Genomic DNA, 72,089 nt, shown 5'->3' with positions numbered 1-72,089 from the left:
CAGGTCCCATCTCCTTAAATTCCCACCTTTTTGCAATTTCTTCAGTTTTAATCTACAGTTCATAATCAATAGATTGTGGTCAGAGTCCACATCTGCCCCTGGAAATGTCTTACAATTTGAAACTTGGTTCCTAAATCTCTGTCTTACCATTATATAATCTATCTGAAACCTATCTGTATCTCCAGGCTTCTTCCATGTATAAACCTTCTTTTATGATTCTTGAACGAAGTGTTAGCTATGATTAGTTGTGCTCTGCGCAAAATTCCACCAGGCGGCTTCCTCTTTCATTTCTTCCCCCCAATCCACATTCACCTACTACGTTTCCTTCTCTTCCTTGTCCTACTGTCGAATTCCAGTCACCCATGACTGTTAAATTTTCGTCTCCCTTCACTACCTGAATAATTTCTTTTATCTCATCATACATTTCTTCAATTTCGTCGTCATCTGCAGAGCTAGTTGGCATATAGACTTGTACTACTGTCGTAGGCGTGGGCTTCGTGTCTATCTTGGCCACAACAATGCGTTCGCTGTGCTGTTTGTAGTAGCTTACCCGCATTCCTATTGTTTTATTCATTATTAAACCTGCTCCTGTATTACCCCTATTTGATTTTGTATTTATAACCCTGTATTCACCTGACAAAAAGTCTTGTTCCTCCTGTCACCAAACTTCACTAATTCCCACTATATCCAACTTTAACCTATCCATTTCCCTTTTTAAATTTTCTAACCTACCTGCCCGATTAGGGGATCTGACATTCCACGCTCCGATCCGTAGAACGCCAGTTTTCTTTCTCCTGATAACAACGTCCTCCTGAGTAGCCCCGCCCGAAGATCCGAATGGGGGACTATTTTACCTCAGGAATATTTGACCCAAGAGGAAGCCATAATCTTTTATCCATACTGTAAAGCTGCATGCCCTCGGGAAAAATTACGGCCGTAGTTTCCACTTGCTTTCAGCCGTTCGCAGTACCATCACAGCAAGGCCGTTTTGGTTAGTGTCACAAGGCCAGATCAGTCAATCATCCAGACTGTTGCCCCTGCAACTACTGAAAAGGCTGCTGCCCCTCTTCAGGAACCATTCGTTTGTCTGGCCTCTCAACAGATACTCCTCCGTTGTGGTTGCACCTACGGTACGGCTATCTGTATCGCTGAGGCACGCAAGCCTCCCCACCAACGGCAAGGTCTATGGTTCATGGGGGGGGGGGGGGATAAATAAATAAATACGCATTATGAGCAAAAAAGGAGTTGTGGGGGAGGGGGGAGATGGCAGGACTTTCGGAATAGACTGTAGTACTCAGCTGTGCAGGTTGCTACAGATCTCGTACCGCACTCTCCCCTCCGCTCACGGAATGAGAAAAAGTGAACAGATTTTAGTTACATACTCTGCGAGTGGCATAATTTAATTTTGGTTGCATAATTAGTTTTGAAGTTCTCACTCAAAATATATTACACTGAATACGTTTAAGTTCTGTTTCACTGACTTATACCTCATGCCTTGCTCTGGTCTTACAGACGTTTTCATGTTAAAAAAAAAAGTATGAAGAAATGTGATATATGAAAGCTATACGACACCGAGACAACATTTTGAAACAGGTTGACTATGTTTGAAAATGCAAAAAGGCAGGTCGGGCGGGGGAAGGGGATCGGCAATTGAAAACGTGGTGGAAAAATACCTCGAGTTGGTCCTGACCGTATGAATGGGGTTACTGGAGTACTCAAGTTTTCTTTAAACCTTTGAACTGCATCATATAAGTCAGATGAGCGCTAAATGGAACCAGTTTTATTCCGATCGTCAAGTCAAACTTCTGGCTATACTAACTCACAAGAACTATCTACTCCAATTTCACTACAAAGTAAACTATTTCTATCAGCAACAAACGCACCACCACCAACTGTATTTAATCCGTCCTTTCTGAGCACTGTTGGGTTCTTTGTAAAAAGTTCAGTGAACTTATTTCCGGCTTTAGCCAGCTTTCAGTACCTATACCTGTCTGAGCTTCAGTGCTTTCTACTGGTGCTTAGAATACTGTTTCTTTCCCTTTGCAGCTAGGATAATTTACAACAGCAACACCGATTGTTGTTAGTGCTATCGTCGTCCTGTGTTTGTCCTTCACCCTTTTTGTTCTTTCCATCTCTTTGAGAGTATCTGATATATTAGTCGAGTCACTAGTTTTTCTTGATCATTATCGATATGCTTAATACCTCGCCATCTAACAAAGCGTCAAGGTGCAGTTCGTAACTGTGGCGTCGGCTTAAACGAAGAAGAAACGTTGCACGTGATTGCGTCGCCCGTCAGCATCTCACGAATTAGACGCGTGACGAAAAAGTTACTAAAAGACTGTATTAGCGCCATCGTACTACTGAGTACGTCCGCCATACAGTTTTCCTCACAAATGCTGTCAGACTGTGCTAGTTCATGTGTTGCGCTGTATGGCGGGAGTATTTATTACTGTGATTAGCAATTTTTCAAGCTGCCTTCGGTTTAATCATACAAGCAGCTGACGTAACGTTGTTCACAAGATGTGCAAACTGAGGCGGTCATCATGCTACCTGCCATTCGGGAGAAACTATATATCCTGGAATACCAAATAGAACGACAGATGTTTCTGCAGTCAGGCTACCGTGGTCGTCCACAATGATATCCATTCCGGGACAACAGATGAAATAAAGAAGCTGCTCGTTATACACTGAAGAGCAAAAGAAATTGGTACACCTGCCTAATATCGAGTAGGGCCCCCGCGAGCACGCAAAAGTGGCGCAGCACGACGTGGCATGGACTCGACTAATGTCTGAAGTAGTGCTGAAGGAATTGACACCATGATTCCTGCAGAGCTGACCGTAAATCTGTAAGAGTACTAGGAGGTGGAGATCTCTTATGAACAGCACGTTGCAAGACATCCCAGATGTTCTCAATAATGATCGTGTCTGAGGAGTTTGGTGACCAGTGGAAATGTTTAAACTCAGAAGAGTGTTCCTGGAGCCGCTCTGTAGGAATTCTGGACGTGTGAGGTGTCGCATTGTCCTGCTGGAATTGCCCAAGTCCGTCGGAATGTACGGTGGACGTGAATGGATGCAGGTAATTACGTATGTGTCACCTGTCAGAGTCGTCCGTAGAGTCCAACTGCACACACCCAACACCATTACAGAGCTTGAACAGTCCCCTGTAGACATGCGGGGCCCATGGATTCATGAGGCTATCTCCATACCCATACACGTCCATCCGCTCGATACAATTTGAAACGAGACTCGTCCGACGAGGCATCATGTTTCCAGTCATCAACAGTCCAATGTCGATACTGACGGGTCCAGGCGAGGCGTAAAGCTTTGTGTCGTGCAGTCACCAAGGGTAAACGACTGGGCCTTCGGCTCCGAAAGCCCAAATCGATGATGTTTCGTTGAGTGGTTCGCACGCTGACACTTGTTGATGACGCAGCCCTGAAATCAGCAGCATTTTGCGGAACGGTTGCACTTTTGTCACGTTGAACGTATCTCTTCAGCCGTCTGACTCCTGATATTCACGTACACAGGTGAAATGATCGTACGGGAAAATCCGCACTTCTTTGCTTCCTCGGAGATGCTGTGTCTCTTCGCTCGTTCGCCGACTATAACAACGTGGTCAGACTCACTTAAATCTTGATAACCTGCCATTGTAGTAGCAGTAACCGATCTAACAACTGCTCCAGACCTTTATTGTCTTATATAGGCGTTGCCGACCGCAGCGCCGTTTTCTGCCTGTTTACATATCTCTGTATTTGAATACGCATGCCTATACCAGTTTCTTTGACTCTTCGGTGTATCTTCAAGTGGCACTACGACTTCGTGCCTATGTTTAACTGCTACTACCTGCCGGGACCAGTGGCTCAGTAAATAGTGGACTAAAAGATGCACCTTAATTTTTAAGCATTTTTAAAATAACATTTTATCATTTTTATTAGTAGACTGCAAAGCCAGACTAAAAAGAATCTTGATTTATATAACCGAAATGACCTTTAAAATTTCTGAAAATCGTCACCTGAACTTTCTTCTTCTTCTTCTTCTTCTTATTCTTCTCCTTCCTCTTCGTCGTCATCGTTGCCCTCTTCACATGTAAGATAGTCTTCAGTGCCATCGAGTGTTACTTAATGCCGAACTTCTTGAAAGATTTAAATGATGTCTTCTCTCACTAGCCCACGACTGTTTGATCCACTGCCACACTTTGTTTGTAGGGCGTTTTAAAGCATCCTTCGTCGTGAATTCATTTTGGGTTTCATCCATCATTCATTTGTTTCATTCCTCTCTGATAAACACTTTAAATGGTTTATTTATCGAGACATCAATAGGTTGCAAATGTACAGTAAGTTTTCTCGGAATAACAGCAAGCTCTGTATTTCCCTGTCTCATTTTCTCTTTCACAGAATCTTTCAAGTGACTGATAAACTGATCTGGCACAAGAATAGATCTCTTCTCCACTAAAGCACCTTTCCTCCCAAACTCTGTTAATCCATAATTTCATACCAGCCTCGTCCATCCAACCCTTGTCATGTGCATGAACAACAACAAAACCTGGCGGTATTTCAGAAGGTTTTTGTTTTGTTTTGCCCTTGAAAATGATCTCTGTTTTAAGCGAAAGGAAAACAGTATAGTGCATTTTTCATGTCCACTTTTTTATAGCTACAGTTTTAGCAGCTTTCATGACAACAATTCTGTTACTCGGAACATCAAATACCAGAGGAGTTTCGTCCATATTCGCTATTTGGCTTAGTTCCACATTGCTTTTCTTTCAAGGCCGACTAATAAAGCAAATGGGAAGACAATATTTTCTCTTCATACTCTTGTGACACGTGTAAGCTATGTGTGCAATGGGTAATGCGTTTGAACTGTCTTCTCAAGCCCATGGTGTTAAACACATATTCCATACAGATATTAATCTGGACATGTAAGGTAGCTAATATTAGGTGCAGATTGTAACAAATTAATTAGAAATGCTGCCATCACGTAACTAGAATGCATGAATTAATAAAAGTGACAAAACAGCTGTTCCCTTTTTCATTCTACATATAACTTATCAACTGTGCTTTCAGGGGTCAAGTGATACATAACAATCAGGTTCAATTACTTTCAACAACAACAACTAAATATTTAACTCTTGGACATATTGAAGTGGCAATTATTAAATCGTTATCTCTACAAATGAAAATTTTACCACAAGCAAGAATGATCAAAAATCTTCTCTATTAAATTTACTTCTATGATGTCGTAGCTGGTCAATGCACTAAGTTGGTGAAGAATAAATTTACCTTTTAAACCAATGAAAAACTCTCATGTACTCAATGTGAGGGTACGTTAGTATCCTAGTTTTTGATACTAAGTGGTCAAAGCGTACGCAGGTTGGAGTGAGCAAAATCTCGACTGTGACCTAATGCATGATGGTACTTTACCAATCAGGATCTGAAATGGCATTGTCTCCATGCTGGATCTGAAACACTAATTCCCTACTCTGGGCTGGACTGAATTCACTCACGCTCAACTTTCCTGCATTCCGTAGAACGTCAGATGTTTCCCCAGTCGAAACAATGGTTACTGCAAACTCGCTAAGGGATCTAGTGAGATGCACAATTTCATTGCCCACAGAAATTTCGCAGGAATAAATAACTACCTCTTTGCTATCTGTCGCCATGATACGTGAAGCATATCGTCCACACTTCACAGATGCAAAGCTTTCAATGCCCTCGCTATTTTCGACATACTTGTGCGGTCCACAATGAGACGAGAGAGCTCTCGAAATTTTTAGTTCTCAAAATGCTTTTATATAATGGAGACCTCCCCACCATGTCGTGTTTGCAAAAAAATGGCTCTGAGCACTATGGGACTCAACATCTTAGGTCATAAGTCCCCTAGAACTTAGAACTACTTAAACCTAACTAACCTAAGGACATCACACACACCCATGCCCGAGGCAGGATTCGAACCTGCGACCGTAGCAGTCCCGCGGTTCCGGACTGCAGCGCCAGAACCGCTAGACCACCGCGGCCGGCTCGTGTTTGCATCGCCCAGTATGGCTTCAGCCAACCGCCATCTTATTAGAGGTAAATTTTTATTTTTCTTGCCAGGTCGCTGCTAGCCCTGTTAAAGCTGTACAGCCACTTAGCCTCGGTCCGACCATATTTACGTTAAAAGGGATAATGTATTGTTCTGGCCTTATCACTTTCTGCGCTGAAGCTCGGCGTTCTTTTGTTAAGTGGGGTTTTACAATACCATTAACCACCTGCTTGGTTCGTCTCCAAAATGCGTTTCACTTTAATTTATTAATGCGTGCCCTGTCCTTATATTGGTAGATATTGTTTTGTTAGTTTTCGATACATGATATTATTGCAATTGCTTTTTGTTGATAATATAGTTTTCTGAGGATCTCATTCTGTATCGTACTGTCATTGTGGATCTAGCTCATGTAAGGTCCGTAAAATCTTGATGCCATACACACTTTCTGAGATATTTTGGTTTTGGTTCGCGTGCTAAGTCAATGATGCTTTATAAACCTATAGCACAAGTCAGTTCCATCCTTGAAGTCTGTTAAGTTCCACTGTCGTGCTAGCTTAAAAGCATATATTTGAATCAATTTTGTATTAATTCCAATGCCATTGCAATCAGGCCTCTATTTGCACATATAATCTTCCTCATTTTTTTCAGTTCTTCTTTACTAGCCCGCCAATCGCTAATGGTTTTTTCTGTTGGTGGAAGATGGATATGCCACCCAGCTGCTCTGTTTCCATATCCTATTACTTTCACCTTATGTCATATGAACACCTTTTATTTTTTCTGTTACGAAACTAGCTAATAACAAAAATATTGTACTGTTACCGACCGATAACACATATCACTTTCAGTTAAAATTCACTGGCACCGTAGACTGCAATGACGTGTCATAGGCCAGACAGTGTTCTGGATTTGTGATGGTGGGGTGGCAGAGAGACAGTGTTGTTCATTGCACCAGTGCACTGCTACTGCCAGTTAAATCCTATATTGACAAATAGAGATATGTTTCTCGCAGCATCGAATATACGGCCATTTTTAAGACAGGTGGAAATATTAAATCAAACACAGGTCATTTGATATTAATTTCGAGTATAAAATGCACCTGAATGTTGGAGGCAATTTTTCGAAGAAAAACGTTCATCTTAACAGTCTGTAAAATATGCCAATTTAAGGGTTCAGTCCTGCTTTGGAGTGTCTTTTTCTTCTCGCTTCTTCCATCTCTGGCAACAATTTGTTAACATAAAAATTTCGAAGTTGCACTTTGATACAGAATCCACGTTAAAATGGTTGAGCCAGTTCTAAGGTTATGTTAGGTTAGTGTCTCCTGATAGACCTATTTGACATGGGTCACATATGCTCGATAAATACACTCCTGGAAATTGAAATAAGAACACCGTGAATTCATTGTCCCATGAAGGGGAAACTTTATTGATACATTCCTGGGGTCAGATACATCACATGATCACACTGACAGAACCACAGGCACATAGACACAGGCAACAGAGCATGCACAATGTCGGCACTAGTACAGTGTATATCCACCTTTCGCAGCAATGCAGGCTGCTATTCTCCCATGGAGACGATCGTAGAGATGCTGGATGTAGTCCTGTGGAACGGCTTGCCATGCCATTTCCACCTGGCGCCTCAGTTGGACCAGCGTTCGTGCTGGACGTGCAGACCGCGTGAGACGACGCTTCATCCAGTCCCAAACATGCTCAATGGGGGACAGATCCGGAGACCTTGCTGGCCAGGGTAGTTGACTTACACCTTCTAGAGCACGTTGGGTGGCACGGGATACATGCGGACGTGCATTGTCCTGTTGGAACAGCAAGTTCCCTTGCCGGTCTAGGAATGGTAGAACGATGGGTTCGATGACGGTTTGGATGTACCGTGCACTATTCAGTGTCCCCTCGACGATCATCAGTGGTGTACGGCCAGTGTAGGAGATCGCTCCCCACACCATGATGCCAGGTGTTGGCCCTGTGTGCCGCGGTCGTATGCAGTCCTGATTGTGGCGCTCACCTGCACGGCGCCAAACACGCATACGACCATCATTGGCACCAAGGCAGAAGCGACTCTCATCGCTGAAGACGACACGTCTCCATTCGTCCCTCCATTCACCCCTGTCGCGACACCACTGGAGGCGGGCTGCACGATGTTGGGGCGTGAGCGGAAGACGGCCTAACGGTGTGCGGGACCGTAGCCCAGCTTCATGGAGACGGTTGCGAATGGTCCTCGCCGATACCCCAGGAGCAACAGTGTCCCTAATTTGCTGGGAAGTGGCGGTGCGGTCCCCTACGGCACTGCGTAGGATCCTACGGTCTTGGCGTGCATCCGTGCGTCGCTGCGGTCCGGTCCCAGGTCGACGGGCAAGTGCACCTTCCGCCGACCACTGGCGACAACATCGATGTACTGTGGAGACCTCACGCCCCACGTGTTGAGCAATTCGGCGGTACGTCCACCCGGCCTCCCGCATGCCCACTATACGCCCTCGCTCAAAGTCCGTCAACTGCACATACGGTTCACGTCCACGCTGTCGCGGCATGCTACCAGTGTTAAAGACTGCGATGGAGCTCCGTATGCCACGGCAAACTGGCTGACACTGACGGCGGCGGTGCACAAATGCTGCGCAGCTAGCGCCATTCGACGGCCAACACCGCGGTTCCTGGTGTGTCCGCTGTGCCGTGCGTGTGATCATTGCTTGTACAGCCCTCTCGCAGTGTCCGGAGCAAGTATGGTGGGTCTGACACACCGGTGTCAATGTGTTCTTTTTTCCATTTCCAGGAGTGTATTTAAAGATGGGATGCACAACTATGTCATAAGCAGGTTCCTTTGTAGACACCTTCTTTGATTGTTCTTAGAGCATGCCGCTTTACAAATCTGGAATTAGTTTCCTTTTCGGTTTGGGTCTTCCATTCTTTCGAAGGTTGCACTGTCTTACCTCAAAGCCAGCGTCTCGATAATAATCCTGTATCACTGGTAATGTTCACTTCGGTTTGGCTGTGTCATTTGAAGGTTGTTCTACCTCTGTGACCTGGTTCGAATACCCTTTTCGCCACAATTACACAACGGCTTCGAGAAAGTGGTGCTTTCACCATCAGCAGGGGTGACTGCGGTGCTCCAAGGAGACTCCGCCCACCCGACCTCATGCAAATTCCCCCATCATTGCCCAACGGCTGTAGCAACTGCTCTAGGCGGATCAACGTTCATTCTGCATTCGTTCATCTGACAACAAACGTTCTCAGTCGATTGCTTGTGTGTGTGAATAGTTGGTGTTATGGCACAAAATGGGCATTGCCTTCAACTAATTAACTAAATACTTTTTATAAATGACAAAATGTTCTTAAGCAGTGTTGTAGGCATCTCATTCTAGACATCAGTAAATTCTTATAATTGTTTATTCGTATTAAAGTAACACAGCAACTCAACATACTCAAGATAAATACATCTGTATAGCTAAACGACTATTCCAGAACCTGAGTACAGAACCCGTACCCAACTGGAGGCTGGCTGCCAGTCTGATGGCTGCCAGGCGCTACAAAAATTTGATTTAAAATATTCCATGTAACTAACGACCGAAGTTATAAATTCACAATGCTGTCATAAACTACTCAATAAGAGAAGTAATCTTATGATAAAAGTTTAACACAGTAAGGCAAGTATTACTGTGTGGTTTTCTAGCCGGCCTGGTTGGACGAGCGGTTCTAGGCGCTACAGTCTGGAACCGCGCGACCGCTACGGTCGCAGGTTCGAATCCTGCCTCGGGCATGAATGTGTGTGATGTCCTTAGGTTAGTTAGGTTTAACTAGTTCTAAGTTCTAGGGAACTTACGACCTCCGTCTAATAGGCGCTGCTCATGCATGGTTGTTTATATTTTTGGGCAGGTTTAGTGACATCTCTGAACAGTCAAAAGGACTGTGTCTGTGACACAATATCCACAGTCAACATCTATCTTCAGGAGTTCTGGGAACTGGGGTGATGCAAAACTTTTATATATATATATATATATATATATATATATATATATATATATATATATATATATATATCATGAAGCTCATACGTCATGACTTGTGCACACAAAAAGGGCAGGTGAGGGAAATGAACCTATAATACATAACTAAATGAAGTATGTGACAGCAAAATACCAAAGTACCTAGTTTTAGGAAGGATTCAGTTACATAACAAACAAATCTTCACCCAAAAGGAGCAGAGGCATCAAACCTATAACTACAAGTGACTACCACTCATGTTGCTTAGTAGCATTTTGTGAGTGTACCACTTAAGTTTACTCTGTGAATAGGCTCGTACATTAAGTATATCCATGTGATCATGTTGTGTTTACATGGTACATGGCACACAGTGCAGTGTATCTGCATAACTGTTTCCATTTATTGACAGGACATTCTTCTCTGGAATTTTACTATTCAATCACTTTTATCAGCTCATGACCATCTTTCATTCTCTTCACAAAATAACTGTTATAGTATTGAAATGCACTAAGCATAAAAGATATTCGGCAAGTCTGATGTGCACTTTTGCATACAGAAAAAACAACATTATACCTATACAAGTGAAAATACTTGGCATTACAATAAATGTAGAAACACTATGGATAAAAGTGTTTTCTTCAAATTAATGCCTGTGTACAAATGCAACAGCAGACAAATATAGCTCCAGCTAGTGTAGATATATACATATAGATACTGTACCATATATATATATATATATATATATATATATATATATATATATATATATATATATATATATATACGGTGTCCCAAGATAATGTACACTCTTTGAAACAGATCATCTCCTTAATGAAAGGGATTAGAAATACAATTTCAGTGGTGTTACGTGCCTCATGGTCCGACTTAAAGTGGGAAATGTTCAAAATGGATTCAGTCCATCGCAACACACTGTCGATAACGACTTACGACCGAGCGACATGCCAACTTTATTGTTGCCAACGGAATATCATCATAGGCTTGTTCAATTTGCTCTACAAGATCATCCAGTGTGTGTGGTCTCACAGCGTAAACTGTATTCTTGAGAGTACCCCACAGAAAGAAGTCTAGAGGAGTTAAATCTGGATATCGAGCGGGATACCCCACACTCCCTCTTCGTCCTATCCATCTGGTAGGGAATGAACTATTGAGAAATGCCCTCACATCCAGGTGAAAGTGAGGTGGCGCCCCATCCTGTTGAAAGTAATAATCTTCATTTCCAAACTCAACACTAAGACCAGGAGTTATCATTTACAAACATTTCCAAGTACGAGTCGCCCGTGACACTGTTGTGAAAGAAGCACGGCCTGATTAACCCTGTAGAAGACAGACTACACGAGACTGTTACTCCTTGGTACATTAGCATGCCTTTGCTTGGTTGCGTATAGATTCTCCCTGGCCCAGTACACGCAATTATGGCGGTTAATTGTTCCATCAAGTTTAAACGTTGCTTCATCTGACCAAAGAAATCTATCTTGGAAACGTTGCTGTTCTTCACATCGTTTAATGAACCACTCACAAAATTCGCTTCGCCTATCAGGACCATCCTCGCTAAGAGCCTGGAGCAGTCTTGGATTGTAAGGCTTAAAGTTCTGTTACCGCAAAATTCTATGAACACTGCTTCTGCAGATCCCAGTCTCACGAGAGCATTGCCTCACAGGTTTCTTTGGGGATCGTGTATATGCCTGGATTACTACATCAACGCTCTCATTGTCTGTTGAACTACTCTTTCGTCCGCTATGTCCCTTCTTCATATCGTGTACCATTGCGTCCATTTCAAGCTTATCTCTGGTTCTTGTAATTGTTACTCTTGTCGGTGGTGGTATTCCAAATTCAACTTTCTAACGTCGGCATAGTGCACTCATATTCTCAGTCTTCCAGTAACACTTTAGCTCACATTTCCTTTGTTCAAACGATAACGCCATATTTGCTGACAATGCTGAAACAAAAAATCATTGTTATGTTTTTCACCGCCTTCTAAATTATTGCCTAAAAACCTTTACCTAAAGAGATATTCTATTTCAAAGAGGGTGTACATTATTTTGGGACACACTGTATGTTTGTGTGTGTGTGTGTGTGTGTGTGTGTGTGTGTGTGTGTGTTGCAAATGGAATGCTCATTCCAAAAAAAAGTCAGGATACGTCATGAATGACATGTTTTAGTTCATTTGTTGATCAGTATGACGAATATTCTTATAGCTGGTACCTTTCGCAGTGTTTATTTTTTGGTCTTGTGTACACTGAAACTTCTTCAAATCTCTCTGTGGTTACAAACCTTGAATCTTATTGGTTCTAGGATTTGTGTAAACATGGAATGCGTGTGATAACATATTATGCTCCTTTATAAAGTAGCGCTAACTTTCTGCTTTTTCGTTTGTGCCGTGAAGATTTGCAGTGAATTCCAAGTAATATACAATTTTCTACTTCATAATTTTACGTGTTTCTAATATTTTTGCCATAATGCAGTTTTCTAAAAAACACTTGACGAGTGAGTGCAATTAATACGGATCTCACCTTTTCTTTATAGGATTCTGCTTGTCTTGGAAGTTTCAGAAGAGGGTCTACCCATCCATTGCTTTCTTTGAAATGCAATATCAAGTCTACGGGAGTGTATTTGTGTCATAAATTTTAAGATCGTTTTATCTCTATTCGTTTTTTGTTTCATCGTTTAGAATGGGTAAAAGAAAGTGTGTGTTTAATTTTAACCTGTAACAGGAACGACAGGAATGCATATTTTTGAAATTGTTCAATACCAGTAACAGTAAACGTGTTTATTGCACAATGTGTTCTGGAGAATTTTCTGTTGTGCTTAAGGGAAAGGGTGATACTAAAGACTATGTGAAAACAGTTAAGCTTGGAGAGCTATTAGTGCTGCTGTTTCGCTAAATGTAAGAGATTTTTTAAGGTAATTGTGATCTAGAACATCTTGCTAAAGAGGCTACATTTTTATACCATACTGCTAGACACAAATTCAGCTTCAAAACATCAAACTTGTACGGAAGTTAATAGAAGTATGCGAACGTGAAATGGTGGCTGACAAAAGACACTTTGTTGCTAATAACGCTACACAAGCTAAAAGCTCGTATTTACTACTCACAAGGGAACCTCCCCATCGCACCCCCCTCAGATTTAGCAATAAGTTGGCACAGTGGATACACCTTGAAAAACTGAACACAGGTCAATCGAGAAAACAGGAAGAAGTTGTGTGGAACTATGAAAAAATAATCAAAATATACAAACTGAGTAGTCCATGCGCAAGATAGGCAACAATAAGGAGAGAGCAAGGTCAGGAGTGTCGTGGTCCCATGGTTAGGGTGAGCAGCTGCGGTACGAGAAGTCCTTGGTTCAAGCCTACCCTCGGTGAAAAGTTTAACTTTTTGCTTTCAGTTTATGTAGCAAACGCTTATGTTTTCATCACTTTTTTGGGAGTGATTATCACATCCACAAGAAAACCTAAATCGGCCAAGGTAGAAGAATCTTTTTACCCATTCGCCAAGTGTACAAGTTAGGTGGGTCGACAACATATTCCTGTCATGCGACGCACATGCAGTCACCAGTGTCGTATAGAATATATCAGACGTTTTTTCCTGTGGAGGAATCGGTTGACCTATGACCTTGCGACCAAATGTTTTCGCTTCCCATTGGAGAGGCACGTCCTTTCCCAAACTAATCGCACGGTTTTGCGGTGCGGTCGCAAAACACAGACACTAAACTTATTACAGTGAACAGAGACGTCAATGAACGAACGGACAGATCATAACTTTGCAAAAATAAAGGAGTAAACTTTTCGCTCGAGGGAAGACTTGAACGAAGGACCTCTCATTCCGCAGCTGCTCACGCTAACCACGAGACCACGGCGCTCCTGAGTTCACGCTATCTTTGATGTTACCTATCTAGCACATGGACTACTCAGTTTGTATATTTTGCTTATTTTTCCATAGTTCCACAAAACTTCTTCCTGTTTTCTCGATTGATCTGTGTTTAGTTTTTCAAGGCCTATCCACCGCGCCAACTTATAACTAAATCTGAGGGGGGTGCGATGGGGAGGTTCCCTTGTCAGTAGTCAGGGCCAGACTGCTGGAAGCGAAGAATGTCTATGTTAACCCAACTCAGGTGGGCGTCAGAGAGGATACTTTGTCAGAGGTTGTACAATTCTAATGTTTTTGAATGCTTCACGGTCTGTAATCCCAAAAGAACCGCTCGCCCCCCCCCCTTTTCTATTACGGAGTGCGGTTGTGGGGGGCAATCCAGACTGTAAAGTGCCCCGGAGGACGACGGAGATGACCAAAACAGGAACATTGGAACATTGTTCATTGCACGGATGCGTGGGTGAAGATGCAGCTGGAGCCGATATTCGTTGTTTGGAGTGGTAAAAAGGATTGAGGCTCCTCCAACGTGTTCGCTGGAGCGTCTGGCGTGTGTGTGAGTGGATCGTCATTGAGAATCCAAGTATTTTTCAAACGATGGACAGAGACCGTTGCAGCCTGTGTTGCAGCAAAATGATAAATATGTTGCCTCCCCTTTCGAGAACTTTTTGTGGTCCCAAGTATGGGTGCTGCAGTACCAGTCGTATAGTGCTGTCTCTTTAGCGTAATATAATCACAATTTCTTATGCACGAGAACTTTTGGTACACTGTGTAGTTGTGGTGGCACTGTGTGGATCCGTAAGATCTATTTTCAAGTTCTGCTGACTAGCTCCGGTATCTCTGATGCATGTGGTGGTTCCATAGGTTCGACAAATTCTGCCACAAGATGTAAAGGTTCACCACATAAGACTTCAGCTGGTGATGCTTGTGTGTCCTCTCTGAAGGAAGTGAGTTCGCTCAGCATCACCCCAGGAAGTGCGTCACACCATTGTCCCCTATGATACATTAACACACTGCCTTATGAGTGATGCTACCGATTTACCGTTGCTTTGGGACCGGTAGGCAGTGGTTCGAAACCACCTGACACCACAAAGCCTGCACAGTTCCCTAAACAGGGCCAACTCAAATGGTCGGCCTTGGTCAGTGGTAATCACAAATGGACAAACAAATCTACAAATCCTTAACTCTATGAATGCTTTAGCTGTTGATTGTACGGTAATTTCTGCCAATGACGCTGCCTGCACCCAGTGTGTCCTACGATCAATCACTGAGGGAATGTATTTGCGATCATTTGCCTACGGAAGGGGCCCTACCAAATCTAAATGACTTTGTTATAGTTTACCTGTAGGGGTGTCCAATTGGCCCAGGGTACAGATATCGTGACATCCTGTTTTCCTTCGCTGACATGTTTCACATGCTTGTGTCCACTATCTACTGTCTTTTTATTTTTACAACTGGCCACACAAAACGTTCAGTCGGCAGTCATACCCTTGTGTGAGACAACTGGTGCAAGCAGTCAAAGACATGTTTCCACATAGTAGAAAGAACCAATGAAGAATAGTGTCAATTTCGAACCAATGGGAGCCCCCTCTGTGAAATGTCGCACCAAGTCTGCTTCTTCGAGCCAGGATGCAAACGACGTTCAAACTTGAAGCTTGTATTCGCATTGTGCAAAACTTCTGAATTTGTGGGTCTCATTCCTTCCCACTGACAGCTCCTCATAATCCATGCTCGCGAAAAATGCACTGACTTATGATAGATAGTCGGCTGCCACGTTAGCTGACAGTGAAACTTTGCCAGCATCCAGCATGTGCTATACAAGCAGTCAGGATGTATATTAATATAGATTGTGTAAATGTGTGAAGTGATATACCAACTGGCCATTCAAATGGAGACAGACAGATGGAAAACTACCGAAAAAAGCCAGCCATACTGTCCCAAGCCAGCACCCAGCATTATGTTAGAAATAATGATGTAACTTCCATAAACGATCTGAAGATGAACCTGAAAAGGTTCGAAAACCAGTTCATGGAATAAAACATAATTATTCAAAAAAAGTGGCTGGTTTCAGTTTTTTGTAACTTATTTACATTCAGTTAACAGTCATGGGAGTAATGGGGCTACCTTTGTTCTGGCGCATTTTGTTAGTGCGGGTTGTCCACATCAGGGGCAGGTGTGCACTCAGGGGCAAACCTATTGTTCTCCTTTGATTGACAGGTACTTAACCTATTGTTCCCTCTGCCCCCTTTCCCTCCTTAACCCCCTCCACCCACTCTGCTAGAGGTACACTTTCAGGTCTGAGTTGTTGGGATACCCCCTCACTCTTATCAATTGATTGACAACTTAATTAAATTGATCAATTAATTAACCTCTCTTGTGGGAAAGTGCCACATCCCCCTGCCATGCCCCCCTAGCGGAAAGTTCAAATTCCATCAGGACAATGCAACCTTCTACAGCCACTAACCTAAGTCATCCGACTGCCACCTCTTCCTAGGAACTGGGGGGAAGTTTGAATTTTGGAGGGAAGATAGATCAATTTGATTGACTACTTAATTAAACTGATCAATTAGTTAACATCTATGGTGGAAAAGTGCCACATCCCCCCCTGCCACGCCTCCCAGGCGGGAAATTCAAATTTTGTCAGATTTTCGCGAGTGCCACGCCCACCTGGACTTGGAATGAAATAGTTAAAGTCTCCACCACGATCCTCAACCGATCGCCATGTTCCCTTATCAACCCATGTTGGCGGGCTAACGTGTACTAACGTGCACTGACGTGCACTAACGTGTACTAACGTGCACTAACATACATAGCACACGACCTCATCCAAGATGGCGGCTGTGACGTCAGTTGATGACGCAAGTGCCACGCCCACCTGGCTGGAAGATTGAATTTTGGTGTGAAAAGAGGGCATATCCTCTAACCTAAGTCATCTGGCTTCCACCTCTTCCTAGGAATAGGTGTGAAAAGACTCTGTTGATCGGTCATTTTGAAGGAATTCGATTGCTCTGTGTGGAAAATTGTTTAAACAATTTAGACATTGTGCAGAATATTGTTTATTTAAACAATTTAGGGGATTCAAGGCATTGTATGGGCTATATGAAAATTGGTGGAGAGGAAGGATCTCAAAACAGGAAATTCAAGGGTATATTGTTTTTTTATAAAAAAATTCAGTTTTTGGCGGTTTGGATTACTCTTGCTCATCATTCTCTACTGTTTGGAAACATGTAGGTCCTGCAAGAAGCAATTACATGAGGCAAACGTGCTGCATAACCTAAGGTTTGGTACTGTACTCTGTGTGTCTCAACATAATGTTTGGGTCTTTGCAAGCACTTAACCTATTGTTCCGTTAACTGGTTTTCCATGTCACCCCCATTTCCTTAAACTATTGAACTGCCTTTGATACCAAATTAAGTACTCAGTTATGTTCTCTCACCATTTTCAGGTACAATTTTCGAATTTCACATGCTTTTCAACGCCATTTCGGGCGCATTCTTCTTTGTCACCCACCTCCTTAAACTATTGTACTGCATTTTACATAAAAAATTATGCAGATTAACGTAGTATTCTGCACATAGCCTGCTGATCTCCTCCATGTCACCCACTCACGCACTCCCTCCAATTAACTACTGTACCACTAACACCACACTGATTAAAAAAATTTCTGCAAATTAATTAAATCGGTATTCTTCACATGTATAGGGTACTTTTTCTTAATTTGCAGTATCCTATTGGTTGGTTAAATCGATGGAATATAGATTAAACAAAAGAGTGCTACTAAAAAGCACATCCTGCGACTCGGCGCCCAACACCAATGCCGCCCCCGCCACAGCCACCCCGACGAGCCATCAGAGGTCGGAAGCCAGAGCGCGACACCGCTATCACACCACTGCAGGTGAAAGCTGGGCCTACTTTCGTGTATACAGGTAGAGTTCTTCGAGTGTTATACTGACGTCATAGAACGCCAAGGCTCGCTCACGCTGGTCCCATACGCATTGATGCATAGCTGTGGTATGTTCCAGCAACGAGAGAGATGTTCCAATGCTTTCCAGAATAGCACAGTGTGCATTGTTCCTAGCGATACTTTCGCCATTGTTTTCTGCAGATGAGACTTCCAGCGGTAAAATTATTTAGCACAGATCGCTAAATCGCACTGACAGTTAAACACCGCAGAAGTTATCTACAGATCATCAAATACATTCAAGACTCACAAGAATATTAAAAACCAGGAACATATTTGGCAGTGTAATTACAATTAAATATTATGGTTGCTGTTACAGTCTGACACTGATCGATGTACAGGTAATGTCTCCTAGCTGTGGTTCTGGAACGAATCTCAGTATCTATAGTGAACACTCGCAAATTGCATAGTGTCCCAGCAACACTAATATGCGCTTTTGTAGGATTTTTCGTGATGTCTCGGCTTGTATGCAAGGAAATTCTTGCCCTAACAGAACGTGTTTATGAAAATAGCGCAGAATAACGAGGCAGCCCGTCCATCACGTGTTACCCTTCCTGCTTTCAACATACACAAGCGTTCTCACCGCTAAAAGCCTGTGCACACTCGCAAAAACACCATTAACCATAAAAACATTCTTGTTGCTTGGAAAGAGAGCACACAGACGGGGAAATCAGAACAAATATGCAAACAGAATTAGAAGCACTGTCTTACATAATAGGAAAAAACGACCAGAATTTTCGGTATCCTACAGCTACAGGTCTGGAGATGTCCTAATGCCACAGTGGTGGATGAGTGACGGCATACCTGACAGATGGATGATCTGCTTCAACTTGTCTTTGAACACTTGCTTTCTCAGAACTTTCCCTACATATCAGGTCTCCATCTTGTTCGAATCAGTTTGTAGACAGTCCTACATCCCGGCACAGTGTATGTCTTGTGAATGAATAGAGCATTATGATTGTATTTTGTACAGATCACCATACTGCATCGACAATTAAACCCTGCAATGTGCCTTACATATCGTAAAATATGGAAAGACTGTCAATGAATTACACTGCTCTCCCACTGAGGTCAGGAGCTTGAATATTAGAGTGCGAAACAGATTTCCAACCCGACAATATACCACCATGTACTGTGTCGATGAAGTAAACATACAGTTCCTCTTCTGCACCATACCAAATCATCCCCTTTACATCATCCATAGATATACTGGGAAGACAGACAGCACCATATATACTCCTTGCAGCACTGGATACTTCCATGCAAGGTCGGCGGGCATCGACCCCTGACTGAAGTCTATCTCAGAACTGTTCTACAAATTCGGACTCGTTTCCCGTCGGCACAAACGCGTTACTGTTTCTGGTCTGGACCTGCTTGCTTGCTCGCTTTTCTACAAACATCTCCAGAATCGGGGATTACAAGAACACACGTATTTTTGCATGGTTCGCCATAATAATATACCATTTTCGCGGTACTTCTCGATATCAAGCACACAGCAGTATCCTACCGATCGCTCACGCAACATAATTCCGAAGATATAGACTGGAAATTATTTCTCTACAAAATCCGAAACTTTAGCTAGGTGGGGGCGTGCTGTAAACCACTGAGTAACTAGAAACAAATAGAGGAAACTGTTATTTCCACTCTCGAATACCGATGTCGGTGATGTAACAGATTCCAAAACATTCCTATAATTTACAAGTCATATAAGGTCTTTCTGACGTCTAGAGACCAGGCAATCGTGTCGTCCACATGCTAGATGCACACACTACAACTGATCTTCTCTCAACTAAATAAAGGCGCGAAAAGTGCAGAAGCAGTCAGCCAAACAATTTACATGGGAAGGAATAACGGTCCAGCGCAAATGCATCTCCATACACAATCTTCACAAATTTCCACTCGATCACAAAAGCTGTACAACACATACTAAGTATTAGTTCGCTATTCGGTCGTCTAATGGATGACAAAGTTAATTCAGATACATTCCTACACTCCAACAGGCCTCTGCATTTGAACGGCCGCTACCATTAACAGGAAACTTGAATCATTCCCATCACAGGCCTTGCATATACGGAATCATTCTAGAAAACCTGTCACATATATCTTTTTATCATTATACTTACAATTAAATGTTACGATCGCAGTCTGAACTGAACGGCATTCGACAATGAGGGAAGTATTGTAACTACACCCTGCTGGAGGCTGTGGCTCTGCAAATGGAAATATCTGTACCTTCCTTAAGACTGGACGTGGTCATCTTCTTTGCACATATCATAACACAAACACATACATTATAAGCCTGATGCTCAAATGCGAGCATATCACGCACCCCCACTACTACTAAGTATAATAATACTTGACCAATAAATCAATCCACATAATGCAAAATAATACTGACCTAAACTCAATGATGGGTGAGCATGTGTCTTAGGTTTTTGTTGCGAGTGCTAGCACTGTTTCATAGAAAGAGATACATAATTGGCCACATGTTAAAAAAAACCGATCGCAACAACAACTGTATGTTACCATCACAAGCAGTCTTGGTTCTACAGCTGCACGCAAGTATCCATGTTAAAAGCTATACCCGCTTTACAAATCGAGTTACGACATTACCTCCTAAAGAAGTGGGTTTTTTTTTCAGACAAATACCATGACTGTGATCGCAGGAATGTGTATTATCAGACCAACACATAGCCCACAGTGCAACCTCGTGATAAAATTAACGCATTTTGAAAGTGATTCGGCTAAGGAACGTGGTATGTAAGCGGTATTTGCGACTCCCTCACACCGGCCAAGCTAGAGAGTTCTATAGTACTTGTAGCGCATTCTGTATCGATACCATAGAGGTTCTGCGATATATTCACTGAGTTATAGGCGATGACTGATTGAGAAGGAACACAAACAGTAGTAGTAGATGATGTGCTGACTGTGATCATAAGAAAATGTACACTAGCTTCTCAGATCTCTAGTGTTATGCTATCCGCTAGAAATGATGTACATGATTTCGAATCAGGTCTCTCCATTCAAGCACATACATACATCGGATCACACTCACAAGTGAATCATATTTCTGGCAGTCTCATATCTCGCAACGAGTCACCTTCCTCGAACCTGTCTGTTACAGTAAAATTACAACCTTGTTTTATCTAGGCCCTACGCATCTTGCAGCTGCGCCGATTTCTACAGCTTCCCGCATGTGATCGTTCCATTTTAAGTCGGAACTGAGCAGAAGTTGGAGAAAACCATACCCACCACCTTCTGCAACCCGTGTAGAAACAGAGCGACCTGAGTTAGTGCGATAGGAGCATGTTTCGGCCATTTGATAGAAGTGCGCGCATTGTGGTGCATCCCCAAACAACATACAAGTACTACAGATCTTCGTCCATTCAAATCTATCACCCCAACATGCTATCCTCGTTATTCTCTAGCCCCAAACAGAGAAAAGTTAAGAATTATAGAAGTTCCACTAACTTCATCCGATATAGAACTCACCCTAGGCACCATTGCTTGTGCGATGACGCATAGCTGCGGTGCGGCTTGTAACGGAACCTATTAAAGGCTTTACTTTACCAAAGTATGCGATACCCTCCAAATTCAACCAGTTTAACGAGTATTTATGATTATAGAAAAGTTATTGTGTATGTTAACAATGATTGCATAACATGTCTCCATAAACAGTCAACCCATTAAATTATACTGAATAACTGACCCACACAAAAGTTAATATCACTTGATGACTGATACAGCAAATGTCATCATGTAAAAACACTAAATTCATCTTAAATAATTAATATGAAGTAAGAAAAATAGTGACCAACTGACGTATTTTGGATCTCCTTAAATAAAAATCACCCAGTGAAACCTACACTCCTGGAAATGGAAAAAAGAACACATTGACACCGCTGTGTCAGACCCACCATACTTGCTCCGGACACTGCGAGAGGGCTGTACAAGCAATGATCACACGCACGGTTCAGCGGACACACCAGGAACCGCGGTGTTGGCCGTCGAATGGCGCTAGCTGCGCAGCATTTGTGCACCGCCGCCGTCAGTGTCAGCCAGTTTGCCGTGGCATACGGAGCTCCATCGCAGTCTTTAACACTGGTAGCATGCCGCGACAGCGTGGACGTGAACCGTATGTGCAGTTGACGGACTTTGAGCGAGGGCGTATAGTGGGCATGCGGGAGGCCGGGTGGACGTACCGCCGAATTGCTCAACACGTGGGGCGTGAGGTCTCCACAGTACATCGATGTTGTCGCCAGTGGTCGGCGGAAGGTGCACGTGCCCGTCGACCTGGGACCGGTCCGCAGCGACGCACGGATGCACGCCAAGACCGTAGGATCCTGCGCAGTGCCGTAGGGGACCGCACCGCCACTTCCCAGCAAATTAGGGACACTGTTGCTCCTGGGGTATCGGCGAGGACCATTCGCAACCGTCTCCATTAAGCTGGGCTACGGTCCCGCACACCGTTAGGCCGTCTTCCGCTCACGCCCCAACATCGTGCAGCCCGCCTCCAGTGGTGTCGCGACAGGCGTGAATGGAGGGACGAATGGAGACGTGTCGTCTTCAGCGATGAGAGTCGCTTCTGCCTTGGTGCCAATGATGGTCGTATGCGTGTTTGGCGCCGTGCAGGTGAGCGCCACAATCAGGACTGCATACGACCGAGGCACACAGGGCCAACACCCGGCATCATGGTGTGGGGAGCGATCTCCTACACTGGCCGTACACCACTGGTGATCGTCGAGGGGACACTGAATAGTGCACGGTACATCCAAACCGTCATCGAACCCATCGTTCTACCATTCCTAGACCGGCAAGGGAACTTGCTGTTCCAACAGGACAATGCACGTCCGCATGTATCCCGTGCCACCCAACGTGCTCTAGAAGGTGTAAGTCAACTACCCTGGCCAGCAAGATCTCCGGATCTGTCCCCCATTGAGCATGTTTGGGACTGGATGAAGCGTCGTCTCACGCGGTCTGCACGTCCAGCACGAACGCTGGTCCAACTGAGGCGCCAGGTGGAAATGGCATGGCAAGCCGTTCCACAGGACTACATCCAGCATCTCTACGATCGTCTCCATGGGAGAATAGCAGCCTGCATTGCTGCGAAAGGTGGATATACACTGTACTAGTGCCGACATTGTGCATGCTCTGTTGCCTGTGTCTATGTGCCTGTGGTTCTGTCAGTGTGATCATGTGATGTATCTGACCCCAGGAATGTGTCAATAAAGTTTCCCCTTCCTGGGACAATGAATTCACGGTGTTCTTATTTCAATTTCCAGGAGTGTATTTGTTCACTAGGAGCGTTTCCACTCAGTATTCACGTAAACACTCCTATTTTAGACGAAAACCAATATAATTCTTAATAATTCATGTTATTTACTTATTTATGCAAATTAGAGAAGTCAGTTGACAAACTTCTAAAAAACTGCCTTTTGTAACAAAGAATTATTCTGTCAAGTCAAAAAATCTGTCTGTCATGTTAAATTATGTCACTCGATGTAAATTAATAACTTTTCTGCACAGATTATGATAACAGATGTACATGTGAATTATAAACTATATCTTTTTTTAGTAGTTCTTTGACAAGGTTATAAATACAAGAAGCAAGAAGGGTTGAGAGCGCAGTCGGAATGTCACTTTGGTAAAGTGTGTACTATGTGTGTTATTGTTCAAGGTGGATAAACAATGCAAAGAACATGTAAAAGAAGTACTACTTTGTGTTGTGTCATTGTCTTTGGTGGACAGTGTTATTAAGATGGCCACCAGAGTAATAAATATTTAAAGTTTAAATATTTGTTGGTTTCGCACGTTATTTATATCAAAAGCACATCAAAAACACGGAACCTCATCTTTTTAACACTAGACAACCAGATTCAGAGCCAGCATCAGCATCGAGAGACAACAGCGATCCAGCAAGCAGCAACGATTAGCATAATGCATTTTAATGGCGCCAACCTAACATCAAGTGCTAACAAGCTCCGTAACTAGGAGTGAAATAGTTCGATTATAGCAATATCTACGACTAGGCGACCATTACAGGCTCCAGCGCAGAGAGGGAGATTTCGCAGTGCTTCCCCAGAAAAGTGCAGTGTGCGGCCCTCCAAGCATTTCTAACGGCATATCCAGTCCCTCACCGAATTTACACTTCAAACTGCTGCTGCTACTGCCGCCTGTGTGGCACGACCCTATTAAATATACAGGCACCGCAGAGGCCACTTTGAAGTTTGATCACCTATACTCTAGGCAAATGATCATATCCCAAATACTATACTAAATCGCATGAGACGCTCCCTCTAGTTCTGTTTAGTTGTTTGAAACACTGTTTACTAACACGCTTTTGTACAATGCCGAACATTTCGTTTTTTCTGCCATGACTTTGAGGCCTGTGCCTGGGTCTAAAATGACATTAAGAAGTTCTGATCCACTCCATTTCGCAGGAAACTAGGTGTTGCAAGGTGTAAATCATGTTCTTACGGCGTATAGCATAACACGCCACACTTTGGCTGATATTAAATAAAAGATTGTTTCATCATAAGGAAACCGGAGGAGTTTTATGGCGTTGGTGTAGGTTTCCAAATGGCAGCCTGAAGGTGATTCACGAGCTCTACATTTAGACTCATCTCTCACACTGACGGAATAGCTGATGGCTTTGCATTCCCTTTCGACTGATTCCTCATGTTGCACTCATCTATCTGATCAGTGTTTAGGTGCTATCCACGCCAGAAGGTGCTGTCCATCCAGCAAAACTCTTTCCTCAACTCAAACAAGCTACATCAGTCAATCATTCGATGGTAACCAACAGCATGCCAGTGCACGGATGGGATGGAAAATAATAAGCATCACAGTTGATAGCATGAACAGTTTTAGCAATTTTACAGTAACTTCAATACAGGCCAATGATGCGACAGCATGTTTCCCCTCAATCTCAGTATCATAGCTAAACCACTCCTTCTCCACTCTGCGAGTATCATTGCGAACATGGAGAGATGACTGTGCAGTACGTCCATTCCGAGTCGTCACCCATCTCGAGATGCGCCCATGTGGAGGAGCTTAGCACACCTTATCGATGTGTAGTAACAGATTTCAAAGTGCTGTGATGTAAGTGCAGACAGTTAAGAAGAACAAGAAACGAAGGATTTTTATGCATGATGTAGCTCCAGATGGATGGGATTCGACGCATTTTTATGTAAATCGACCAAGCTATCAATTCTAAAGTATTGTTCTAGAGCCTAGGATCGGTACCTGGAAGATATTGGCAAGAGAGAACATAAACACACGAACTCCTAAGGCTACAACGTTCTGCACATAAAATTGGCTATAATGTTAGATCCCACGTGTTTCTGACCTATCAGTCATACGGAATGTAGCGTTTTTAACATTTCATTGTGAGAAATATATTTCTCTACGATAAACTATGTTATCGAACTGTAAAACGAAAAAAACTACTTCCATAAAACACTTGCTCTGTGTGATACGAGCACAATATAGCTTTCCGGAGACGTATAGTGTCCACTGTTCATATCCGATCACGGTTCAGAAATTATATGCTGCATGCATCAGGCCTATATAAAATGATTGTTAGTTGCGGGGGATACCGCCCTAGAAGGAAACAGATAAATGCATAGCAGCAGCATCTGACATGTGAAAATTACAAGTCAATCCGTCACTAACTCTGTAAACAGCACCTCTGTTGGGCAAACGTGTACACATGGATTACAGCACCTCACAAGCACCTATCGCTAACTTAGTTATGATGCTGAAGTCTTGATTTTACACCAGAGATGAGACAGGGGGGATGGAGTACATCGCATAAATCAAAGTTCATTTAGAGGAATGTGTCAAGTTTCATCACACATGAGATGGAAGTCCTCTGATGACCGACAGATTTACCATTAACGATTGCAAGTAGACAGTGCTTTAAACCACATACAGAACATGTGGCTTTATACAACTAGAACACAGGATATGTCACGTGACTGTTGCATCGAGACAAAACACTGGAAAAATTGATCTGCAGCAACTTCTCCTTCTCTAGAATGCATCAGTCAACCATTAAATCATACCTTATTGCAGCTCCATCTCAATCGATCACCCAGTCCACTCTCTGTTATCCTTTAATGCAGATGCAACTAAGTTTAGATGTGAATGGTTCTCTGTCCTCCTGAAAAGCATCAAATACAGTAGTCAACACATGTGTATCATGGTACCTCAATAGACAAACAGTATAATGTTGCCTCAACAGAAAAAAATTGACTGCCTCCCTGATTCCATTCGTTTCGATGTCAATGTTTTCTCGGATTCTTCTTGTTGCCACATACTTGTTCCCATGTAAAAAGTTTTCGTCGCAAACCAGAAGATACGCAAGTGCTTCCTCAATTTCCCTGCATATTAGTGTATATTTGGTCAATTTATACCTATTCACTCGTCATTTTTCGCAATTCTGTCGATTTTATGTCAGATCTACCCAAGCGATCATGACATAACCTCTCGTTCAGCATTCTAAAATCGCTTGTAAGTGTAGCACATTTGCCAACACCTAGCCCAGATGCACTGATCGGGAGGTATAATGTAGCACTGTACTCAACTGTGTCCAGTCACCCCAATATTCGGAGAGCATTTTCTCGGTTTTCTGTATGTCTCTGTATATGCTTGCCACATGCTGTCTGTCTTTGCGGTGTATGTATGGACGATGCAAAAGGGATGATATTGTATGGCGCAGGATAGGAACTGTATGTTTACTATATCGACATGGAACGTGGTGATATATTGCCGGGTTGGAAATCTGTTTCGCACTCTAATATTCAAGCTCCTGTCCTCAGTGGGAGAGCAGTGTAATTCAGTAACAGTCTTTCCATATTTTATGATATGTAGGGCACGTTGCAGGGTTTAATTGTCGATGCAGTATGGTGATCTGTACAAAATACAATCATAATGCTCTATTCATTCACAAGACATACATTGTGCAGGGACGTAGGACCATCTACAAACTGATTCGAACAAGATGGAGACAAGATATGTAGGGAATGTTCTGAGAAATCAAGTGTTCAAAGACAAGTTGAAGCAGACCATCCATCTCTGTTGGGGATGCCGTCACTCATCCGCCACTGTGATATTAGGATATCTCCAAACCTATAGCTGTAGGATACCGAAAATTCCGGCCGTTTTTCCTCTTATGTAAGACAGTGCTTCGAATTCTGTTTGCGTATTAGTTTGAGCTTATTCCCCGTTTGAGCTTAGAGAGTGCTCTCTTTCCAAACAACAAGAATGCTTTTATGATTAATGGTGTTTTTACGAGTGTGCACAGGCTTTTAGCAGTGAGAACGTTTGTGTATGTTGAAAGCAGGAAGGGTAACATGTGATGGACGGGCTGCCTCATTATTCTGCGCTATTTTCGTAAACAGATTCTGTTAGTGCAACAATTTCCTTGCATACAAGCAGAGACATCACGAAAAATCCTACAAAGCGCATGTTAAGTATTTCTGGGACACTATGCAATTTGCGTGAGTTCGTTATAGATACTGAGATTCGTTCCAGAACCACAGCCGTCAAGAGGAGACATTACCTGTACATTGATCAGTGTGATGTCCTTAGGTTAGTTAGGTTTAAGTAGTTCTAAGTTCTAGGGGACTGATGACCATAGATGTTAAGTCCCTTAGTGCTCAGAGCCATCGATCAGTGTCAGACTGCAGGAGCCATCGTAATATTTAATTCTGGTTACACGGGTAAATATGTTCTTGGCTTTCAATATTCTTGTAAGTCTCGTACGTATTTGATGATCTGTACATAACTTTTTCGGTGTTTAACGATCAGTGCGATGTAGCGATCTGTGCAAAATAATTTTACCACTGGAAGTCTCGTCTGCAGAAAACAATGGGGAAAGTATCGCTAGGAACAATGCACCCTGTGCTATTCTGGGAAGCATTGCACCATCTCTCTTGGTGCTGGAACATACCACAGTTATGCATCATTGCGTATGGGACCAGCGTGAGCGTTCTATGACGTCAGTATAACAATCGATGAATTCTACCTGTATACACGAAAGTAGATCCAGCTTTCATCTGTAGTGGTGTGATAGCGATGGCTCACGCTGGCTTGTGCCCTGTGGTGGCTCGTGGGGGTGGCTGTGGCGGGGACAGCATTGGTGTTGGGCACCGAGTCGCAGGATGTGCTTTTTACGAGCACTATTTTGTTTAATCTATATTCCATCGATTTAACCAACCAATAGGATACTGGGAATTAAGAAAAAGTACCCTATACATCTGAAGAATACCGATTTAATTAATTTGCAGAAATTTTTTTAATCAGTGTGGTGTTAGTGGTACAGTAGTTAATGGGAGGGAGTGCGTGAGTGGGTGATATATAGCAGAACAGCAGCTATGTGCAGAACACTACGTTAATTTGCGTAATTTTTATGTAAAATGCAGTACAATAGTTTAAGGGGGTGGGTGACAAAGAAGAATGCGCCAGAAATGGCATTTAAAAGCCATTTTTTAGGTTAGTAAAGGTTGTATTGTCCTGCTGGAATTTGAACTTCTTGCCATTTTTCCGGGGGAAGGGGGCGTGGCACTCTCCTACCAAAAGCCGCCATCTTGGATAAGTGTACCAGAAAATGGTGAGATAACGTAACTGCTTACTTAATCTGGTATCAAAGGTGATACAATAGTTTAAGGACATGGGGGTGAGATGGAAAACCAGTTAACAGAACAAAAGGTTAAGTACCGTCAAAGGCCCAAACATTAGGGTAAGACACACAGAGTACAGTACCAAACCTTAGGTTATGCAGCATGTTTACCCCATGTCATTGCTTCTTGCAAGACCTACATGTTTCCAAACAGCAGAGAATGATGAGCAAGAGATAATCCAACACCCCAAAAACTGAATTTTTTATATATAAACAATATCCTTGGATTTCCTGTTATGAGGTCCTTCCTCTTCAACAATTTCCATATATCCCATACAATGCGTTGAATCCCCTAAATTGTTTAAATAAACAATATTCTGCACAATGTCTAAACTGTTTAAACAACATTCCACATAGAGCAATCGAATCCCCTCCAGATGATTGATCAACTGGGTCTTTTTCCCGCCAATTCCTAGGAAGAGGTGGCGGCCAGATGACTTAAGTTAGTGGAGATGCCAGTTTTTCCCACAAAAATTCAAACTTCGAGCCAGGTGTGCATGGCACTTGCGTCATCCTGACGTCACAGCTGCCTTTTGAATGAGGTCATGCACTGTGCACAGTAGTACAAGTTAGTACACGTTAGCCCATCAATATGGGTTGGTAAAGGGACGTGGCAGTCGGCTGAGGATCATGTTGAAGACCAACTATTTCCTTCCAAGTCCAGGTGGATGTCGCACTCGCGAAAATCAGACAAAATTTGAATTTTCCGCCTGGGAGGCGTTTCATGGTGTGGGGGGGGGGGCATGGCACTTTCCCAACAGAGAGGTTAATTAATTTCTCAGTTTAGTTAAGTAGTCAATCAACTGATAAGAGTGAGAGGGGGGCCTATCCCAATAACTCAGACCTAAAAGTTTACCTGTAGCAGCACGGGTGGAGGGGGTTGGGGGATGGGGAGGATGTAGAGGGAACAATAGGTTAAGTGCCTGTCAATCAAACGGAAATGTGGGTGACATGGAGAAGCACTTAACAGAACAATAGGTTAAGTACCTGTCAATCGAAGGAGAACAATAGGTTAAGTACCTGTCAATCAAAGGAGAACAATAGGTTTGCCCCTGAGTGCACACCTGCCCCTGATGTGGACAACACGCACTAACAAAATGAGCCAGAACGAAGGTAGCCCCACTACTCATGGGTTCTTATATATCCATAATCGAGAAGCATAATAGCCTAGGAAAATGATTTCAGGTAATCAGAACTGGCACTGGCCTTCATTTATTACCATGATGTGACGTTCTAGCACGTTAAAAATGATGCAGAGGTTTTACTAGTACTCATCTGGGGAAGCCGAGAAAACAAGGATGGCATCTAGATAAGAAAATCAAAATGGAGGAGTAATAACTTGTCAATGAAGCACTGCAAGGTTTGTGCATCCTTTTTTAAACTGCACAACAGAGTCCAAATAGGGCGATGACAGCCGTTTTTGTTGCATCTTCCCTTCTTTGGTACTGATGGCCACACTACTTCTGCATGTAGTACCTCATCTGATACAGTTTTCGCTGCACACAGGCTATCTAGTGCTAGGTGTCGTGCTTTAAAGTGCACCAGTGGTTCAGTTGTGCTGTGTATACGATGCGCAACATCATGTTTTCTTTTCTGCTATGGAACCTGTTTTGTATGAGCATCACACAATGGGGACTCTTGCATACTTTGAATACTACATTGACTGTCACGAACATTCTGTGAGGCCCATGGCTGTTGTTCACAGCATGGTTTGCTGGATTGCAGCTGTTGATGTGGTTTATGTGATGTACGATGGTGCTGTTGATGCGTAAGTGTGTGGTGCTGTCTCTGTCCACATTGTAGTTTCGTGAGATGTGCTTGCACCTTGCGTAATTCTTCTTCTGCTGTCTTGAAGTTTTAGGTGCTGCATTCTCCTCCATTAGCTGAGTTCTTTCACACTTGGCCGCTTCGTATCTCGTGATTTTGTGTAACAGTTCTCTGTTCAGTTTGCCTGTGAAAGGAGAAGTTCGTAGATTTGATGTGTGAATTTCTTCCATGAAACTGGCACATGAGTGTACAATTTCACCTGAAATGGTTTGCCCAAGTAATCACTAGGCCCAGCGTAAGGTGGAAATGGTGAAGGAAATCCGCTCCTAACACTGGTTCACACATGTCTGCTATTATGAACTGCCATATTCACTGTGTCGTCAGTCTGAGATCTACTGGCAAATTGACAGTTCAGAGCTGTTCCACTGGTATGTCGTTAGCTGCTCTCAGTTTTGTGTGCAAAGATCCTGCTGTCGATGGTGGTGCTCTATCTGAGATGACACTGACTGCCGATCCTGTATTCACAAGAACTACTTCTTTAACATGTGATCAATATCTGGAGTCGGTAGTCAAGTGTATGAATAGCCAAACTGGATTGGCGTTTCTTCTCATTGTGTAGGCATCTTGATTTTGTTGTGTTCCAGTGTGCTTATCGTGGGCTGCGTTGGAGTTTGGGAAATCGCAAGGAGTTGAGCAGTTGCGCCCTCTGCTGCCGAAGTATGTGTGAAACCAGCAAGGACGAGACCTGCCCTGCATCAGCTTTCGCTCTGGTTTTGTTTAACGGAGAGGGGAGGTCGAGGGCATCTGTGGGTCAGCTCCTATAGTCGGTTGTTCTCGGCAGTGCTCATTCTGGCTTGGTGTCTAGTGTCGTTGCACAGTCGTGGCTGACATGGCAGAGGGGCTGGTTTAAAATCCAAGGCATTGTTGCATCTTGCAATTGCTTCTTGTTGTCTCTGTTGGATTGTAAACATCGATCTGCCAAATTTATCTTTATATCAAAAGGGACTTATTCACTGAAAATTATGATTGATTGTGGTGAAGGAGGTAATTGCAGCATCCAAATGTACCAGACTACAACATCTGGGTCCACCAATGTTCGCAGATGTCTCCAAAATTGTCGTAGTCTTTGCGGACCAATCTTCTTTTTGTACAAAATTTTGCATGGCTGTTATTCTGGTGTTGTAGTGAAGTACTGTAAGAGTGCAGCTTCAGCTGCCTCGTATCTGCTAGTAATGTACGGTGCACTTCTGACACCACTGGTCAAATACATGTGCTCAGAGGTTATGCTCAGCAATCCTGTGGATTTTGATGTGTTGTCTGTGGTACCATGGCTCTGCAGTATCACTTCAGCGATGTGGAGTTATGTGGCCAGGTGGTTAGATTGGAAAACTGGTAGATTTGGGATTGGTCCACGTCTGAACTGAACCCCACAGATATCATGTCCCTGTTGCATGGGCACAAGCTTGGTGGAAGAAAGCTTGTGAGGTGTTAATGATGTGGTAGGAACCAAGGTACACATTTCGCGCCCAAACAGGTGGGCTTCACAATTAATGACACATCCAGTGTCCAGCAAGGATGGAACTCATAACATGTTCGATGAACCAACTGCCAGGCACTTAAACGTGATTTGCAGAGTATCCATGTTGATGTTTGATTGTCCACCATAAGAAACCAGATTTACTGCAGGAGTATCGCCTTGTTGCTTTGATGCACCATGATTGTATGGCATAAAATCACTGAGTAAGTCTTGTTGTTGTGGGTATTGTTCACACTCACTAACAGCATAGACAGTGTGTTGGACACATGACTCATCGGTGTTACTCTTTCACTGTTTAGTCCTACATCTGAGCATATGATAAAATGTCTCACAGATTGCACTGAAGATCACTGTTTTGAATGACTTGCCGAACATTCTGCTGTACTTGTGGTTGCCACAGTGTCAGATGCAGTGTAGCATTGTTTTATGTGCTTCAAGGTGAAAACTTACAAAATTTGCTGTACACTGGGATCACCACTGTAGTTATCACCATAGGGAAATTAACTGAAGAACATGAACCCAGAATAATGGTTGACAAAAGAGATTTCATTGATAATAACACTTCACAAGTTAAAAGCAGATATTTACTATTCAGTAGCGAGGTCCTGTCTGCTGGAAGCAAAGAATATCTGTCTTAACCCACTTCAGGCAGACATGAGAAAGTGTACTTTGTCAGAGGTGTACTTTTATGTTTTCGACTACTTAGCAGTCTGTATTCCCCACAAGTTGCAGGGCAAGGGCGGCACAAGTGCATTTTGTTAGTTCAGGTTGCATACATGGAGGGGCAAGCATACATTCAGTGGCAACCATATTGTTATGCTAATTGATCTACGACCCCATAGAGGTTGATTTATGATCCCCTGGGGATAATCTCTAATTCTGAGAAATGCTTCCACCCCCCTTCCCCTAAACCTGCTCCAACCCCTCTGGGAAACCTCCAACCCTCCATCCCTACCACTCATCGATACAAGCCTACTTTCAGGCCTGAGTTACTCGAATAGCCCCCTTCCATTCTATCAATTTGACTGACTAATTAATTAAATAGAAGTCATACGAAGTGGCTGCGCAGTTTGAGGTGCCATGTCACAGACTACACAGCCCCTCCCACCAGAGGCTCGTGTCCTCCCTATGGCATGGGTGTGTGTGTTGTTCTGAGCATAAGTTAGTTTAAGTAGTGTGTAAGTCAAGGGATCGATGACTTCAGCAGTTTGGTCCCTTAGGAATTCAAACACATTTGAACATTTGAATTAAATAGATAACCCTTTGAGTAGGACAGTATTCCTCGGTGGATACTGCCCCTTCTGGAAATATTGATTGATTGAATATTTAGCGGGGAAATCGATTGCAGTGTATGGAATATTGTTTAAACTATTTCTGGTAGGCAAGCAAATGTGTGGAATATTGTGTATTTAAACTATGTATAGGGTACAAGGCAGTTTGTGGAATTTAGTTTATTTATTTATTTAAATATTTGGCGGGAAATCATTTTGTAGTGTATGGAATATTGGTTAAACAATATCTGGTAAGCAAGGCAATGTGTGGAATATTGTTTATTTAGACAATTTATGGGATGCAAGGCAGTGTAATGACTATAATTTATTTATTTATTTAAATAATTAGTTGGGAAATTTACTACAATGTGTGGAATATTGTTTATTTATACAGTTTGTGGGTGCCAAGGCAGTATGAAACATTCAAACAATTATGATGATTTTTTATCTCGAGCGCACAATGAATACGGTTATGAAACACTTACCAGTCGTAACTATACTGTCACAGATCAGACTAAACATATTCGGTGAAAAGAAACTCCCATCACATCACTGACCGCCGGACTGATTGCACCACAGTGTACGCAACCAGTCAGGGACTGCTGCAGCTGCTGGACCATACTGAACCTCTGCAAACTAAGCGTCAGGTAGCGGCATCCCTCTGAAATTTGATAGCAGACTCACTTCCTCCCTTTCTCCTCCATATCCCCCCTCTCCCTCCCTCTCCCTCCCTCCCTCTCTCTCTCTCTCTCTCTCTCTCTCTCTCTCTCTCTCTGTCTGTCTGTCTGTCTGTCTCAGGTGGTTGTTGCTCCCGCTCGCCACTCATACAGACCTGGCGCCGGTAGTCAATATATCGTTTTGTTCTCACACTTCCACTGCTATTGAAACCTGTAGTGGATGGAACAAACACATTCCAAAAGAAGTAGGTAGTGTCTGTCATGTACCACACTGTCTCCTCCTTTGTCCTGAGCAAAGCAACAGATACCTAGGAACTCCCCAGTCCTTCCAAAAAAGCAAGGATGTGGATGCGTTGGAAATATTTCCTCACTATACCAGATTGATTTAATAATTAATTAAATCAGTCCTCTTTGTGCACAAGCAGGTTTTCCTTGTATCCTACTGGTGGATACTAGGACTGGTATATTTGACAGTATTTGATCCTACAACCACCTGGTTTCCAAACCCTTACCTCGTATCAGTGGATACTGGTACAGTTTGGTCAAGTGGTAGGAAGTCCATTACGATGGAGCTAGCTGAGAGTTTTAAATTTCAACTCAATTGAATGCTATGTCCATAAACAATCTGCAGAGTGGTAGGATTGATGTGTGTCCTCACAGTACTGGTATCAGAATGATCCATTGGGAATTTGATGTTTTTTAAAGTTTGTTCCCTCAGCTACATCAGGACGAAGAATGAGGAGGAGGAGGTGATCAGATAGTAACGACAATGAATATCACTCCCACCTTCCTGCTGCAAGACAGAGTCCACTAGACTATATTGAGAAGCAGTAAACACCACACACTTAAACCACATTCCATTCCATAGTAATAGTTGTCATGATTAGACGCCCAAGATCACTGAAACGCTCTCACACCATGCACACTCGTCCCGATGTGCACACACTGCTGTGGATGCATGTCTCAGTGATTGCGCCAGGCCTGCAGCCGGACTCGGCCCACGAGAAAGGACTGCCTTGCTGTGGATGGTTTCCAGGATGACTGGAGTGATAGGAATTTGAATGAGATCAATACACCAGCGTCTACACTTGTTAGTGATCGATGTTGAATCTTCTCAAATATCTTTGTAAAAATCGGAGTATTCTCACAACACACGCGATCATGACAGCTGCCCATCACATACTGAGTATTAGGTTGCTATTCGCCGCCGGCCGCGGTGGCCGAGCGGTTCTAGGCGCTGCAGTCAGGAACCGCACTGATGCTACGGTCGCAGGTTCGAATCCTGCCTCGGGCATGGATGTGTGTGATGTCTTTAGGTTAGTTAGGTTTAAGTAGTTCTAAGTTCTAGGGGACTGATGACCTCAGATGTTAAGTCCATAGTGCTCAGAGCCATTTGAACCATTTGCTATTCACCCGCCCAGAGGGCGACACAATTAGGTCACCTGCACGCTTGTACCCTGCTCTACCGGCTCAGGAGGCTCAGTGATGACTTGCATCTTAAGCTGGAAATGTCCATTCTTTCTTTTCATCAGCTACCTCCACCACACGAAAGGATGGTAGGCAGAGTCTCCTAGGAAACCAGCCAAATATTTATCATTTTAATTAAAATTAAATATTACGATTGCAGCCCCAAGCTGGTGATATTCAACGATAAATGAAGTATTATAAACACCTCCTCCTGAGGACTGTGGCTCTGGAAATACCAATATCTATACCATTTTTATGACTGGACATAATTTTCCCTGTAAAATCTTTCATCCTCCTTATGGCTATTGATGCACTGAAATAGCAGTTTTCAATGTCAAACCTATATCTCTGTTATGAGCAGATGTAGTAATTTTACACTCTAATGCATACACATTTCTGATTATCGTTTGTGTCTGTATAGAATCCGAAAAAATTATGATATGTCCACACTTACATTGGATTCTCCTCAGTTCTAGGGCATTATTTGTCATTTAAGACTTTCAGCCAATCAGATTCGAGAACAGACTGCAGATACTTTCAGTCAACACTTCTGGAAGGTCCTGCATCTCACCAAGACTCTTTCAAACAAGTGTTGTAAATCATGGGCGTCCCACACTATGTGATGATCAACAGTGCTCTCGTGGATGGAAGCACTGGAAAGACATCACTGATACCGGTTGGTGTACTGTAATAAACATTGCAGTCAATAGTGCGACAAGGAACATGTGAGGATCTACTTAGGGGAGCCAATGAGAGGACGCTCTGTGTATCCATTATGTTACAGCCACATTGGCCATCCTGTTTGTACATTATAGCAGATCCAGTTGAATTCTTGCTTTGGTGTATTGTGCGGGTGTTTACAAAATGAATCTATCACCCCTGCATTGCAATCACAGTTCCTCATGTCTATCCTACCTTTATATATAGACACAGTTAATTTTTTACATGAATAGTGGTCTACTCACTTCCCACAAATGCCTGGTGATATATTGGAACATAAGCCACAGCAACTCTACCATGAGGTGTCAGCTAACAAATACCTTACAGAACAGTTGCTGCACGGTTTTCAACAACATTCTGCTGTATGTCTATTGAGGTAATACATACAAGTTGACTGCTGTCTTTGACGCTTTCTTGCAAAAGAGAACCACCTGCCAATAAACTGACATGGATCTGTGGTAAAGGATGATAGAAAGTAGATGGACTAATTGGTTGAGACGGGTTGTAAGGAGGCGCAAACTAATGGATGACAGAAGATGTATTCTAGAGAGAAGGAGATGTTGCAGCAGGTCATTTATCACACATTTAACCATTTTTTCTGTTGTTCTCTCGTGTTGTATCAGTTGTGTGGAAAAACCTGTGTCAGACTCATATACAACTGCATGTTCAGTGAGTGACAGATCACGATTTCATAAGATGTCATTGTTTTATGCATTTTCCATTGCTGACAACCATTTTATAGGACTAATTCAAGCATAGCATAATTACCAAACCGTAATTGGATGTGAACAGTGGGTGCTATATACCTCCAGAAAGATATATAGTGCATGGGTCACAAAGGATCTACTATTTTTTGGTGGTTTGGTGCAGAATATAGTAGTTTTCTCATCTTAAAGTTTCTCATCATTCGTTTCTTACAGGATCAAATCCCACCAAATATACCCATCCTACTATCCACCAATAGGATGCAAGGAAAATCTATCTGCACACAAAGGGCATTGATTTAATTAATTATAAAAATTAAATTATTGTAAATTGTACAAAAATTATATATATATATATATATATATATATATATATATATATATATATATTATATATATATTATATATTTTTATAGTAAATCGATCTAGTAGAGTGAGGGAATATTTCCAAGACATCCACAGCCTTGTGTTTTCGTAAGTCTGGGAATTTCCCAGGTATTCGCTGCCTTGCTCAAAGGCAAAGGCAAAGGAGGGGTTAATGTGGCACACGGCAGACACTACCTACTTCTTCTCAAATGTCTTTTTAATACCCACTACAGGTCTCCATAACAGTGGAAGTGTGACAACAAGGGGATACACAACTACCAGTGTCAGGTCTGTATGGGTGGTAAAGGGGGAGCAGGGGAGGGGGATGGAAGGGAGGAGGGGTGGGGAGGACATCTTGGTCTGTGTGTGTTTACATACTTTGGTTCACACAAACAGGAAATAACCACTTGAGACAGAATGAAGGAGAGAGAGAGAGGGGGGAGGGGGGGCAGGAAGTGAGTTTGGTGTCAAATTTCAAATGGATGCTGCTACATGATGCTTTGTTTGCAGGGGTTTAGTACAGTCCAGCAGCTGTAGTGGACCCTGCCCAGTGACGCACACGGTGCAGTGTTATCAGTCCGGGAGTCTGGGAAGTGATAGGGAGTTTTTTTCACTTGATATATTTAGTGCAATCTGTGACAGTGTTATTAGGTGCGGTGAATGTTTCATGATGGTATTCCTTATGTGATTGGAATAAAAAAGCACTGCAATTGTTTAAATATTCCATACTGCCCTGTCACGCACAAATTGTTTAAATAAACAGTATTCCACACATTGTTTCCATACTGCCCTGTCATGCACAAATTGATTAAATAAACAGTATTCCACACATTGTAGTCAACTTCATGACAAAATCTTTAAATAAATAAACAAACTCTATTCCATACACTGTCTTATATCCCTTGCATCCATAAATTGCTTAAATAAACAATGTTCAACACATTGTCTTGTTTACTAGAAATTGTTTAAACAAAATTCTACACATTGCAATCGATATCTCGTGAAATAGCCAATCATTCAATATTTCAGAAGGAGCAGTATCCACCTAGAAAAACTGTGCCACACAGAAGTTATTGACTTAATTAATTAGCCAATCAAATTGATAGAGCGGCAGGCAGCTATTCAAATAACCCATGCCTGAAAGTGTGCTTGTATCAGCAAGGGGGAGGGGTGGATGGTTTGAGGTTACCCAGATGGCTAGAGTAGGTGGAGGGGAAGGTGGTCATTAATCAATTAGCATATGTTTGCCCCTGAATGTATGCTTGCCCCTAAATGTATGCAGCCTGCACTAACAAAATGTGCTCGTGCCACCCTTGCCCTACTACTCCCACAGAATGTACATCTGAGCTGGTTTCTTCAGCTGAAAGAAAAACTAAGACAATTGTTGTTAATGTTATTTTGGCCATTGTAGCTCATAATAACAGTAATGGCAGATACTCCAATCGGAAGTGAAGTAAAACTTGTTCTAAATGTTGTATGATAAGCTTATTTACTACTGGTTTGCCCATTCTGCTACATGTTGGTCAATGCATGTACAAAGATCTGTTTCTCGCAATAAATTATGGGCATGAGCTTATGAAAGTTGTTGAGGTGTGTCACACTCGATGGCCTTGACTGAAAGTGCAGTTGCTCCAACAATAGTAAGAACTCTCTTCTCTGTTTGCCATTGTGAGATCAAAGGAGAAGAATTATGCTGCCTCAGTCCTATATTCCCTGTATGCAGATTTAAAAAATCAAAATTTCGTTTTTCTTCATCCAATTTTGGTCGAGGTGCAGAGGGTAATCGTTCTAAACTGTTGGACAATTTAACAGTTCTAGGGGAGGGGATAGCAAAGAAATTGTTTCTCCGACACGCAAGAAAAATTTCTTGAATTCGGATCTTGAAACCTGCGTACTGTGCAAACCTACGCACTATGGGAAGCATCGACTTTGAATAAAGATTAAAAGTGTATATATTATTGTTTGGTCTTCCGACATACCTTAGCTGATGTTATTTTCTCTTTGTTTTTTACTTTGTTTCCGTGTTTAACATGCCGCTGTGAAACTATTATTTCAGATCCTGAAAATAAAATCTGTTATTTTTCTGCAGAGTGCTAGTGAGTTATTAATATGTAAATGATGGGAAAATCACATAGTAACCAACATTATGGTACATATTTAGAATTTGAAGCTGAGGAAAATTATTTGATACTAAGTACTAAACTGAGATTGCGATAAGTTTCCTTCTTAAGTTACATGGCGAACTTCAAGCAAGATTTTCTAATAATTTTAGTTTTGAGATATCAGAATTGTAAGTTTCAAATTCCTTGCGAGTAGTCAGAAAATCACTTGTATAATAAAATATCTGCAAGTCCCCAGCAATGCAACCACAATGGCATAATTTCAGTGCCAATCTTAGCAACTGCTAAGTGGAAAGAAACTTCTGAGACTGTATTTCTCGCATGAGGTTGCGAACTATAAAGGTGCTACGGTCGGTAATTAATTTGCAGGATTGTTTAGAGGATGTAGGAACTTCTTTACCGGTTTTAATATGGTCAAACGCAGAGGTGGAAATACTTTTAAGTACCATGAACGTTTGTAACAGGCCCATATCGATAAAGCAGCGATGAGCTGCGTTTAAGAACCGTTAACTAATCTCTGTGATATATTATGTTTAAATAAATGAATTATTGTTTTACGTCTTCCTTGCTATTGTGAAGGAGACACACTTCTGTTTTACCTCTGGTTACGACTATACTTCTTTTTCCATTACAGGTGCGTTAACCATTCAGTAATGTGTAACATTTAACGTAAATATCGTAACATATATTTAAATTAACTTAACCAGTTGTTCTAATAATTTAATTCACGTTAACCATCACTATATTAAATAATCACCCATGTGTCTCATTATAGCTTTAGATTGTGGGGCTATCACCATATGTCGATAACAGAGAGATGCATTTGGCTAGCAAAACGTCACTGCTGTTACTGTAAATTGCACGACCAAAATATCTAAGAAACTCGTCTACTCGAACGTTTTGTTCAGGGATTTTAAAGTTCGATGCATTCAAATTAGTCTGTCATTGTTTCAGTTTCAAATAACACGGTCACGGCATTCCTTTGTTAAACAGGATCAACTGCTAATATTTTCGTAATATGGTTACAGGTCTTCCAGCCAGTCCCACGCACCTACGCTGTTGCGTAAGTAAGGTACTTCTTTGTCTGATCCTACCATTTGAGCTACATTTTATTATAATCACTAATTCCGAAACCCAATAAATAAACACTAAATCTTTCATGGGATCGTCTGGCTAAAGTAATTTCCCTCTTTTCATGTCATCCCTGCTTAGTAAAAGAACAAATATAAACTGACGAAATATGCAAGGGAGGAAGAATCAGATATGCATTTTAAAAAAAGCAAACCATGCAGCAGAATGTCATCAGAAGCGTTAACCTCAATAATAACAATAAACGCTGGGCTTTGCCTGCACAGAAAATGTTATAAAAACTTCAAGACCGACAGACAATTCGAGCAGGACTGTAGGTACAACTACTTTCCTATCGAGTACTTCATCCGCATTTGAACTTGACCCCACAAAAATCTTTATTTAAATAAGGTAATGAACAATTGTTGTCATGTATGTTATTAAAAATGTGAATATCATCACAAGTAATGTTCAGTAACATAATAGTTCCTTTCCATGCAAAATAGCTTAGTTTCGAAAGCGTATGAGCAGGTTTTTCTCGTAGGCATTTGGCAACACTGGAGGCTGACTTGCCGTAATTTGTTGTAGTGGCGGTAAATTCTTCGCGATCAGGTAATAACAATTTTTTACATGGTTTTCATATAAAGTTTTGTGTTGCGAAAGTAAAGAATATATCAGGCAATAATGATAACGAAGTTCAACATTACACCAGCATGTATCATTATGTATTGTTATTCTTGTGATACAATTCTACCATGCGTTTCCTGCGTTGACAGAAGCTGTGTGTGTCCACATTATTGTTGTGTGGGTGTACAGTCTTGCAATTCGGGGCAAGTTCACGCGTTGCAGGTGGGGTAAAACTGCGCACTGGCTAATATTACTCCACGCTGCATCATTGCCCCTCTTTCCGTTGATATGAAGCTAGGAAAGGTTTAATATGAGCGTCACTACTATATATTATACACCGATTGTAGACTTCAACGAGATAGTATTTACTGTTTAGTATCTGAAAAATATAAACTGAATGGAAGGCCTGTTGTGGCGTAACGCCCACGCCACGATACTTTATTGGCGCACCCCACCACCTACTGGCGTCGTACAGGCCCCGCATCGACGCTTGGGGTACGACGCTTCCAAGTTCCTCCGGCTACTCTAGTAAAGTCATGCATTTATTTCTTTATTGTTTTATTGCTTACATTCTTCACACACGTCATTCCACATATAGCGAAAACTGTGAATAGACGTTCACTTTCTGGTTTGTAATGCGCTGTAGTCTCTGTGTTTACAATAACTGGTGAAATTCGGTACAAAATATAAAGGAAAAAGACTTAAACTATGGCGCTGCTTTCGTATATAATCTACAACCATCACAGCAGATGACTTAATGACAATTGAGTCATTCCATGTCAAGAGTGCCAGGGATCCCCTCTCGACCATCTCCAAATCTAATGAAATTTAGTGAGGAGATTCTATATGGTCTTTGATGCTTGTATATCAAATTTCAGTCCAGTATCTTCAGTGGTTGAATTTCTATGGGCTTTTAAAGAGAGGCTACTCATTTTCGCATTGCATACAGAGGTGCAAATGTGCCAAGTTTGCCAAGCTTTTAGGAAAGTTCTAGCATCCATTTGGTCATTTGCTTTAATATACGCAGACATATTTTTATGCTGAATCACACCGTGGCAAAAATTTGGGATTTAGCCACAGCTAAATACAGATACAAGTCTCTAAAGTGGCTAAAAAATTCGTTGTGCTGTTATGAGAGCCAAGGTTTGACCAACCACTGCTACTTTTCATATGAACCAAAGAGTGTCATTCCTACCTATGATGTCTATATATGGATCAAAGTTAGGCTAACTAACATTGGATGCCTGGAAGAAAAGATATGCAACTACAAAGTTGGCCAAAATTTTCTATGTGCTTATGAACCATGGATCTTGCCGTTGGTGGGGAGGCTTGTGTGCCTCAACGATACAGATAGCCGTACTGAAGGTGCAACCACAACGGAGCGGTATCTGTTGAGAGGCCAGACAAACGTGTGGTTCCTGAAGAGGGGCAGAAGCCTTTTCAGTAGTTGCAGGGGCAACAGTCTGGATGATTGACTGACCTGGCCCTGTAACACTAACCAAAACGGCCTTGCTGTTGTGGTACTGCGAATGGCTGAAAGCAAGGGGAAACTACAGCCGTAATTTTTCCCGAAGACATGCAGCTTTACTGTATGATTAAATGATGATGGTGTCCTCTTGGGTAAAATATTCCGGAGGTAAAATAGTCCCCCATTCGGATCTCCGGGCGGGGACTACTCAAGAGGATGTCGTTATCAGGAGAAAGAAAACGCGTTCTATGGATCGGAGTGTGGAATGTCAGATCATTTAATTGGGCAGGTAAGTTAGAAAATTTAAAAAGGGAAATGGAAAGGTTAAAGTTAGATATAGTGGGAATTAGTGAAGTTCGGTGCCAGGAGGAACAAGACTTTTGGTCAGGTGAATACAGGGTTATAAATACAAAATCAAATACGTTAATGCAGGAGTAGGTTTAATAATGAATAAAAAAATAGGAGTGTGGGTAAGCTACTACAAACAGCATAGTGAACGCATTATTGTGGCCAAGATAGACACGAAGCCCACACCTACTACAGTAGTACAAGATTATATGCCAACTAGCTCTGCAGATGATGAAGAAATTGATGAAATGTTGTTGTTGTTGTGGTCTTCAGTCCTGAGACTGGTTTGATGCAGCTCTCCATGCTACTCTATCCTGTGCAAGCTTCTTCATCTCCCAGTACCTACTGCAACCTACATCCTTCTGAATCTGCTTAGTGTATTCATCTCTTGGTCTCCCCCTACGATTTTTACCCTCCACGCTGCCCTCCAATACTAAATTGGTGATCCCTTGATGCCTCAGAACATCACCCGACTTAATTCGACTACATTCCATTATCCTCGTTTTGCTTTTGTTGATGTTCATCTTATATCCTCCCTACAAGACACCATCCATTCCGTTCAACTGCTCTTCCAAGTCCTTTGCTGTCTCTGACAGAATTACAATGTCATCGGCGAACCTCAAAGTTTTTATTTCTTCTCCATGGATTTTAATGCCTACTCCGAACTTTTCTTTTGTTTCCTTTACTGCTTGCTCAATATACAGATTGAATAACATCGGGGAGAGGCTACAACCCTGTCTTACTCCCTTCCCAACCACTGCTTCCCTTTCATGTCCCTCGACTCTTATAACTGCCATCTGGTTTCTGTACAAACTGTAAATAGCCTTTCGCTCCCTGTATTTTACCCCTGCTACCTTTAGAATCTGAAAGAGAGTATTCCAGTCAACATTGTCAAAAGCTTTCTCTAAGTCTACAAATGCTAGAAACATAGGTTTGCCTGTCCTTAATCTTTCTTCTAAGATAAGTTGTAAGGTCAGTATTGCCTCACGTGTTCCAGTATTTCTACGGAATCCAGACTGATCTTCCCCGAGGTCGGCTTCTGCTAGTTTTTCCATTCGTCTGTAAAGAATTTGTGTTAGTATTTTGCAGCTGTGGCTTATTAAACTGATTGTTCGGTAATTTTCACATCTGTCAACACCTGCTTTCTTTGGGATTGGAATTATTATATTCTTCTTGAAGTCTGAGGGTATTTCGCCTGTTTCATACATCTTGCTCACCAGATGGTAGAGTTTTGTCAGGACTGGCTCTCCCAAGGCTGTCAGTAGTTCCAATGGAATGTTGTCTACTCCGGGGGCCTTGTTTCGACTCAGATCTTTCAGTGCTCTGTCAAACTCTTCACGCAGTATCATATCTCCCATTTCATCTTCATCTACATCCTCTTCCATTTCCATAATATTATCCTCAAGAACATCACCCTTGTATAGACCCTCTATATACTCCTTCCACCTTTCTGCTTTCCCTTCTTTGCTTAGAACTGGGTTTCCATCTGAGCTCTTGATGTTCATACAAGTGGTTCTCTTATCTCCAAAGGTCTCTTTAATTTTCCTGTAGGCAGTATCTATCTTACCCCTAGTGAGATAAGCCTCTACATCCTTACATTTGTCCTCTAGCCATCCCTGCTTAGCCATTTTGCACTTCCTGTCGATCTCATTTTTGAGACGTTTGTATTCCTTTTTGCCTGCTTCATTTACTGCATTTTTATATTTTCTCCTTTCATCAATTAAATTCAATATTGCTTCTGTTACCCAAGGATTTCTACTAGCCTTAGTCTTTTTACCTACTTGATCCTCTGCTGCCTTCACTACTTCATCCCTCAAAGCTACCCATTCTTCTTCTACTGTATTTCTTTCCCCCATTCCTGTCAATTGTTCCCTTACGCTCTCCCTGAAACTCTGTACAACCTCTGGTTCTTTCAGTTTATCCAGGTCCCATCTCCTTAAATTCCCACCTTTTTGCAGTTTCTTCAGTTTTAATCTACAGGTCATAACCAATAGATTGTGGTCAGAGTCCACATCTGCCCCTGGAAATGTCTTACAATTTAAAACCTGGTTCCTAAATCTCTGTCTTACCATTATATAATCTATCTGATATCTTTTAGTATGATGAAATGTATGATGAGGTAAAAGAAATTATGTATGATGAGGTAAAAGAAATTATTCAGGTAGTGAAGGGAGACGAAAATTTAACAGTCATGGGTGACTGGAATTCGACAGTAGGACAAGGAAGAGAAGGAAACGTAGTAGGTGAATATGGTTTCGGGCTAAGAAATGAAAGAGGAAGCTGCTTGGTAGAATTTTGCACAGAGCATAACTTAATCATAGCTAACACTTGGTTCAAGAATCATGAAAGAAGGTAGTATACATGGAAGAACCCTGGGGATACTAAAAGGTTTCAGATAGATTATATAATGGTAAGACAGAGATTTAGGAACCAGGTTTTAAATTGTAAGACATTTCCAGGGGCAGATGTAGACTCTGACCACAATCTATTGGTTATGAACTGTAAATTAAAACTGAAGAAACTGCAAAAAGGTGGGAATTTAAGGAGATGGGACCTGGATAAACTGAAAGAACCAGAGGTTGTAAAGAGTTTCAGGGAGAGCATAAGGGAACAATTGACAGGAATGTGGGAAAGAAATACAGTAGAAGAAGAATGGATAGCTTTGAGGAATGAAATAGTGAAGGCAGCAGAGGATCAAGTAGGTAAAAAGACGAGGGCTGGTAGAAATCCTTGGGTAACAGAAGAGATACTGAATTTAATTGATGAAAGGAGAAAATACAAAAATGCAATAAGTGAAGCAGGCAAAAAGGAATACAAACGTCTCAAAAATGAGATCGACAGGAAGTGCAAAATGCCTAAGCACGGATGGCTAGGGGACAAAGGTAAGGATGTAGAGGCTTATCTCACGAGGGTTAAGATAGATACTGCCTACAGAAAAATTAAAGAGACCTTTGGAGAAAAGAGAGCCACTTGTATGAATATCAAGAGCTCAGATGGAAACCCAGTTCTAAGCAAAGAAGGGAAAGCAGAAAGTTGGAAGGAGTATATAGAGGGTCTATACAAGGGTGATGTTCTTGAGGATAATATTATGGAAATGGAAGAGGATGTAGATGAAGATGAAATGGGAGATATGATACTGTGTTAAGAGTTTGACAGAGCACTGAACGACCTAAGTCGAAACAAGGCCTCGGGAGTAGACAACATTCCATTAGAACTACTGACGGCCTTGGGAGAGCCAGTCCTGACAAAACTCTACCATCTGGTGAGCAAGATGTATGAGACAGGCGAAATTCCCTCAGACTTCAAGAAGAATATAATAATTCCAATCCCAAAGAAAGCAGGTGTTGACAGATGTGAAAATTACCGAACTATCAGTTTAATAAGTCATAGCTGCAAAATACTAACGCACATTCTCTACACACGAATGGAAAAACCGGTAGAAGCCGACCTCGGGGAAGATCAGTTTGGATTCCGTATAAATACTGGAACATGTGAGGCAATACTGACACTACGACTTATCTTAGAAGAAAGATTAAGGAAAGGCAAACCTACATTTCTAGCATTTGTAGACTTACAGAAAGCTTTTGACAATGTTGACTTGAATACTCTCTTTTAAATTCTGAAGGTGGCAGGGGTAAAATACAGGGAGCGAAAGGCTATTTACAGTTTGTACAGAAAGCAGATGGCAGTTATAAGAGTCGAGGGGCATGAAATGGAAGCAGTGGTTGGGAAGGGAGTGAGACAGGGTTTTAGCTCTCCCCGATGCTATTCAATCTGTATATTGAGCAAGCAGTAAAGGAAACAAAAGAAAAGTTCGGAATAGGTATTAAAATCCATGGAGAAAAATAAAAACTTTGTGGTTCGCCGATGACATTGTAATTCTGTCACAGACAGCAAAGGACTTGGAAGAGCAGTTGAACAGAATGGACAGTGCCTTGAAAGGAGGGTATAAGATGAACATCAACAAAAGCAAAACGAGGATAATGGAATGTAGTCGAATTAAGTCGGGTGATGCTGAGGGTATTAGATTAGGAAATGAGACACTTAAAGTAGCAAAGGAGTTTTGCTATTTGGGGAGCAAAATAACTGATGATGGTCGGAGTAGAGAGGATATAAAATGTAGACTGGCAATGGCAAGGAAAGCATTTCTGAAGAAGAGAAATTTGGTAACATCGAGTATTGATTTAAGTGTCAGGAAGTCGTTTCTGGAAGTATTTGTATGGAGTGTAGCCATGTATGGAAGTGAAACATGGACAATAAATAGTTTAGACAAGAAGAGAATAGAAGCTTTCAAAATGTGGTGCTACAGAAGAATGCTGAAGATTAGATAGGTAGATCACATAACTAATGAGGAGGTATTGAATATAATTGGGGAGAAGAGGAGTTTGTGGCACAACTTGACTAGAAGAAGGGATCGGTTGGTAGGACATGTTCTGAGGCATCAAGGGATCACCAATTTAGTGCTGGAGGGCAGCGTGGAGGGTAAAAATCGTAGAGGGAGACCAAGAGATGAATACACTAAGCAGATTCAGAAGGATGTAGGCTGCAGTAGGTACTGGGAGATGAAGGAGCTTGCACAGGATAGAGTGGCATGGAGAGCTGCATCAAAACATATTGTTTTAGTGCTTATCTTCAGCTACAACAATGATCATTGATTATTCAAACACTCAGTACTCAGCACTAAGACTGTACAATGTCAACACCAAAGATTACACCCCACAGAAGACAGACACAGTGAAAACTGCCAACAGTTGAAAGTGATATTTCAGTGATGTATCACTGCTGCGAGCATAGAGCCTTAAAAAACTACTGCTGCTTTGTAATGTTGATGGAACTTGTGTGACAATGCATATATGCACCACCATGCATTGTAGGGTTAAAACATTCTAAACAACATAACATTCCATTATGAACACCTAGGTTTTATGAACTTAAGAGCATTTTCTGAGGTTTCATTATATTTCTATTCTATTCTGTGAAATAATGTAAAAACACGTATTAACACAGCTACATTACCTAAACTGCAGGCAAATCTGACTCTATTAAAAGACACTACAATTACACATTTTTTGATTTACAACTTCAAATTGTTTGTATTTACTGATAATCCATTTGTGTATTCGTCTGTTTACATCTAAGGATTGATTTGTATTGATTGTATCACATCTGTATGCCCAGACATTGTCTGCAAACCCCATGATAGCAGTGAGGGTTGCATCTTTAGAAAGACTAAGTTGTTGCAATGGGATCTTAAAGCAAAAGGTTTAACTTTGGCAGGTTCCCAGCAGATCTGAGAGATACATGTGTGAAAGTTACAGTTATTGCACTTTTCATCCAAGGATATGCCCAAGGCATACAGTCCAGAAACAATAGAAGCTGTAAAAGAGGTCCTGAAAACATGAATAGCCGAAACAAGTTGTGAGGAAGCTCGCTATAAATGAAGCTGTCCTCAGAAACTGAGTTAAACACGTTCAAGACAGTTCAAAGGGATTTTTGAAACTGCTTCCTAAAAGATGGGAACAATAACGAAACAAAGGTGTTGAACAGATACAGCATTTATCCACCAAATTACCACATACTAACCAAGGAATATGTCTTGCCTTCACCCATTACAGAAAAGGACATAATTTTAACAACACATCCACAGTTGAAGCTAGATTTCTCCTGAGTCAAAAGTTTGCCGGCGTATTCAAAGGAACCACAATCAGGATCAAATTCCTCCATTACCCCATAAGAAAAAGTTCCTTTGCCAAGAAGAAACTGACACCAAAAAAGACAGAAGAAAAGGAAGAAGTCAGAAGTTGTATACCAGACCACATTCAAAATGCAGTTGTGTTAGTAGCCAAATGATGTATATATTAATGTGTAGTGAGTAGTGCTGAGAGCCATTCACCATCAACTTACATCCTCAGTGCCCAACACTACTCAGCCTGTAACTATTTTAACTTTTTATACTCACTGTATGCTAAATGTGTATGTATATAAAACAGCAGTCACAAATTACTTCACTTTCTAATGCACCAGAAGTTTCCTCCAAAAGTATTTTCATAACAGGTCTCAGCAACACACTTAGAGATCTTAAAGGATCTCTCTTCCAAGCACAAGTAGCCATCAGGTGTTTTTGCATAGTGGAGACTGCCTGTGGTCTACAGTATCTGCTACTGCTCAGTAGTGTAAAGCACTTTACTGTTGTAGCACTGGTTGCTATGTGATTGTATGGTTTCTCCATAATGAACACCCATGAGGAATTGAGTTAATACTATGCAGTTTATATTTGATAGAAATACAGTCAGACCACCCACTTTTGATGTGCATAAATGGAGTCAAGAAGGAATTAAATCCACAGGCAGTAATAGCATAGGTCCCATACTTATTTATTTATTTATTGTTCCGTGGGACCAAATTAAGAAGTCTCCATGATCATGGAACGAGTCCATACATGAAATTATAACACGATAGTAGAAACAGATAAAATGAAATATCAGAAACATATTCAGGCGACGATTCGTAAGTTTAAATAAAGAAAATCAACAATGTAACACTGGAATTTGCTTAATTTTTCAGCTCTTCCAGGAGCTCCTCGACAGAATAGAAGGAGTGAGCCATGAGGAAACTCTTCAGTTTAGACTTAAAAGTGTTTGGGCTACTGCTAATATTTTTGAGTTCTTGTGGTAGCTTATTGAAAATGGATGCAGCAGAATAGTGCACTCCTTTCTACACAAGAGTCAAGGAAGTGCATTCCACATGCAGATTTGATTTCTGCCTAGTATTAACTGAGTGAAAGCTGCTAACTCTTGGGAATAAGCTAATATTGCTAACAACAAACAACATTAAAGAAAATATATACTGTGAGGGCAATGTCAGAATTCCCAGACTATCATTAATAGCCCATTTAGTACAGATAGTTTGAGAACTTTGTGGCTGTTAACAACAGTCTTAGATAATTTTGACGTAGAAGTGGCAGAGTTATTGATGTGAAACAATCATGCATGACATGGCGTGAGGAAATCTCTATATATAAAAGGCAATGTTGTGACTGACTAATTGACTGACTCATCATCGCCCAGCCCAAATTACTAAGGATGGGAACTGTAGATTTGGAGAAGGTGTTGATCTTATACTGTAGGTGTCATTTAAAAAGGGATTTTTGAACTTCCAACCCTAAGAGGATGAAATATGGCTAAAGCTTTTTTTTTTATTTAAATGTCATTATCAAGATAATTTTGAAGTTAGACCTATCAGAAGTAAAAACACACATTTCAGAATTTTTGGAAATTTAACCCTGTGGGGGTGAAACAATGGGTGAAAGCTTTTTATTTTGAAAATATATTATTATTAAGGAACTACAAAAGTATTTTTAAAGCTACATCTATGAACATTGACATTTGACTTGGTGAATGTATGAAAGTTTAAATTTGGTGTCTCAGAAATAAAATATGTTTCATTGTTTTTGGAAATGCAACCCCTATGGGGTTGAAACAGGGGATGAAAGTTTTTATGGGAGTATTTCGTTGTGCAGGCATTTTTGAAGTTAAATCTATGAACATTTGTATTTCGCTTCTGTGTTAAAAATAAAACAAACAAATTTCACTGTTTTCAGAAATTCAGCCCCAAGAGGGTGAAATAGGTTGACTGATTCACTGACTCATCATTGGCCAGCCCAAACTGCTAAAGACAGAAACTTGAAGTTTAGAGAGAATGTGGATTTTATACTGTAGGCATCATTTATAAATGGATTGCCATAACTTCCACTCCTAAGGAGAAAAAGTATGTTGCTATTAGGCAATTTTGAAGGTAGAACTGCTACAGCTGGTATTTGGTTTCTCAGTGAGAAAATAAAACAAAATATGTGTTTCAGCATTTTTGGAAATGGAATCACCATTTCTTCACATTTTACAGTTAAATTTATTAAATTAGGCGATTTTTTAAAGAATTTAACAGCTTTTACGTAGTTAAAATAATTTAAAAAGGAGGTTAGTGAATGTAGATGATGTTGGTAGCACTGCTGAAAAACATTTGCTAGCAAAAAAGGTCGATTCTATTTTTGTGTTAACAGATGGGGTTTTGTTTACTGTCAACCTAACCTCACTTTTCTGTTTTCTGTACATGTGCTCAGTACAATGTCTAATTGTGGTTGTAAAAACTCTGCTGACAGTTTTTGTATAATTTGTCGTGAATTTGTGATTTAAAAACACCAAAGAAACATTGCGGACTTTGTGAAAAAGGTTTATCTATCATACTTTGGATCTAAACTTGGTGATCAAGATAAATCTTGCGTGCCGCATAAGGTGTGTTATATGTGTTTATTGAAGATCTGAGAAAATGAGAAAAAAGCCTTTAGATTTGCTTTTCCTATGATATGGAGGGAGCCAACTAATCATTCTGATGATTGCTACTTTTACAGTGTTGATATTACTGGTCATAATTCGAAAAACAAGAAGGTAATAAGCTACCCTAACCTTCTGTCCGCCATCTGACCTGTAGGGCATGGTGTGAATTTGCTGGTTCCTGAACCACCAGATGATTTAAATTCTATCCCAACAGAAGATTTTTCTTATGTACAATGTGATTTATATGAACCAGATTATGATGAATTCCATTGTAATACAGAAAGCCTAGAGCCCAGATTGTTTACTCAGACTGAGTTTAACGATTTGGTTAGGGATCTGGGCTTAACGAAAGAAAAAGCTGAATTGCTTGGCTCTAGATTAAAAGAAAAGAACTTATTGGCAGTTGGAACCAGCATATATGTATGTAGAATGAGGGAGCAGCAATTTTCCAAGTTTTTCAACAAGAAGGTGGACTGCCTGGTCTGATGAATGAAATTGTTATTGAATACAAAAAGGAAGACTGGAGGCTGTTTATTGAGTCATCCAAAACTAGTGTAAAGGCTGTTTTATTACACAACGGTACCATGTATGCATCTATACCTGTTGGACATTCCGCACATATGAGAGAAAGCTATGAAAACCTAGAAATAGTGATAAATAAAATAGGCTATTCTGCTCATGGTTGGATGATATGTGGCGATCTAAAAGCAACATGCATGCTCCTTGGTCAGCAAGGTGGCTTTACCAAATTTCCATGTTTCTTGTCTGACTGGGATAGAAGGGCTAGGGGTGCAGAAAGAACTGGCCTTTGATGGAGTCTTTAAAATCAGAAGAGAAGAACATTTTACACAAACCTTGTAGACCCAAAAAATGTACTCCTACCACCTCTACATAAAAAGTTAGGCCTAATGAAACAGTTTGTAGAGGCTTTGCCTAAAGATGGACCATGTTTAAGTATCTCTGCCAAAAGTTTCCACACCTTTCAAAAGCTAAACTAAAAGAAGGCGTCTTTGTTGGACCTGACATTAGAAAATTGATGTTTGATGTTAACTTTGAATCCTCAATAACCGTAAATGAGAAAGAAGCATGGGTATCATTCAAGCAAGTCATTACAAAGTTCTTAGGACATGAAAAAGACCCAGAATATGTTTCTATTATTATAGCTACAATGTTGAAGAAGTTTAAAACTTTAGAATGTTTTAGTGAGGAGCAAGGAGAGTTTTCACCAGGACATTAAAGTGATGGAAAAATGCTACCAAGGCCGCTGGAACAGTAACATGATGGGGAACTACTGTTGGTCACTTCACTGAGAAGTTCAGCAAGTGACTCATTGTGGAAAAAGCTACACAAGAAGCTTCAAAGAAAAAGAGAAAGAAAATACAAACAAATTCCACATGACAAGTGGAACCTCTATTAACACATATCATTGTTTTAAGTAGCTTACTGTAAATACAAACCATGCTTATGCTGTAACAAAGTATTTCACTATTTTCCCCGTTTACTGTACAGCATAGGATTTTTATACTATATGATAAAAAGCATATTGCTTGAAAACTATGGGTGATACAAAAAAAACTAAGGCTAGATTTGGATTCAGCTCATAAAAACCTATGAAGATCAGCTATCAAAGTAAAAAAAAGTTTAAAAAAATTTTTGGCGGCCTGTGTAATTAGTAAAGATCTACTAAATGATTTTTAAGGCCACATCATGATGGTATTTGACTTCTCGGTTAGAAATTAAAGAAATATTTTTTAGGTGATGAAAGTTGCTTTGGAAATATCTCCACAAGAACGCAAAAGGCACGATTAACAAAAGCTTTGGATTCCAGCTACCAGAACCACTTTTCGTTCAGAAGTACATTCGGAAAAGACCATGGTTATATGGCCTTAGTTAGTGTGAAAAGCGTAGAAGGTCTTGTAATTTGTGAACAACATGAAAATTTGATTAAATAAAAAAAAAAAAAAAAACAAAAAATTCTGCAGGCCATACAGTATATGTGAGCAAAGCAGCAGGCACTAAACTTGTTAATGTATACAATATGCTGTCATGATTAAAATGTATTTGAAAATCAAATGAATTTCACACTTACCAGTATTAACCTGTGATGAATACCTGTTTTACCATGACAAAGATAACTGCTAAATTAGAATACATAAAATGACACAGAGCAGTAAGATACTATGAATTTATATCCTGAAGGAAGACAGTCCAAAATCATTATCACTTCATTACTATCGAAAAAATGTGTAAATATGATGGCAAGAGTAGACAGATCCTTAAGAAACTCAACTAACAAATCATCTGAAGTTTTGCAGCACTTTGTCAAGTTACTTAATCACAAAAACATACACTACAAACTGTGGGGGCTTATGTTGATGAGAGCAAATAAGGAGTTGTTCACTTTCAGCATTTTATACCACCATAATGACTATAGATAGGACATTCATATTCACAGGATGTGTACATTATCACGTGTTGCAGAAATGATTAGTATTTCAGTCACCTCGGTTCAGCATATGTCCTGTTGCATAGCAGGCACAGTGTCCACCATGGGCCCTGATAACTTGTTCCATGTGCGATGGCATCGACGCATATAAGGCACAAATAGTTTTGTCATTCATAGTTATCTGTGCAGCATTCACCTGGTTCCAGAGGTCACCCATGGTGGTCAGCACAGGGTCACCATGCTGCATCTGTCGTTTCGTTTCACCATATCACACAGGTGGGCCGGGGCAAAAGGCTGACATCCTGTGACACCAACAAGGCACGTGTTGATGCAGCAAAATGTGGTCGTGCATTGGCTTGCTGGAAAATGGCGTCTGGGGTGTTGTGCAGAAAGGGTATGGCTACGGGTCGCAGAATGTCATTCACATAGGTCATACTGGTTACAGTGCCCTGGACACACACCAACTGTGATTTCTACATCTACATCTATACTCTGCAAACCACAGTGAGGTGCCCGGCAAAGGGAAGTCCCATTGTACCATTTATTAGGGTTTCTTCATGTTCCATTCACGTATGGAGTGTGGGAACAATGTTTGTTTGAATGCCTCTGCACATCCAGTCCGTGAGCTACACACAGGGGTTTGTCCAATATACCCCTAGAGTAATCATTCAAGCCGGTTCTTGAAACTTTGTTAATAAATGTCCTCAGGATATCAGTCTTCAAGAGTGTGCCAGTTCAGTTCCGTCAGTATCTCTGTGACATTCTCCCACAATTAAACAGACCTGTGACCATTCCCGCTGCTCTTCTCTATGTACATTCAACATCCCCTGAAGTAAATGTGAGGCTCAGCATGGCCTTATATATCTTTCTGGCCTCACCATTCGGGAGGCATTTAGTCGATTACTTCTCACATCTAAACTCGTGATGGCATTGGCCTCCTTACTAGCCATATAGCTACAGTTTTATGTGTTATGGCTTTGCAGTTTATCTCTAAGATCTCTGACTTCTGCAGACAACAGGGACAGCACTATTACTGACAATATTACAAATTGTATTTAATATGTTAAAATGACAGCCTTTGTTTAAATGAGTAACAAAATGGGTTAGAACTACTATTTGTATTATTCCTAACTGTACAGTACATTAAAAAGGAAACACTTTCCTGGTGTTCTACAAATTCTGTATATTTGATCATAAACTAGCTCTCAATTTAAAAAGCCACTGTCACTGTTGAGTGAAAGTTGTACGTTTCTTGATTTCAAACATCTCCAGCAGTCTCACCTTTCTAATTTTCTTAACAGTGCATAAAACTTTGTAACATACATTGTATGGGTGATTTTGTGTAAGAAGATAAATGCCACAGCTCTGCCTAACTGACCAACATAAATCAGGTAGAATATCTCCACTTCTACAATCCCTAAAGTAACTTAATTTTTTTTTTCTGTTCTGTTGCCTTTACAAATGTCTGCTTGTGTCTGTGTATATGCGGATGGATATGTGTGTGCGAGTGTATACCTGTCCTTTTTCCCCCTAAGGTAAGTCTTTCCGCTCCCGGGATTGGAATGACTCCTTACCCTCTCCCTTAAAACCCACATCCTTTCGTCTTTCCCTCTCCTTCCCTCTTGTCTTTACATCAGCAAAATGAGAAATGCTTCATGGCAAAAATACCTACATGTTGACTTCATTTAAACTTGTCATGGAATTGGACCAAAAGGAATTTTATGAAGCGTGTCTCATCAATTGATGTCTCCTTCTTGTGGTGGTTTGAAATCACATATGAGTTCTTGTGTGCTTCAAAGTGAAACTGCTAACTATGAAAAACTTGTGTGTGTCTTCAGCTATCATCTGAACTGTGTCAGCTAAGGTTGAGTTTGGTCTCATGATTAGTATGCTTGTGTCATCAGCAAATGTTACAGTTTTTCAACCACCCTTTAAAGTTATTAGAAGATCATTTATGTAGGTTAAAAACAAGAGTACACCCAATACTGATTCATGTGGCATGCCAATGTTTGTTACCTTATCCTGAAGTTAGTTCCATTCATGGGACACAATCTATTTAATATGACCCTCTTCTTTTCACTATGAAGCTAAAATTCCATTCATGCAACAGAGGTGCCATTAATGCCATAAAACGTCAGTAGAATTTTGTGATCCCCACAATAAAATGCTTTGTCAAGGTCGAAAAGAATACATCAACAGGGCAGATTTTCTTATTTAGCTCTGCCAGGATTATTGTTGTCAGATCTTGCACTGCTTTCTCTGCAGAGAACTGTAATGTAATATTCTGGGACTAAGAAGCTAAGTCAGGCAAATATATTTTCTGTAGGAGAGTGCAGCAAAAATATTATATACAGCCACTAACCAATTATCTCCCATTAGCTCATTGGGGATTTCAGGTTTCTTACATTCACATGCCAATACTTTTAGTTCCTAATGGTATTTGTGGTTAATAATAAGAGTAATTTGGCCTGATACCAAGAAATACCACCAGAATCAGTTTTGTTGATTATTTTCATTTTGTTAGAACATATATTGGTTTCTTGGAAGAGAATCTTTCATGCAAACCAAACTGAGTAATTGTTATAAGGTTAAGGAAAGAAATTTGGGTAAACACTTTGTTATTTACACCTCCTCAAAAATTCTTTAGAGCAAGGGAAGGAGAGACAGCGCTCTATTTCTTGAGGTTTCTTACTTGCCTTCACTTTGATAAATAGGTTTACTACTGCACATTTTGATATTTCTGGAAATACACGTAGACTCATCAACTTATCTGTGCAATGAACATCAAACGTTCATCTCTGGGGACAAAGATGAGAAGTATCAATGAATGGAATTCAAAAGTAATGTAGTAGCACAGAAATAAATTATCAGCAGTTACAACCAGAGTTAAGGCTTGTGAAACAATGTTGTGGATAAAATGCAACATGTTAGTTTTTCCTCTCAAATTTGATACACACAGAAGAGGTAATATTAACTAAAAATCATGCAAAATTGGTTCAGTCAGAATTTTAGACCTATTTCAAGAAGAGACAAATACAAAACTTCCTGGCAGTTTAAAACTGTGTACTGAGCTTTGACTCAAACCTGAGAGCTTTGCCTTTCTGAAAAATTGCTCTACTAACAGATCTAGACCCAACAATGACAGACGATCTGTCATCAGGCTTTACTTGTGCCAGCTTCTCATCTACCACCTTTCAAACTACACAGAAGTTCTCCTGAGAAACTTATAGATCTCGCACTCTTGGCAAAAAGAATGTTCTGGAAATACAACTTAGCCACAGACTGGGTGATTGTTTTCAGAAAGAATTTTCACTGTGAGGATGGGTCATGAGCTGTGCTGATAACTTAATATAGCAGCTGCTTGTGAATGGCGAAGATCCTAGGTTTGAGTCCCAGTCTGGCGTAGAGTTTTAATCTGCTAGGAAGTTACATATCAGTGCACAGTCTGCTGCAGAGTGATAATACATTCTGGAGACTCAAATAGATTTCTACAAATGAAATATGATGTTTCCTATGGCTTTGATGCATAGTACCTGATGAATGATGAAGTCCCATACTCCTAGGAGCTAGGGAACGATGCGGGAGACCCGCACTGCCAACTAGGCAAAGTCCTAGGCATAGTACCTAAATTAAATGAAATGTGTGTATGGCATTTGTGGCCTGGAGCCCCCACTTAGGATGTTCAGCCATCTGGCAATTTGCCCACCGATGATGATGATAAAATGATGATGAGGACAACACACCCACCCGGCCCTGAGTAGAGAAAATTCCTGACCCAGCCGGAAATCAAACCCAGGACTCTGTGATCAACAGTTAGCAACACTCACCACAAGACCACGAGCTGCTGGCAGTAACTAAATAAAAAACATTCTGTCAGTGTTCTCTATAACTCAACAGTCATCATCCACAGTTTCAGAGGGAAGGCTATCAAATTCAATTTATGTTGCCTTTTTGCACCTCCTCCTCCTTTTCTGTCTCTCACTCTTCTGGTTCAACAAATGGGTGTACTTCATGTACAGCTAATTCCCTACAACAGATATAACTGTGTAAATCAAGGAGAACGATAAGTTTGTCAGAGTGTAGCGGAAAGTTCAGGATTAGTGGAACCTGGTTGTTCAATGTATATAACAGCATGAATACTGCATCTTTCTTATGATTGTATTACTGATTTTCATTCTGGCCCTTTGTGATTCTATTAAAGACACCAGAAAAAAACTGGTGAAGCCCAGTACTCCTCGAGTCAGTTTTGAAATGACAGATAGTGCATCCTTGGCATAATATGATGAGAGGTGTACTACTAAGCCAACATGCTACAAGTACCTTGGAGAATTCTTAGATTGCTTTTATGGTGACTTAGGCATAATTATCATTCACAGTGTTAAAATCAAGATTAGCTTTAACTTGCATGGAGAATAAAATTCATCAATTTTACGACACATGACATTTACTAGCTCAATATGAGATCCTCAGTGAAAATCTTCATCAAAACGAAAAGGTGAATTTAGAAGCATAAGTTGGTGCCACAACCAGGAACAAGTGGTCAGTCGCAGAACTGCCAAATATTTCTTGCAATTATGCCAAGTTAAAAACATTTTACCAATGGAAGGAACACAATTCTGTAGCCATAGCCAAACTTGGGCTGGACTGTCTTCTGTCGCTAGTCACACACTGCTATGGTGGGCCATCAGAGACCAGGATCTGTTAGCTCCTGAGTATTTGGGGTTAGCCATCACTCTGACAAATTACAGTGTAATTTTTTCAAGTGGGCTTAGACAGGTCTGCCCAAATAAATCCAACATGAGCAAATATTTTGAGATGTGGCTCCTGCCAAGTTATAGTGGCTAATTTTCTGGTATATGCAAGTATTTTTAAACTGTTCTATCTGCCAAATTTTGAACCAACTCTTTTAAAATGGATCTATATAATTTTGTCTGTGGCACTGGGAAGAGCTTATGAAACACACTTCTAAAATGTAATTTGTGTGGAACCTAATCAAATAGGATGAAGGTAACAAAAGTCCTCAGGTGTGAAGTCTGGTGAGTGTGCGGCCTTTTTGTGTTTTCCAAATGAATAATCTAGTAACCTCTGAAAGTTCTGTTAAGATGGTCTGATATTTGTGTGAAGTAGACAGGATATTTGTCATATTGATGCCACATGGATTGTCTTTGTCCAGTAGATGTCTTCCAATAACTGTGACAGCATATCTGTTAGGAATTGTAGGTACCTTCAATTATGTAGAACTCTGTCAATAAAACAGGGACCAGTTATGCAGTACTCAAAAAGCCAAAACTACACATTGACAGACTACAGTGGTTGTTTTTCAACTTCTCTCGGCCACGATGAGTTTTCAACTGACCAGTAGTGCATAATGTGAAGAATGTTTGCTGATGCTTCACCTGTGAATAAAAACCTTTCATGGAAATGCAAGAACACTTTGCCAGCTTTTATAGTCACCATTCAGAGAACCGTGATTAATTTTGTTAGTCACTGCCATAATACATTAATGGAAAAAAATGTGAAAGGGATTAAATGTGTTGTAGAAGGTTCCTTTGGCTGCTCCCACCTGGACATTCAAGGAGCCTCATGTTACATGTTAACATTCAGACTTTCAATCACTCCCTTGAAGCACTACTAAATAAAATTTATCAACTCAATAAAATTTTACTGCTATGTGGAGATTTTAATATCGACTTTCTTAAACCTGGAAGAGGCAACGATGAATTGCTAAATATTACTAATTCATTCTACTTACCCCAACTATTGAAACCCCAACCAAGATCACTGAAAACTCAAAATCAGCTCTCGACAAAACTCGAAATCAGTTCTTGACCAGATCTTTATAAATGTAGACAGACAATACTAATCAAATGTAATCATTAAAACGGGTTACGGTGACCATGAAGCCCAGATGTTAACAGTGAATTTAAACTGCAAAAAGTAATATCCTACAAAAACTACAGTGCAAAGGCAATTTAATGATGAAAACACAAGCCTTTTTAATTATCTTCTAAGAAATGAGAACTGGTTAGAGAGATATGATGATAATGATAATGATGATAATAGCATGCTTAGTTCATTTCATAAAACATTTTTTCACTATTTCAATACTGCATCTCCACTGAAGTTAAGAAGAATTGGAAACAAATGCACAAATTCATGGGTAACAAAAGCAATAAAAATCTCTAGCCAAGAAAAGCACTACCTGAAGAACTTTATGATGAGTCTAGAACATACTGTAAGTTTTACTGTACTGTCTACAAAGAAGTAATTCAGCAAGCAAAACAATTATATAATGATAAATTAATAACAGAATTTAAAAATTAAGTGAAAGGCATTTGGAGAGTTGTGAAAATGAAACCAACAATAAGCACCATCTATAAACAAAACTCTGAAACTGAATATAAATGATGAGTTGACATCATAACCAGAAAAAAATTGTAAATGCTTTTAATGACTGTTTCGATACAATATCTGAAAACCTGATAAAGAAGAATTTCATAGAGCCAGTACTCAGTCAGTCAGGTCATGCAGAAGCCATAAAGGCATCAATGTTCCTCCAAAGCCTCAAACACTGAAGTGCAAGATCGAATATAAATTGAAAAGAAAAAAAAAAATTCTTCTGGAGCAAAGATTTTACAAACTAAATGATTTTTTTGAAAAGGGTAATAAATGTTAACTGATTTCTTGTTGACTGATCACTTAGGCCTGATTGTAGCGCATGTTTCCTTCAAGTATGTAATATACTGGTCTGTATTTATTCCCATTTTGTTCTCACCATGTTCCACTGAGTTTCATCATGTGGTAAAAGTAAGTTGCAACCCACCTAAGAAGTGAAAATACAATGTGATGTCTATTACCTTCTTGTAATATTGAAAAAACCATCATGAAACAATTAAAATTGTAACAATAAAATTGTAAAAATGTATGCTGGCTTGTCCAATATCATATGTGCAAACTGTACATTACTTGGATCAAAACAATACAATTGTAGGTTACCACTGTTAAAATACTAATTGCATTCCCCTCATCAGTTGCTGCTCTTTTTCATCAGCATATTTTTGTTCAGGCTACAAGTTTATATATAGACTGTGACGGCTTGATGTAATCAGGGTACCATCAAGCACAAAACTGCACTTTTGCTCTAATAATTTGGTGACATTTGCAATAAGTTAAGACCATATCCACTTTTAATTGTCATATATCACGTGAAAGTCTGAATAGCTTCATACACAATATGTGTGATCACTACAACAGTTGAGTACACATTGCTAAACATACAAACCATTCCCGATTCACATGATTGTCACATATGACACAGTGAGGCAGGCTTTTATGGAAGCTGTTCTCCTGATAATGGTTTGTGGCTCTGTTACTATTTGATCAAGCTCTACATATGTTATGTTGTGGAAATATTCTTTGAAGGTTCTCTCCAATGTTGCAGAAAAAAAGAGCCATAATTATGAATCCGAAATGGATCAAAACAACTTCTTTGTAGGAAAGAATACTTATCCATAAACACTTTCATATGGTGATAACAAACACTAAAGTTTCCTGGAACTGTACTTCTTGTGCCCACAGGGTGTATCCCAGATCTCCATAGCAACAATTCTTGGTCCGATTCATCCAGATCATACAGTACAAAGCGAATGCCACATTTTGTTCCGTATGTTCATTTATGACATTCAGATGCTTGTGTTCTACTAATACTGCAACTTGTTTGAACAAAAGCACCACTAGTACACTCTTCTGTCTTCATATTGGCTTTCCACAACAGTACTGATCAGTCTGAACTAGAATCTTAAAAACATGAGTAACCTGTAATTGTTGCTTGTTTCCTTTGTTGTTCCTGCATAACAAAGAGTCATTCTGTCCCTGAAAACTACCATTGTTTAACTTGCTGTTGCCTAATGGTTCCCAACAAATGCTGCAGCTTTATCTGAAACAAGCTGTCTGCATCATCACTATTACTTGCTAAATCGGGTTAAAAGAAATGTAACCAAATACATCTTTGTCAACTTTTATTGTACACAAATGCCTTGCAATAACAAGTTGAAATTTTGCCATGTATTATATTATGGTCTATTTATGCAGTGTTTGAAATTTGGCTTGGATATCACTTGTCCGTTTTGTGCTACCACACTTAGAAAATCCATGTTTTTCAGGTAATTTTTCAAATTTTTGTATTTTCGTGTGCATGTAACTCTGTGTGACTGATATGGACAAGGTGAGTTCTGTGTGTGTTTAGGCCACATTAAGCTTACCCAAAAAAAATTTATACCATTTTTGAGTGAATTATATTTAGCATAGAGGGCACCTACAATTTGTACCTTTTAACGTATTACATTTTTTTAATCATACTTTGGAATTTTTTATTTTCCCTCAGAAACATGTTGTTGGTGTTTTGATTCATAGAGTGTGTTCTCTACTAAGTGGATGTTACTGGGTTGCAAAAATTCCACTGGACTGTGCGGAATAGTTCCGAAGTTATTAAGACCTGAAGTTGGGTCTGAAGATAGATTGCCAGATGCGTCTTGCAATTTCCGGGTCATGCCACTTTCTTTCACAAGCCATAATTCTGGAACTAATTGGCAGGGGAACTTAAAATTTTGTACATCAGTATTCCACACTCGGTAGCATTGGTGTGCTAAATTTCAGCCAAATCTGAGACTATCGGCTGGAACATTTTCTCAAATTGGTTGAATTGACATGGAATGACCGATTTAAGAAAGTTGCTGTCATAATTTGGAAGCTGTCTGAATCTTTAGACCACAATTCAGTACCTCACAGAAGTGGTCACAAGCATCTCCTGAAGGAATACCAATCTATAGGAGCAATGAGCAGGTGGATTCATATGTGAAGCAACTATCACGCATGTTAAGATCATTAAACTTCTACTGCCTAAATGACAAACCCATCAGGTTAATATAATCTGCAACTTTCAGCCAAATAAAATTGAATTTGGTACTGTAAAGAAAAAACAAAGAAAAAGAAAAATTGAGTTGGTATTAAAATCCATGGAGAAGAAATAATAACTTTAAGGTTCGCCAATGACATTGTAATTTTGTCACAGACAGCAAAGGACTTGGAAGAGCAGTTGAACGGAATGGACAGTGTCTTGAAATGAGGATATAAGATGAACATCAATAAAAGCAAAACGAGGATAATGGAATGTAGTCAAATTAACTCAGGTGATGCTGAGCGAATTAGATTAGGGGATGAGACACTTAAAGTAGTAAAGGAGTTTTGCTATTTGGGGAGCAAAATAACTGATGATGGTCAAAGTAGAAAGGATATAAAATGTAGACTGGCAATGACAAGGAAAGTGTTTCTGAAGAAGAGAAATTTGCTAACGTCGAGTATAGATTTAAGTGTCAGGAACTCGTTTCTGAGAGTATTTGTATGGAGTGTATCCATGTATGGAAGTGAAACATGGATGATAAATAGTTTGGACAAGAAGAGAATAGAAGCTTTCGAAATGTGGTGCTACAGAAGAATACTGAAGATTAGATGGGTAGATCACGTAACTGATGAGGAGGTATTGAATAGAATTGGGGAGAAGAGGAGTTTGTGGCACAACTTGACTAGAAGAAGGGATCAGTTGGTAGGACATGTTCTGAGGCATCAAGGGATCATCAATTTAGTATTGGAGGTCAGCATGGAGGGTAAAAATCATAGAGGGAGCCCAAGAGATGAATACACTAAGCAGATTCAGAAGGATGTAGCCTGCAGTACGTACTGGGAGATGAAGCAGCTTGCACAGGATAGAGTAGCATGGACAGCTGCATCGAAACAGACTCAGGCTGAAGACCACAACAACAACAACAACAACTGTAAATCTCAGGATATTAGATCATGCAAGCTGTGGCTTAGGACCAGCAGAATAACAAAACAGACAATTCTTCAACAGAACTAGGAAGAGTAATCAGACCATCCAATGAAATAAGTTGAATCAGTTAAAAATCAACCTTAATCACATACATTGGGCTACAGTACTCAGTAATGATATATCTGCCAATGAATCAACACAGAATTTTTTAGAATTATTAGTAGATAACCTTGACTCATGTTGTCTCAAATATCACAGAAAGTAAAACTTTTCTCATAAACCTCAAGAACTGAGAAACTGGTGCATGTCATACCTGAGCAAACTTAGGGAGGAAATGATGGTGCACTGTGATGCATTGCAACAAAGCCAGGGTGAGAAGGAAACTTACACTGCAGTGAGAAGGGTGTATAGACCAGAAATTACAGCAGCCCAAGAGGAAAGCAAATGACAATTATATTCTCAATTCAACAACTAAGTGTAAAACAGCATGAATAGTTATCAAAGCAGAGATAAGCTCTGAAAATAAGCTCAACAACAACCTAACACCTTAAATGAACACTTTACCAGTTCTGGCTCAAATAAAAATCTCACCGAAGATGCAAGTTGTAGATATTAAGCAACATGACAACCTCTGCAGGTCTTCTGTATCCTAAAGACAGTTAGTGAAGCAACTGCCAAAAACTTAGCAACTCAAAAGCAGATTTCTATGGACTTTCAAATTATGTAATAAAAAATATGAAGGAAGGAAAACCCAGGATGGAATAGTTACATATTATTCGGAGGATAGTTGCTACTCACCATATAGCAGAGATACTGAGTCACAGATAGAAACAACAAAAGACTGTTAGCAAGTAAGGTTTCGGTCAGAAAAAGTCTTCATAAGAATTAGGCAACAAAGACACTCACACACATTCACACAAATGCAACTCAAACACACATGACAGTCTCTTGCTGCCAAGGCCAGACGGTGTGTGTTTTTCTCCTAATACCTATGAAGCCTTTCTGGCCCAAAGCTTACTTTCTGATAGTTTTTTTGGTTTGCCTATCTGCAACTCAGCGTCTCCACTACATACTAAGTAGCAACTATCCTTTTCATAATATGTGAAAATATAAAGAAATAAATTCTACTGCCACTAACCAAAATCATCAACCAAATGCTACATGAAGGTATCTTCACAGATTGCCTAAAAATTACTGTTGTAACACCCATCCATAAGAAAGGTGATAAAGCATCCCCTGATTACTATCATCCTTCTCCCTCATACCAATTATATCAAAAATTATAGAATGTGGTATGCACAAACAGATGAATCAGCACTCTGAGCAAAATAATCCACTTACCTCCTAACAATATGGCTCAGACCTCATCTTTCCACTGTCAAAGCAGTTGAGACCATATCACAGAAATGTGTGACTGTTTTGAGACTAAGAAAATAACTTGTGTAACTCTTCTATATCTGAGGAAAGTTTTTGATACTGTCTCTTTTATGGCGGTGAAGCCGCGACAAACACTTCACTGTAGAAACGGCTTACGAAGTCACCGCCACACTTTTAATAGCGGGCCGACCGGTCCGCTGGAACAGTGAACAGAAAGATGAAAACCCAAACACTTTGATTAAATAACAGACGGTACTTATCTTTATTAACGAAGATACAGAAACACAGTAGTGAACTCCGTGTCTACAGAAATCTGTCTAGATCGAGTCGGAGCGGCTAGGTCAGCGTCGGCTGACGACAACATCAACTCTGCTGCGATGAACACACAACGTACTAGCCAGTACTCAAATCGGTGGCGAGTATCCCACTGAGCGGCGAATACAGAACTCCTGGCGCTCGCGACTCCAGCGCTTACGAAGCCAGAAGCCAGCGGCGGCGCGCGCAGACTTGCGGAGATTTCCTGTATCGCTGGCGCTGCTTATGCGGACGGCGTCCGGACTTTGATGCTGCCAACCTTTTGGCAGCGGGCTCGGTTGGCATTACTGGCTAGGATATAACACTCCTACCCCCCAAATCGCCGCACCGTCGTTGAATAATGACGTGGCGAGCGTCGACGGCGGGGGAGGGGTCTGGCCGCAGGCGTAGCAGAAGAGACCGGGGCGGAGACTGTTGTCGGTGGCAGTCCCTGGTCCGCACCCCAGCATTGGTTGCGCGGAGCCTCAGGAAACACCGACTGAAAACCGAGGTCAGGGTGCACGCCTGTGACCACGGGCGCAGCTTCTGGTACGGGACGCGACGGGGCGTCGGGACCCACGAAGAGAGGCAGCGTCTCCTGACGCTGCGTCGACGGCTGCTGAGTGGGCGCCGGACAAGGCGCTGCGGTGTCATACTCCTTGGGGGTGCCCAAGGAAAGCGGCTGCAGGACAGGCTGCACAGCCACCGCTTGGGATGGCGACCCGGCTGAGGGGTCGACGTCCATCTGCTCCGAAGGCGGTGGCGACTGAAGAGGGACCGCAGGCGCCGGAGCAACCACCTGGGGCGCTCCCGGATGAAGCTGCGCGGGAGGCATCAACGGGACGGGCTGTCTGCGTGATAGCGGCGACGGCTGCTGCTGCTGCCCTGGAGGCGGCAGCGAAGTCGGAAGGCGCGGCTGGAACCCGCCGCGGACCAAATCTGTGGACAAAGAACGAGCGGCAGAATCCGGGCGGCCAGCGCGGCGCAACTGGTTCTGATGCCTCCTGTGCACCCCAGTAGCACCTTGAACAGTGTAAAACCCGCGACCCTGGACACTTATCACGGTGCCTCGTTCCCAACGACGGTGACCGTGATAAACTCTGAAAAAAACAGCGTCGTCGCGCTGAAAACGCGTGCGATGCTCAGAAGTGGCGGGTCGATCCGGGGGGTGCAACAACCGTAGTAGGGTGCGATGACGACGGCCGTGGAGAAGCTCCGCAGGCGAAGGGCCGTCGTGTGGCGTGGTCCGGTACGACGACAGGATCGTGATGAGGGCCTGCTGACGAGAGTGCATAGCACGAAGGCGGTCCATATGATCCTTGAATGTGCGTACAAAACGTTCCGCTGCACCATTCGATTGAGGGTGGAACGGCGGAGTAAGAACATGGCGAATGCCATTGGCAGAACAAAAACTTTCAAATTCAGCAGAGGTAAATTGTGGACCATTGTCAGACACTAAAACTTCTGGAAGACCCTCAATACAAAAAATTGAAGTCAACGCCTGTATAGTTTGTGCAGACGTTGTAGACTGCATGGGCACAACAAGCGGAAAATTACTAAATGCATCTATCACGATGAGCCAACGAGAATTCCAATATAGACCAGCGAAATCAATATGGACTCGCTGCCAGGAACCAGCAGGGCGTGCCCACTCAAAATAGCGTTGAGGCGGAGCAGCTTGGTGTGCGGCACACGTCGAACAATCTGTAGACATCTGCGTAATCTGCTTATCAATGCCGATCCATGTACAATGACGGCGGGCAAGCTGCTTGGTGCGGACCACTCCCCAATGACCTTGATGCAACAAGGCGAGGACCTTGGATTGGAGCACTTGGGGAACCACTACACGAAGCTGGTCATTCTCGGTGCGTAACAGCAAAACTCCTTGTGAAACAGACAACAGATGACGTTGCGGATAATAGCGACGAACCACAGGATCTGATATGTCCTTTGCCTTGGACGGCCAACCACGTTGAACAAAACGTAATAGTAAACTCAGATGAGGATCTGTAGCTGTCTCACGTGCCACCTGACGATAATCAACCGGAAAATCCCGGAGGGATTGATATTGATGCTCATCGGCGTCAATCTGATGGCAAGAGTCTTCAGAGGAATCGAAGACATCATCCGCAGCAATCGGCAATCTAGAAAGTGCGTCAGCGTTTGCATGCTGAGCTGTAGGGCGATACAGTATCTCATACTGGTATTGTGATAACAAAAGAGCCCAACGTTGTAGTCTCTGAGCTGTCCGCTGAGGAACTGGTTTAGACGGATGAAACAGGGACGTCAGAGGCTTGTGATCTGTTACTAAATAGAATGGTCTACCATAGAGGTAGTGATGGAATTTTGTGACACCGAACACAATAGCCAACGCTTCCTTGTCCAATTGGCTATAATTACACAGAGCTTTCTTTAGCAATTTAGATGCGAACGCAATAGGACGTTCGGTGTTACCGACTCGGTGAGACAACACCGCACCGAGGCCAAAAGAAGAGGCATCACAAGCTAACACTAGAGGCTTGTTTGGGTCGTAATGGAGCAGACAACGATCATTCAATAAAGCCTCTTTAAGCTGCTGAAAGGCTGATTGGCAATCAGCTGACCACACAAACGGAACATTCTTACAGCGGAGACGATGCAACGGTGCAGCAATCTGTGATGCATTAGGTATAAACCTAATATAATATGTCAATTTGCCAAGAACTGCTTGCAATTCATGCAGATTGCGAGGGGCGGGCAAATCACGAATAGCTGCTAAATGTGACTGGGAGGGATGAATGCCTTGAGCATTAATAACATGTCCCAGATACTCCATCTCCGTAAGGAAAAATGAACATTTATCGATGTTGCAACGTAGGCCTGCCTGAGACAACACTGTAAACAAACACTCCAAATTACGGAAATGTTCAGCAGGCGTCCGACCGGACACAACAATATCGTCTAAATAGTTGCAACACGATGGCACATTAGCCAGAAGTTGTGACAAAAACGCTGAAAAACAGCTGGAGCTGACGCACAACCAAAAGGCAAACGCAGAAAACGGAACAACCCCAACGACATGTTGATGACAAAATACTGTTGTGATTGCTCGTCGAGGGGCAATTGCAAATATGCTTCACGGAGATCAATTTTGGAAAAGAAACGAGCTTCCCCTAACTTATCCATCAGCTCGTCCGGTCTAGGCAAAGGAAAAGAATCAATGACAGTCTGAGGATTAACTGTCGACTTAAAATCAGCACACAAACGTAACTTGCCAGACGGTTTCTTTATAATAACTAAGGGAGAAGCCCACTGGCTCGCTGAAACGGGTTGAATAACACCGTTGTTTTGCCAACGACGAAGTTCATCTTCTACAGGTGCCCGGAGGGCGTGAGGCACTGGACGAGCACGAAAAAATCGAGGCTGAGCATTATCTTTTAACGTAATATGAGTGGCAAAGTTCGCAGCACAACCTAGTTCGTCTTTAAATATGTCACTGTATTGTTTACACAAAGCGGTTATGCTGTCTTGAGGAACAACAACAGAATTAATTTGCAACACATTGTCTTGGATAGACAGGCCAAACAAGTCAGAACAGTCTAATCCGAAAATGTTTACACTGTCTGTAGCGCGGAGCACTGTGAATGAAACTGTTTTTGTATTGCCACGGAATGTGGCTGGCACACTACAGACACCTAACACAGGAATTTGTTCGCCACTATAAGTAGCCAAAGAATGTTTTGCCGCTGAAAGTTTAGGGCGGCCGATAGCCGCATACGTAGCACTATTTATTAGAGTCACAGACGCACCAGTGCCTAATTGAAAATTGAAGGTCTTATCCTGGATGCGTAGCTTCACAAATAGTTTATTACACTGTCTCTGGATCGGTGCAGTGGAGGCGGAAGACACAAAACCAGCGCGTTTAGCGCGTGTTTGCTGCTTACGACAACTCGTGGGTTGGGCGGGTGGAACAACAACTCCCGCTTCACTTGCCGTCTGTACATTACTTTTTACAGCGTTTGAATTACGCTTGGGTCGCATAGCAGAGGGCTGGGTGGGTGGCTTATTGCGAACAAGTTTATTACCCACACGAACCATGGAAGAGTCTTTAAACGCGACCTTCTGGCCGGGCTGGCTTTGAATAACATGAATATCCATGGGCTGGGCAGCACTAGAATTGTTCTTGCGTTTACGCAAACAAACAGTCTGGATGTGTCCTTTCCTTTGACAAAAGTGACAAACCGCATGTCTTAACGGGCAACGTTCACGAGGATGAGCAAGAACACACTTAGGGCAAGACATAACTCTTATCATTTTGCACACGCGGCTGACGAATGTTTTTAACATGACGCGGCTGGCTAGTGTTTACAGTCTGACTCTGCCGGTGGGGCCGCGGGCGTGACAGAACTTGCTTAGCACAGGCAATTTGAGAAATACATGGCTGATCTAACTCACACTCAGCGTAGTCAAAAGTATCTTAGGCTTCAATGATGTTCAGCACAGTCTCTAATGACGGGTCAGGCAACTTTAAGATAGCAGCACGAAAACGAGAATCTGCAATGTTTTGAGTAATAGCGTCTCGTAACATGACATCACTGTAGGAAGCTCCACACACACAATTAAATCGGCACTGACGGGTGAGGCCCCGTAAATCTGTTAACCACTGTTTATTAGATTGATGTGGCAGTTTCTTTAATCTGAAGAACTTGAATCTGGCTGCTGCCACATGAACTCGCGACTCGAAATACTCAGCAAGCTTGTTAACAACAACGTCATAGTCTAAAGCTTCTGGCTTGGATTCCGGGAACAACTTACAAAGTAGTCTATAGACTTCCACGCCTGCAGTGGAAATTAAATAAAGCTGCCGCTCAGTACCTGTGATTTTGTAGACTGTCATGTGCGCCTGCAACTGCGCGAAATATTCTCGCCATTCTTCTCTTGATGGATCAAAAGCACAGAATGGTGGTGCTGCCTGTGCTTGTTCCTTTTGTGTTGGAGGATTAGCTGCTTGTTTGGCGATTGCTTCCACCAGACTTTTTATTTGCTGACTCTGTAACAAGATCAACTGTTGTAATTCGGCAGACATAGTGAACACAAATTAAACCAGCCCCCAAAATTTTATCTCTATAATTAGTAGAACAAGAAACAAGTTGAACCAGCCCTGCACACGAGTTCGGAAGTCCTCGTCGCCAGTTTTATGGTGGTGAAGCCGTGACAAACACTTTGCTGTAGAAACGGCTTACGAAGTCACTGCCACACTTTTAATAGCGGGCCGACCGGTCCGCTGGAACAGTGAACAGAAAGATGAAAACCCAAACAGACGGTACTTATCTTTATTAACGAAGATACAGAAACACAGTAGTGAACTCCGTGTCTACAGAAATCTGTCTAGATCGAGTCGGAGCGGCTAGGTCAGCGTCGGCTGACGACAACATCAACTCTGCTGCGATGAACACACAACGTACTAGCCAGTACTCAAATCGGTGGCGAGTATCCCACTGAGCGGCGAATACAGAACACCTGGCGCTTGCGACTCCAGCGCTTAAGAAGCCAGAAGCCAGCAGTGGCGCGCGCAGACTTGCGGCGATTTCCTGTATCGCTGGCACTGCTTATGCGGACGGCGTCCGGACTTTGATGCTGCCAACCTTTTGGCAGCGGGCTCGGTTGGCATTACTGGCTAGGGTATAACAGTCTCCCACAGTATACTTCCTAAAAAGATCCAGTACTACATAGTTCGAGAGAATGTTCTCCACCTTAATGAGTCAAAGCTAAGCAACAGAGAACAGATGAAACTATAAACAATTAAAGGTCATACTCACTACCCATTACAAAAAGAGTTCCAAAGGGCTCGGTACTGGGTCCATTACAACTTACCCTCATTACTGCCATGTGAGACATTATTGTATGCAGATGATACAACTCTAATTACACAAGCTGACAATCTAGAGGAGCTGCGACATAATGTAAATATAGCAATGGACCGATGCACTAACTGGTTCCAGGCAAATTGCTTACAAATTAATGACAATAGCACTGAATACACCATTTTCAATGTAAGTGTATCCAATAAAGATCAAAAAACTCAAAGTGTTAAGTTTCTACATAGATCAAAAACTCAGCTAGGCGGGTCATACAGAAAAATTGTGCTCCAAACTGTCTCAAGTGATTTATCTGTTATACAAACTCAGGAATAATGTAAGCAAAACCCTGCCGATATATGCATATTTTGCATTCTTCCACTCCCATCTGACCTATGAAACTCAGTAAAAGTTACGTACTGGACCCCCCTCCCCCCCACCCCACCCCACCATTTAATTTTTCTGTATGGTGTAGACGTAAACATTAAGCTTCACTACTGGTCAATATGTTACCACAACCAGATTTTTCTGCTTCCGCATTCATTGGCTTTGCCAACTCAACATCAAATTGTCACCTCCCAATCTACCATCGACCGCGCCCTGTGCTACAGATCAGTCTTCCACCACAACCAAGATTTCAGGGGAGATCAAATACGTAACTTTATCCTCAAACTCTTCTATGGGGTAACTCACACAGCTCAAAAATTGTATTCAAGTAGCAAAAAATGGCTACGAGAATAGCAGCACTTACTCCAAGAGCATCTTGTAAAGATCACTTCAAAGAACTCATTATTATGAGTCCTCTGCCTCTATATGTATATTTGCCTTCTCACTCTTAATGACAATTGTCCATAAATGAACACAGCACAAGAACTGGACAATCAATTGATATACAGCTCTTAAAAAGCCTGTTCTGCAAACCGATGCCACACAAACTGAGGTCGCTAGTGTCGGTACTAGTACACGTATCAGAGCAGACACTAGCAACCTCAGTTTGTGTAGCATCACATACAACATTAACTGATTTCTCCATCAGTGCTTGATTGGAAATGACAATGTGTATTACAGGCGTAACATCAAACATCAGTAAAGTGTTTCCTTCTTAATATGATGCGTGATTTTTCATGTCTCAGCTTACCAATTTAGATCTGCTACAGTGCACTCACTAATGCCAGTTGAGAAAGCTAAGTTCATTAAGTGTTTCCTCCACATTTTTGTAATTTAGTTACTTTCAGCATGAACCAATTCCACTGAACACAGAGTGAAACAAGAAATTGATATAATTACGATGAAATGAACACCCTTAG

This window comes from Schistocerca cancellata, chromosome 1 (assembly GCF_023864275.1).
Source record: "Schistocerca cancellata isolate TAMUIC-IGC-003103 chromosome 1, iqSchCanc2.1, whole genome shotgun sequence".
NCBI classification, from domain to species: domain Eukaryota; kingdom Metazoa; phylum Arthropoda; class Insecta; order Orthoptera; family Acrididae; genus Schistocerca; species Schistocerca cancellata.
The sequence above is the reverse complement of the archived record's forward strand: the minus strand, read 5'-3'. Positions refer to the sequence as shown.